The sequence below is a fragment of the Cheilinus undulatus genome, linkage group 21, assembly GCF_018320785.1.
Source record: "Cheilinus undulatus linkage group 21, ASM1832078v1, whole genome shotgun sequence".
NCBI classification, from domain to species: Eukaryota; Metazoa; Chordata; class Actinopteri; order Labriformes; family Labridae; genus Cheilinus; species Cheilinus undulatus.
In genome coordinates this window covers 21,858,973-21,931,061 of record NC_054885.1, presented here as the reverse complement: position 1 = coordinate 21,931,061, position 72,089 = coordinate 21,858,973, and the positions used below count along the sequence as shown (strand labels likewise).

General features: G+C 38.6%; 1 protein-coding gene across 1 annotated transcript; it reads right to left on the bottom strand.

Annotated features, from left to right (window-relative positions):
• Positions 1 to 27,118: 27,118 nt before the first annotated feature.
• Positions 27,119 to 59,699, bottom strand: hs3st2 (heparan sulfate (glucosamine) 3-O-sulfotransferase 2). Its single transcript, XM_041778172.1, has 2 exons — positions 59,203 to 59,699; positions 27,119 to 27,737 (listed from the first exon to the last, which is right to left on the bottom strand). The coding sequence occupies exons 1-2, from the start codon at positions 59,697 to 59,699 to the stop codon at positions 27,119 to 27,121; spliced, it is 1,116 nt and encodes a 371-aa protein (XP_041634106.1).
• Between the last annotated feature and the right edge of the window lie 12,390 nt (positions 59,700 to 72,089).

The window sequence follows — 72,089 nt, the reverse complement described above, 5'->3', positions numbered from 1 at the left end:
AAAGAAGCTTAAAAGAAAATATTTTTGTTTCTTTGTGTTTGTGTAGCTGTTAGCTGTGAGTAACCATGCCTCTAACCATTGATTACTTGCATCAAACTTTGATCTTAGAGTCAGTTCATCATTTCCTCTGAAGATAAAAATGTACGCATGTCCAATATTACTGATAGCCCTTGATCATTTTCATCCTTTCAATGTTTTTCTTTCGGTGTATAAAGCAAGGTCATGTAACTGAACTTCAAACTCCATATTGTTGGAAGACCGCTTTTAATGATTCAGTAGTCAAACAACTTTGATGCTGTAAGACACAAAGGCTGACAATTCCAGTGAAGCTCACTGTAAGTCCCAGTTATGTCAGCGAACATTAATAATCCTCTTAAGTTCAGTGAAACTTGTCGTGCATTTCAGACTGACTCCTCCATTTCCTTCCTATAGCTTTCTGAGCCAATCAGGAGTCATTAAGCTGTGCTACTTTACAGGCCGATGCAGCACATGAGCCCTGTCTTGTACCTTTTTCCTCAGGCTAGGTGTGAAGTCATTTAGATGTAAATTACTGCACTTCCACAAGATGAGAGTAGTTAAAATCAGAGGTAAAGTGTTTTCTTCTAATTTGGTGGGAGAAGACAAGCTGCTTGAGTGTTGTTTTAAAGTGCATTTACAACATTTTCAGCTGTCAGAGTAGCAAGATAAATCATTCAACATTTTTTGGTCATCTATAGTTGTCACCCCTTTGTAGAACTGCCTTGTAGCAGGTCATACCAACTTCATATTATCATAAAACCTCAACTAAGTGCATTCTTCAAAATAATTCAAACCTTCCTTGTGATGTTTCTTATTTATTTAGACTAAAATTTATTTTATTGAAGGGACCCCCTTGAGATGACTCATCTCATTTTCAAGGGGGTCCCAAACACAGATGCATACGAGACAGGAACATTGCAAGACAACTCGTACAGTACAGACATTACAAAACAGAAGAAACATCAAAACACAGACATTACAGAACATTATAGGAGAAATACAATACAGACATTGAAAAGAAAATGCAATACGACTCAAACATAAGCAAAACAATACAAAAGATCTCCCAGCCTAACCCCCCCCCCATATAGTATTTGTATGCAACAAGTCTTGAAACACAAACCCATTTTAAGTAGAGCACACAAACATGTTAGCAAATACATTTCAAATATATCAACACCAATTATGATTTCTAAGCCACAGCAAAACTAAAAGCAGGAGCAGTGTGTTTGTAGACAAGTAAAGAGAGATTTCTAGAAAAGATGAAAGGAAGAAATTGATCTAAGGGAAATGGGTAGATTATTCCAGTCAGAGGGGGCTTAAATTGAAAGGCATACCATCCAAGTTCTTTATGTATTCTTGTAACAGAGAAAAAGGGATTATCCGTGTGACAGAGGCTATACTGTGATCTGTTTGGGGTCAGGTATTGTTTGAGATAAGGAGGTTAGTTAAAGTAAATACATTTGAAAATAAACAGTAACCAGTGAAAATGCCTTCTAGATTTGTGTGATAACCAGTTTAGTGAATCGTACATTCAGTAATGATGAGTTCTGTATGGACATCTTAGAATAAACCTACACAGGGTGTTGTAGATGATACTGGTAAAATGAAAATTAGTTTCTGACGTGTTTTGATTAATGGTATCTGCGTAGTCCAGTACTGGTAAAATAAGCTGAGAAACAATACCTCTCCTGGTTTGAAGAGTAAAAGCAGTTTATTTTCTTGTGACAGAGTCAGTGTGAAACTTTAAAGATAGCTGAGTCAAGACATACCCCTAGATCAGTGGTACTCAACCTTATTCTACCAAAGAGCCACATTGTCTAAAAAATACTTTAGCAAGAGCCACAATCCAAACCAGGAATGCAGGATTGATAATAGATCAGTTAATCTGTAGTTGAAATGAAATTTAACAGTGAATTGGTGGATAATTATGAGGTTAAATGGGATGCCAATGTCTGTATACTGTCAGAAGAAACAATCTGTCACTGATAATGTCACTGAAGATTAGAGGGCGCTATGGCTGTGTCTGAAATCACTCCCTATTCACTTTATAGTGCACCATATAGTGAATACGCCATTTTGTAGTGATGTCAGAATATTGAGTGAGTTTTGTTATTCACTATATAGTGCACTCATTCTATCCCACAATGCATTTTGATAAGTAGTGAACAGCCGATGGTCACTAGCCCAGCAATATTTACCATCATGCATCAGGGTTGCTCTCAAACATGACGGATGAACAAGGAGCACAGAAACACAAGAATTTTTTCATATACTTTTTTGTTTGTTGGTTTTAACCAAAGTATGTAATTTGTAAGAAAATGTTAAGGATTCAAAACGGAGTAACCTTTCCCCCTATGAGGATTACAAGACATGAGCCAATCTTCAAGCAAAAATAAGTTATAATGCACACAAAAACATATATTATTTAGCCACTTAAGACACAAACTTTTTTGTCTATAAGTATTTTTGATTTTTTTTGTGAAAATACATCACATTTTGTATCAGCTTTCAGCGAACTTCTACGATCCTCAGCTGTCGTATCGAAATCTACGGGCTGTTGATGCTAAGCGTTTTAACTGTGAGATGGGGATGACGTCATTGCCTGTGGCCAGAGTAGCGTCAGAAACAGTTTTGTGTTTTTACAGCGAGTGCACTATATATAGCCACTATATGCAGCTCACCATATAGTGGATAGGGAGTAGGGAATGAGTGTGTGGTTTTGGACACAGCCTATGATGAGCACTTTTTATGTCGCAGGGAGATTGTTTAACTCACGGCCTCCCTTGATGGACATGTTTGGTGCCTAAGTATGCATGATGTTTTAAGATAAGTGACTCCTGTTTGCGGAATAAGGGACGTCCTGTTAAGGTCAAACCAATTAGTTCAAAAAAGGGATGTACCGGCTAATACAGGACAGTTGGTGCCCCTATCTTCAGTTTGAATTTATTTAGTAATGTTTTTTTTTAATTGTTTTGTGGCACAAATGTGAAGGAATAGTATCTCCTGGATTACAGCAGTCCCAGAATTTTATGTCTGCCCAGAGGCTTTAAAACTTAACTACAGTTTAACAGAGATATTTTCTAACTGATCAACACTGACTTAATGTTCTATTATTGCTGTTTCCTTTTTACACTAAAGCTTCACTGTTTTAAATTCATAACCAAAAATAGACATCCAGCACTAAAGTATGATGCAGGGTCTTATGCTCATTGTAAAAGGATTTGCTTCAGCAATAAAAAATGTTTGGTCATTACACAACATGGTAGATAGAGGCTATTTTAGGACTTTTAAGGGTTTTTGGACAAAACTATGAACACTACACAAAATACACTATGTTTTATAACATTATGAGCTCTTCTTAGACTTTTTTTTATTACATTATGCATCGTTGTTACATTATGAGCTCTTACACATGCAAAATAATCAAATTTTAAACATGCAATTGAAAATCCAGTTAACTACATTGAACTCTCATTATGAATAATAAATCCCAAATTATAAAATCTTTTAAAAGTCCTAATTACAACACCATTATGTGATGTGTATTGAACTGACCTATGGCTAAGCCACGCCCCCTCCACTCACTCGGACAAACAATGAAGATTCAGTGACAGACGCTATTGGAGTTGTCACAGTAGGAGACATTTCACAGGAGGCCATAGATGATTTTTGGAGACAGAAAGATCACATATCATTTAGAAGTCACCAAAAGGGTCTAAACTACATATTGGAGGGATATATTAATCATTTTATCATTGAGAAGGTCGATAAAAAGCTTCAATTACAAGCCAAAATTTACAGGTCCCAGTGCAAACGTGATGAATGGCATCTCATTGCCATCACAACAAACAACGTGACACAATGAACAATGCAGCTAGGAGCTAACGTTAGGCTAACTTTAGCTAATATAAGAGATGCTAAAGATTACTTTATATTTCTTTCCAGCAAAGTGACAATATGCTGCCTCAAATATGATGTTGGCTTATCTTAGAACAGATGTTGTTAATTTTATCCATGTTGAGTTGATGTTGTGTTCTACCGCAAAACTTTTATCCAAAGAAGACACATTTCTCGGTTTAGATGTGGCTTAGGAAAGGGTAAAAAATACGCGTCGTCGCCCAGCCTCTCAGGATACCTTGTGTTGGAGTCGCATGTACCCCATGAACATCGTTTGACCATTTTTAAACTTAAAATCTCAAAAAAAACCTCATAAAACTGGACAAAAACTGACTTTCTCCTGTTCATTTCAATGGACGTCCGTGCAGCTGATGTCCGAGTGTATTGGGGTTGCTATACGCTCTGTGATTGGCTCATCGCATTTGAGGGCGGGACTTAGCCATAGGTCAATTGATGTCTCCTGAACTTTGTGGAACTGTGTGAACATGACCATATATGGGTGAGAACTCAGAGTCAGAATGTAGCCATTCTAGAATGGACACTATGATGTCACAGACACCAAAGCACACAAAAGCCTTTAAATACACCTTCAGATCGAAACCCACTGTGAATTCTCTTGTGAGCGAACTCGTGAACTTTGCGCAAAGTATCGACCCTTCTTTGAAAGACCTGCGAACTTTCTACAACATTGTATAGTTGTATCAAACGCTGTGCTGAATCCAACTTGGATTTTTTTGTCTGAACAAAACCTGAAAGAGTCTGAGAAAATGGTAAGTTACTCTCCAAAGTCTCAGTGATTTCAACATCAACATTTATTTTTAATGTAACAATGAAACTAAACTCGTTTTTAAACCTTGTTTTTAGCCTAAATTACGTCGGCGTTCGCGAGCTTTCCGGTCAGATGTCCTTTCTGGTCAGATGGACAGGTAAGTCCCACGTTGAACTTAAAATAAATTTAAAAAGAAGATATGGAGGGAAGAGCTTTCAAAGACATGATCATTGTTCAAGCATTTATGTCTGGCAGCAACTTTTCTTTAGGACATGAAGTGAATATTTTATTAGCTCATAGCTCATGAAAATCAAATATGTGGAAGTGAATGAAGTGAAAAAATTAATTTTTCACATAGGGACAGATAGGTTTGGATATTGTTTCCTCTCAACCCTTAGATGCACGAGTGACTGGACTCTACACTTTTGTCATTTTTGGTTAAGAATAATCTTTTTTTTTATATTATGTGTTTAATTTTGGTCCACACAAGAACGATTTCATGTGTGAAATCTTGTCATTTTTTACTGTTCATTTTTTGTTCCTGACGGTCACAGATGATAAGAATCAAAAGTTCCCATGTAATTCCATAGAAAATGAATGCAGGTCATTTTTGACCCACCTATGGAAGAGTGGGGTAGTAATAGAAAAACTTGAATTTCATAAAATTTATAAAGGTTAATTAATAATCTAAAAGTTATGATATGAGTGACATGTTTTTGAGGAATAGCTGGAATATGAAATAATAACAACTTTCCATTACAAAGATATTGCAAGAAAAAGACCCTCCGGGGTCATTTGAGACCCACTTATGCATCTAAGGGTTAATGAATAAAATCATCATTTAGAAACTGCATTTTGCATTTACTAGGGTTGTCTGTGTGAGATATTAAAATTGGTTTCTTGATCCGAAAAATGTAAGTGCTTTTCATACATATCTGATGAAAGGTCTCCATATATACTCCAACGTTTGCTGGTTAGCCTTTTACATCTAAGATATCCTTAAGGGAGTATCGAGTTATGCTCAATCTATCAATGATTTTTCACAATAAAGCAGTACATTTACTGGTGCAAAGTAAGCTAAGTTCAATAAATGATTGCTCATTTTTCGTAAAATGAGTGATCATTTATAAGCCCAACACAAAAAACCTTAGGATCAAGAGTGTATTTTTAATATTATTTTATCTACAGGTAAATGTGTAGGTTTGACATTGTTTTGATTGGCAAAACTTCTAAGGTGCAGGAGTTTGAAGAAGGCAAAGATGTCTAAACAAAGTTTAATTCCATTTTTCAGAGCCGCAGTAAAAAAACTGCCCAAAATGAAGTTTGACTGCCCAACGTTCGTTTTTGCTGAGGGGGTTTCACTTCCTAAAAGCCCGAAACCGAAGAACGTACCTCTCTGCTCTGCATCCTATGAGGGCAAATGTCTGAAAAATTCAGCACTTCCACACATGAAGGAGAAAAACCCACGTTGTACAATTGTAGGGTTTCCATCTGTGGATGATGAAGTGGCTGAATCGACATCTCAGCCTCACAGAATGAAGGCAAGCCTTTCTACCAGCGAGGATAAACTGGTGAGACATCCAGACTTCATGTTTCCGCCTCTGGATGACGACTCTGCACTGGATGAAGAAGTTTCCACTTTTATGTCGGAGCCTTGCAGAGAAATAGCTTGGGACATCTCTGCGCTTAGGAAAGTACCTGCTGTGATGCCACTCAGCAGACTTGCTGGAGTGCCACTCCCACCTAGTCCTACGCCCACTGAGGTCGATCTGACAGACAAGTCGGACGTGATTGGTGCATCTGATGAGATATATGACGTGGTGCCTCTTAGCCTGCTGGCTGATATACCTCTGCCACCAAGTCCTGTACCCTCTGATACTGAGACAGGCACAGAGGGAAGAGAGGACAGGAAGTACCCAAATATGGAAGGTATCGGGTTTCCATCTTTGGATGATAGTGATGATGATGAGGTGCCTGAGGACGTGCCACTCAGCATTGTCAATAAAATGCCACCTAGTCCTACGCCCACTGAGGCTGATCACGGTGGCAAGTCAGACATAATTGGTGCTTCTGATAATGTGTCTGACATTGTGCCTCTTAAACTGGTGGCTGATACATCCCTGTCACCAAGTCCGAGACAAGACAGGAAATACCCAAATATGGAAGGAATCGGGTTTCCATCTTTGGATGATGGTGAGGATGAGGCGCCTGAGGACGTGCCACTCAGCGTTCTGACTGGAGTGCCACTGATGGCTGATACATCACTGCTATCAAGTCAGAAACAAGACAGGAAGTACCAAAATATGGCAGGTATCGGGTTTCCATCCCTGGATGATAGTGAGGATGAGGTGCCTGAGGACATGCCACTCAGCATTGCCAATAAAATGCCACTCCCACCTAGTCCTACGCCCACTGAGGCCGATCACGGTGGCAAGTCGGGCATGATTGGTGCTTCTGATAACATGTCTGACATGGTGCCTCTTAAAGTGGTGGCTGATACATCACTGCCACCAAGTCCACGACAAGACAGGAAGTACCCAAACATGGCCGGTATTGGGTTTCCGTCTCTGGATGACAGTGATGATGAGCCAAATGACTCAACCCCTCCAAGCCCACCTGTAAAGGAGATTGTTGCTCATGTTCAAGAAAATGAACCATTCCCAGGAAACATCAGAATTCCTTCTCTGAAAGATGCAGAGTCTTTCCAGCCCCAACCTGCCAGTGTCATTGCTCCTGACGTCCCACTTCCTCCAAACCCTGGTGATACCAAACTGAGACCGGTCTTATTCAGGTGGAGCTACTCCGGATGCCGCTGCAGCAACTGCACACTGGAGAGCAGTGTTAATTCTGCCAGACTTTTTTACTGAGACTCGGCATACTGGGGAGAAAAATGAGCACCCAGACAGGATCACCACTTGAATTCCTTCTTTGGATGACCCCACTAGGAATGGGCGATAAGGAATAAAAAATGTATCACAATATTTTGCTGTATTTATTGCTATAACGATATAAATCGCGATACAAAATAGCACCATTCAGCACAATCTTTTTGGCTAGGTAAAATGTATCAAATTGGCTGCTTAACTACACCAGCTACACATAAATATAGATATATAAATATGTCTATATTTAAACCTATTTGCTTCTACATTTAAGAGATTCAAAGAGAAATGTAGTTGGAAATAGTACACAAAATGTTCCAACTTGGCACATTATTAAAAACTTTAGGTGTTAGCATAACAAATTGAGCCATCCTGGATATTGCCTTATTTGTCCAGTTTGCCTCTGTCTTTGTAATGTTTAAATCCAAAATGCAGTCTGATCTCTTCTAAATCTGGTGGTTTTCTTTCAGTGGAGCAGAGCTCCCATGTTTGTTTTTACAGAGATAAGTCACTGACTGCAAGTCCAAGTTGAAACTGCAAGTTTTTCTTGTTGTTAAATTAATTTAAATAAAAATAAGTAAATTTGATAAATTATTTTAACTAATTTTGATTAACTCCATGGTGTATAATTACACTGAAGCCTATGATGCTCTAGATGTGGTAGTAATAGTCACATTTCCAGACATAGTACATACAGTGTGGTGCTTTAATGTTTATCTGTCCCTCCATTATACACTTCTGCTGTCTGTGAGGTGTCTACTATTGATAGACAACTATGCACCTAAAAGACAAAACTCACAGCACTGATAAAAAGAAACATGCATCATGTTATCTATCATTTATATAAAATCTACATGAGATGCAAGTTTATTACTCATATCTTTCTAAACATTAGACTCAGCGCTCCATTATTTCCTCGTCTTATCGTTGAATGCCGTTTTCTCATAGTGCAAAGTTTTTTCACGGTATATCGCAAACGATACGATATCGCCCAGATCCCACTGAGCTGGAACAGTACTACCAGCTGCCTGAAGAGGAGCGTCTTCTGGACTAGCAGACAGACCCAAACAACAAACCAATGGGGTTTCCCTCTGTGGAAGAGAAAACTGATACCAACCTGTGGACCCTACAGGTTGGAAATACTCAAACACAGAGAGGATTCCTCAATTTCTTCCTTGACTGTTTTATCATGTCTGTGAAATAATGTCATGTACGCAAGTTAGGAAGACTTGCCACAGCAATGTTTGCTGTGTTTCTTGCGTTTAATAATAAAAACATGCAAAAAAAAAAAAAAAACATTTCTTGCATTTGCTCAGTCATCTTTCTGACAAATTGTATATTCATTATTGATAGTTGTGTAAGACATACAAGCAAATGATTCAAATTTATTTTTCCTGGTAAATATTTAAACTACAGTGTTGAATGAGAGCAGGAAATTATGAAAAAAACTTGGTAAAGAAATTGTTTCCTATTATTCAGTTCAGTATTTTAATTGCTGTTGGATATTATGGGGGTTATTGAAGTCTGTAATCATGGAAGAGAGGACGTGGCCACCTTAGCTCCTCTACCAGCACTGTCCCTAAAGCCCTTTTCACACCGCCACGTGGTAACTACCCTGAAAACCGCCTCCCTGCCAGTGGAGTCCCCCGAAATGCAGAGCTGCTGCTGCCGCCACGGTACAAGGCAGCAATGACGTAGAGGTGCTTTGGTGAACGTCACAGCAGAGCCCACCCACAAGTCCATCACACACCCCTCCCCAAAAACACGTAGAGTACCTCACAATCTCCGTATACTAACATGTATAATGTACTATAAAACGGAGGGAAAAACACGGTTCTGTCATCAAAATAATTCCCCCTAGAAAATACGTTTCAACGGTTGGTTCCACAATTTTTTCTTCTAGTTGTCTTTGTATGGCGGAAGCCGTGTTGTAGAGCTCAGGATACTCATGATACACCAGTATTATGAGCTCCTCCATTGTTTGCTGAAGCCTTCTTTTTCCGGGTTTTCTCCCTCCTTGGCTGCTGCCAGGCGGCTGTCGCCAGAAAGTTCATCATGCCGAACTCCGAACAACTGCTTCTGGGTCCTACCGCCGCAGTTAAAACCGCTTCCTGTCTGCCGCCCGTCCCTCATTAAAATGACTGGAGGCGGCGAGTTGCGGCGCGGCGGTGTGAAAAGGGCATAAGAGACACCGGGAGCATCAGTAGAGAATATAATTTCTCTAAACATCTCCAGAGGAGCATGTTTCAGAGAAACCCACATACTTTGTTCTCCAGACTTAAGCTTACAAGCGTACTCTTCCAAATTTGAGATCCAGGCTGCTGTGTGTCCTTCCATGTGTCTGAGTCAGGGCGTGCCTTCTGCATCAACATGGTCATGAGTTTCACTTAGGCTTAAAATATTGTAGACATGTAAGACTAAAGGTGTCCAAACACCTTGCATATTATGATCACTCATCAATCAAATTATTAGATATACTTAGTCTATTTATTCATTTATTTCCACTTTTCATACTTGTCTTATAGCTACATAACTTGTAGCATATTGTTAGCCTCATAGCATAATTGCCTTAGCCATATTTTAAGATTTTCAGAAAAATAAGGCACAATGAATCAGCAGCATTAGGAGAGTATAGCAAGGCAGGTTTGTTGACATTAGTAATTATGCTATGAGGCTAATGATATGGTATGAATGAGAACCATGGTGGGCCACTTTCCGTGGTGCTAATTCTGTTTTTGACTAAACTAAACTACTAAATTTCAAAACATCGGCAGAAATAAACAAGGAATGTCCAGCAGTGGAGGAAGCCATTACTGAGGGCTTTCAGCCCAAGCAAAAAATGGACAAAATGAACTCAGAGTATGGTCAGCCAGTTCTGGTGTATCGGTATATGTTTGAAACGTAGAGCATGAATGTATGGAGGACTAAAATAAATTCATGATGCACTGCTGGAGCACATAGTACATCATGAATTTATTTTATCTGTCATCCTCTCCCACCAAACTCAGTGGGCGGGACTAACGCTGAACAGTCACAAACCATTGGTTTGGTCTGCAGGGCTGCCAGATGAGGGTGTTTCCAACCAAACAAACTAACACACAAACATGGCCGCTCTCACTGAGGACCTGCATGAGCTCTCCCATGAGTTAATAACAGATATTTTAGTCCTGTCAGAACATGTTGATGCTGGAATTTCGGACCCTGAACATGTGGCTAGCAAAGCATATTTCTGCTCTGTCTGACCAAGATATTGACCGAAGAGTGTTCGCAAAGTGTTGATTAACAGGTTTATTTGTCAGCGCAGTAGTAGATGTTGTATTGTTTTCGTACACATACGTGTTTTTTCAAGTTTTCCAGCCACTTCAGGTGTCATCTTTGCTTTGTACGTAAACTACACCTCTGTCATCAACTGGTCTACTTGCTCAGTGCTAGGATAGATCTCTGTCACTTGGGAGACCAGGGTTCAAATCCCCCCGGTGTCATAACACCTAACCCACACACCTTCTCACCCAGACCCACACACACTGACAAACCCACCCCAACAAATCCACACACTGAGACCTACACACCTAGAACCCAGTAAAGAAAGGCCAAGAACAGCTGGAGAAGTGAGGAGATGGGCATGCCTCATCAGTGTTTGATTTACCTGCCATTTGTTTAATTTAGCTAACACTGATTTCAGTTTTGAGTTTGCACTGTTATTAAAAAATTGTTTTATTCAGTTTTTAAGTGGCCTAAGCCACAATGAGATGTTCAGAATTGGCCAATATCACTTTATTAAATGATTCACAAATATCACATATTGTGTATTAAAGATTTTTGTGTTTCCCCAAAAACTAGAAAATATGACTTATTCCATTAGTTTAACAGGGTGATGAAATCTAAACAAAACTTAAATGAGTAATTTTGTATTGAATTTGTCTTGCTTTTATACAGCGTTACAGTTTATGAGATTAAAATGTTCTGTTTTACTTTAATTATCTTCAATAATCACTGGCACAATTTACCCCAACGTATTCTCCCCAAAGGCACAACTTACCCAGCACCAGGGGCAAGTTGTGCCATGAGAACACTTTTTTTCTGAAAGCTGTATTTCTTAAACAGTTTATTTCAGATCCAAAGTTATTAAGAGCATGGTGTGAAGCATGGTGGGGGCAGCATCATGCTGTAGGGGTGTTTTTCAGACTGGTCAGGGTTTTGGGGAAGCAGAATGGAGCTAAGTACAAAAATATTGTCAATGAAATCTTGTTCCCACATGCTCTGGAACTCAGACTAGGCCAGAGGTTCACCTCCCAACACAAAAATAACCCTTGACACACCAGTGTTAATTTTGGCAGCTATTTTTAATTTTAGTCTAGTTTTAGTCTTTAAATGAAATGCAATTTATTTTTAGTCACATTTTAGTTATTTCTACCCTTTTTAGTTTGAGTCTAGTTTTAGTCAACTAAAACTCAAAAAGATTTTAGTCTAGTTTAGTTGATAAACGTCCTCACATTTTAGTCTTTACTTTTAGTCCAAGCATTTATTTTCTTACCTAATTCAGGTACCAAATCATGGTAGTGTGTTCTCTGCACCCTGCCGAACCTGGGGTCTCTGCTTTCTACAGCTGAGAGACAGAATAGATACAGATGCATTGTTTTTTTGACAGATTTACCCACAGTGGAGAAATATCATGGATTTTGAACGTCAGACAAAAACTACATTACATTTGAGTCTAGTTTAAATCACCTTGATGAAAACCAAACTTAGTATTTGTCAGTTTTAGTCATCACAGATCTATTTTTGTTTTGTATTCACACCTGTGGCTTGTTTGCTTTGTTCTGATTCAGGGGCGATACATTTGTTTCAGTTGTCACTTGGTTCGTTTGTGTTCACAAGGCAAAAGTCTCTTGTGGTCCAAAGTTGTAAACAAATGCCACGTGCGCTCCAATTCGTCTCTCATTAGTCAGAAATCTTACTCAGAAGGCAGGGGAGTTTTCTTATCTTCATTCATTCATTCATGTTCTTAACCGCTTTCCACGGGGAAAAACAACAGCAATAGAGCTTTAGCAGCGTGTGTGGCTAGTTTTTTTATAGCGCCCATCTGGCTAATGTACCAGTGTTCGCTAAATCAACAAAACATGCATTTTTTTCAACAGTCAACACTGCGTCTGGAAAATAATGTGCTGATGCACTTGTTAAAACGAAGACGTGCCGCCTCATGCAGCCATGACTCATTTTGCTCAGATAGATCTGTTGTTCTTTTTCGCCTTCTCTCCTTCTTCTGCTGTTGCTGATTCTTCTACTCCTTCTTCTTCTATTGTTTTAACTGAATGGTTGGTAACCGGGTGCATTACTGCCCCCACGACTACAGTGTGTACTACAGTTATGAGTCAGATGTGCCAGTTTCTGAGGTGATTGTGTTCTCACAGCAAAGGAACCGCTACAGGGCTCGAATGGAAGCGAGCAGAGACCACCCTATTTTGGCAATCTCGGCCCGCTTGTTTTGTCCCACATCCAAGTGTGATTGCTGTGTTCACATATGTCCAAACAAACCGGACTTTAGGGGGGGCGCTCACTGTTTCGGAACAACTGCCCCAAACGAACAAGGTGTGAATACACCCTTAGTCTAGTTTTTGTTACTGAGAGAAAGGCTGTCAACAAACATTTTTAGTCATAGTTTAGTTGATGAAATTAACAGTATACCACACAGCAACGACAACACAGGAGTGGCTTGAGGACAACTCTGTGGTTGTCCTATAGTAGCCGGGCCAGAGCCCTGACTTGAATCCTAATGAACGTCTCTGAAGAAACCTGAATCCGTCCGTCTACCGACAGTCCCCTTTCAACCCGACTGAGCTTGAGAGGACTTGCAAAGGATGGCAGATAATCTCTCAATCTAGGTGTGCAAAGCTTGTTGCATCATATTTAAAAAAGACTTAAGGCTATAATTGCTGCCAAAGGTGCTTCAATTAAGTACTGAATGAAAGATCTGAATACTTAAAAGAATGAGATATTTCAGTTTTCCATGTTTAATAAATATGCAAAAATTCTAAAAAAAAAATAATAATAAAAGTTTAAATTTGGACTTTTCTACAGAAAAGCCCTTAATCTTGTCACTGATGATCTTGTTTGCCCTTGTTAGGATTATTGAGACATGCATATTTATCTCATTCAGTGTAAAAACACTATACAAGAGCATTAGATATGTTCAATCTTAAAGTCTGTTGCAATGCCATACTCACTGATGATGCAATGTTTGAAAAGAACATGTCAGACCTCAGAGACTGCCAAAAAAAATCCTGAATCCTAAATATTTTTTTCCTTTTTTAAAATTAAATATTAATGTCTTTCTGTTTACTTTTGGTTTAAAAAAATCAATCAAGAAACATGCTTGCAGATGTTTCCCTATCACCTAAAAACCCAGAGACTCAGACAGTAAAATGCTGTGGGGGTGAGCAGACAGCTGGCTGGAGTGAGCAGAAAATACCTTTAAATATTTAATATTTTGAGGGTTGCTCAAAGGGGAAGACAGAGAAAGACAGCAGAATGAGTCAGACTGATACTAAATGAATGCGCCCATTTTCTCTGAAAGCATGAAAGTGATGACACAATGGAAATGCTTTGATAAGTCTCATTACAATAAAGCAGAGGCCTGTGTGATTGCAAAGAGCGGCGCTACAATCTATGATAATTTCCCTTGGAGAATCTATCCCAGGCAGGCAGAGGCAATCTCAGCGGCTATGCATTTGCCCTGATTCTTGTCTCCTGTTCACCAAAGTAAGGCCATTAGTTCCACAATTACAGAGAATGATATTCAAGAACGATTTACCATTCTTTTTCCAAATGCTTTCACATTAAGAGTCAATGAGGCATTATATCAACAGAGCACGTCCTCTATCCATGTTTACGGCACTGATGGCATTTTACTCACACCCTGAAAACAATCGTGACAGCTTTATGGTTTCATTTCATTAAAGATTCCTTCATAAATCCCAACCTTACATTAATAATTAGGACCAAATAAGCAACACAAGCGTACAGTATCAATCATAAAGCCAAATAGAAGCATTATTCTTTTAACACAGAGCTCTAAGACACAGACTATGAGATGTTTAAACACTGCTACTCTCTGGGAACATTTTTTATCATCTTATGGGCAGCATATAACAAATGTACCCTGATGGATGGAAACAAGGTATAGCTTATAAGTATGATGGGCTGCATCTTCACGTGATTATCAACATGCCTGTGATGCCTAATGAGACTGATGCTGACCAGGTAATGCCTGCCTTCCCTCATGTCACAGATAACCTGAGCAGTCTTAGCCTCTCAGTCTGAACTGCACTTCCCTGATCCCAAAGCAGTGAGGGGCTAACACATGTTGTATCTCTTAAAAATTACAACTCTTATCCACTGATGATGCATTCTATGGAGGGTGCACACCATTAGTGGCTGATGAGTAAAATCATAATCCTTCAGTGACACCTTGTTTAGTTTAAGAAAGTCCTTTAAGAGCTATTACAGAGTGTGGGCTTCAATATGCTCTTATATATGACACTCTTTTGGTTTTGCACTCATTGAAAAAAGTTTTATTTTTTGTTTTCATCAGGCAGAACAGGTGACCAGGTAAACTATGTAATCTTTTTGTCAAACAAGAGGAAATGTTGGTATTTGGGGATTTTTACCCCTAAATACCAAGTCTTCGGTCCAATGTGGTCCATCACAGCAATGGGGCCAATAGGTTTCGTTTGAAGTCCATGCTTCCATTGACTTCCCTGCTCTGAGTCTCTGCTCCATCAGTTCCGGCAGCCCAAAGCCCTCCATGGCAGATATGCAGGGCTATTATTTTTGCTGGATCCTGGACAACTGCGCTTAAATTCAGCATGGAGAAGATCGCAGGAAGTGTCAACGAACTGAATGAAAATATCTGGTTACATTTCAGAATGAAATACTCTGCGTTGACGCCTTATTGTGTTTCACTGGGCTCTATGCATGGTAGGGGGTGGTGTATTTCCGGTAGAAAATATGGCCGCTTCACAACTTCCGCCCAACGATACGTGCTAAGCCAAAACGGAATCTAAACCCTCCTATACTGCCTTAATTTGTCCGTTTCGTTAGTTTTTTGTTTCGATTGTTGTTTGTGTTTACCCTATCTTTATCGCTTGGCATCCAAACATGCTAAAATTATGTTTCAAAAACAGGTTAAAAGCACCTCTGGACATCGTTGCTGTGTGCTGCAATGTACACCTTCAGCTAAATTTAACTCGTCATTGACAGTTAGCTCAGGTAACTCATGCAAACAGCGAGTAAACTGCAACGAATTTGCCATCTTACGCCTTTCTCTTCTCCTGACTGGAAGTGTGGGAGCGGTCCAATGCCAAATACGGAAGCAGTTCATGCATAGAGCCCATTGACTACATCAATGGAATAGAATATAATGGGGCATAGCTAAGCCTGGAATCAACAGGTCAAAGATTCAGAGACCACGAGGATGAAGCAAAAAAAAAAAAAAAAAAAAAAAAAAAAAAGGAGGTACAAGGTGAAAAACCATGATGTTATGTATGACACCACTCATCCCATAAAAAGGATATGACATAGAGCACCATAGCTGTTGTGGGAGTAAATATTGACTTAAAAGCTGTTTATAAATAAGACTTACCCACGGTAGAAGCACAAAATAAAAATGACAAGACAAAAAAAGAGACAAATCCAAGGAAGCCCACCCTTATCCAACTCCTGCGGTTTCAAACAATAGCTTCAAGTGTTTTTGTTATGTTTTTACACCATTTCAGTTACATTTTCTGGTAGGTGATTCTGTGATTACTGCAGGAACTCCTTGATCTTGAGGGTTGAGTCGTAGCGGTGCTGCTCCATGCTTTGCACTGAAAACAGTCGGGAGGTGTTGACAGATGGCGGGGCATGCAGTCAAACTTAGTGCAACTGTGCAGAACCAAAGATGGACCCAGTGGGGTTACACTCAACAATGTAATGAAAAATATTTGCCATTGCTATCTTTAATTGGCTACAAACAATTTTAAAAGCTAATATCAGCCCTGAGTTTCACAGTTGACCTATCGCTAAGATTCTATGCCTGATGTCAGGCGTAGCCATTTTGAAAAGCTCCAATGTTTGTGCCCGTTCTGAGGATGGAAGGACCAATCACTGGAAAAGAATGAGGTGGTAGCTATAGACTTGGTTTAGTTGGACTGCAAGGCAGTAAACAATAGCTGCAACCTGTGAAGCAATTAGTGGTAGTTAACTGGACATTTCTTTGTTACAAGAAAAATAAAGACCCACACTGATAGCCTTTTTTTGGTGGAAAAGATGTTTTTGCTTTCCTCCTGACTGGCTTCGTCATGAGTTTGATTCACCAACTGGCTACACTACAATTTAAAAAATAAAATAGTCCATCTGGTGTGTCATAGTACTTTAGCTATAACCTTTGACTGCAGTTAACAGGGATGTTGGATTGTCAAAGAAAAATAATACTAAGACTGTGCTAGCAAGATGATATCATGAGCTAGCATTACAAGGCTGAATTTAGCTGTTATGTTACTGATGTTTTGCTCACTTATGTTGTTATTAGCTAAGTTTGCTGCAAGGTTTATGTTGTTCATGGTGTTACCTTCATACTGTTGGAGGTTATATTCATGCCACTTTGCAGTAAACTTTGCTGACCACATGGATTCATCACACATATGAGGTGCCATCTTTTTGTCTAGTCCCAAAAGCAGCGAACAAGCACTGTCTGCATGATTTTGCCTAGTGTGTGTGTATCCCGTATTTCCAAAGGGCATGAAAAATACTCACAATACATCAACTTTTTGTCCATTTTGCCAGCCTAAATAAAGGTGCTTTCCAACACCTTTCTGACTGGATAGTTGAGGCTGTTTTTCATGCTTAAGCCTACAAGAGCACAGGATGCCTGTAAGTGTTAATGTGCTCTCACCTGGAGTTTGGAGACATTTTGGGCCCTTTTGAAAGAGTTTTCTGTCGAGATACGTTCCACTGCAAACTGGGCTTCCTAACATGTATTTGTGAAGCTCAGGATGTCACTGAGTCTGCGCTGTCAGAAGGCAAGTAATGTGTGCAACATCATCACTGCTTCTGCACTGAAGCCAAAAAGTCTATCTTTGGCATTTCAGGATGTGTTGACTTATGTGCTGCACCAATTACTGACAAGAACTGAATGTTATACATACAACAAATTCTCCCCTCCCTGAGAGAGGGCAATTAGGTGTAACACATGTAAGCCCCTCAATGCTCAGTGCCCCTCAGTTGAGGCATTGGGAAAGCATGAACTGCAGGTTATGATAGGAGTTTTCAGGGCAGTCTTGTGATCGGTCAATCAGTCATTCTTATGTGTTGCTTTAAGTTTTAAAGGGGGCTGAGATAATAATAAACTCCTGAAAACAGGAAGTAGCTGCACTTTTATGAGAAACATGCACATGACAGCTCCTCTTACTAACAACAATCAGACTATCATCTCTTCATCTTTTTCCAAAAATATTGTAGCCTATTTCAGATAAATTTGTGTTGTTTGGATTGAAACTCTCCATATGAACGCCAAATGTGGAGAAGTTTAGGTAAGTAATGGTCTTCTGGCAACATTTCCTCACCATTCTTCAACACACCCCTGGACTCATTCCCTCTGTTTATTGAGAAGTTGATTGTCTAAATCACAGATTCAGACTGACTTTATGTGAAAGGTGTCCTGGAGGGGGTGCTTGTTATCACTGCATATGCCCTCTTATCCTCTGGGGGTCTCTTGGCAGCAGTCCTGCACACTTAGTTGACTTTCTCTGTGATCCAGTATTTAAATAGAGGCGGCTAGTGGAGAATAGTTTGGAAACATTGAGAAATTTACCTCTACTGTCATGCTTGGCGGGAATGTAAATGCAAGCATAATATTAAATAATCATGTTAAACCTTTTGTGGCTCTCGAGAGAAAGAGTGTCAAATCATTTGTCAGACCACATATTCTTCTTTGGAGTCGGTACAAGTCTGCCCAGGCTCAAGAGCCTCTGGTGAGCGTTGGTGTGATGAATTTCATGGATTTCAGGATCTCTATTTCGGACCCTTCAAACAGTCAGTGACATCAGGTAGTAGAGAGCTACATCCTCCTCCTCAAAATCAAATCAAAGTCAAAATCACACTTCTGCTGAAGGCTGGGATCTGTGGCATACATCCTACCCATCATGAGGGAAAACATGGTGCGTAAGGTCAGATGAGTGCCATTAGTGTGACAAGGTATGTTTGATTTGTTCTCTGTCCTTCTATTGTGCTGATGGTTGGGAAACTTACAAAAATGCAAGTAACATTTTTTTTGATTTGTAACAGTAATGCAATGAATGGATTAAAACGGATTAAAGGTGGCAAAAATAGGCAAATAGCAGCCAAATGGGTTAAAGTGGCGAAAACAAGAAACATGTGACAACAAAGTGATGAAGAAATGGACAACAAGCAGCAAATATGGGTTACAAGTGGAAAACTGGGCAAAGAGGGGCAAAAATGGTTTAGGGTCAGAAATGGGCACTATGAGTGAAAAAGTGACAAAAAATATGTTTAATGTGCCAAAAAAGTGGGAAAGGTTAAGAAAAGGTTAAAGGCAACATTAATTGGTAAATAGAGGTAAATTAGACGAGTGGCTACATAGGGGCAAAAATGGGCAACAAAGGGCAAACAATGGTTAAAAGTGGCAAAAGTGGGTTATAAGTGGCAAAACAAAGTGGCAAAATGAGCCAAGTGGCAACACAGTCACACAATTAAAACTGCAGTGAAAAGTGGACAAAATGGATTTGAACTGGCAAAAAGAAGTGTCAAATAAGGGCGAGACGCAGCAAAAATTGTTGAACAGTGGCAAAAAATTGTTTAAAAAAAAAAATGTTGAAATAGGTTAATAGCCCAATTCTAGTTTGAGACCCTTTTCAGCTCAAACATGAGGCAACTCCTTGCCAGGGCGTTAGCACCAATGCAATTGACCCAACACTTATGAACTTAAAGCACCTTTTACAACTGAGGAGGGCCCATTATCCCGATTTTTCAATGGCCCAGCCGTTTCTGCGGACAGGCTGTCATCAGGAATGGAGTAGTCCAACGACATCCCCATTTCCAAACATTTCCAAACTTGTAAAATAAATAATTTTTCGCTTGTAATAAGTCTCTCTTGATTGAAGTCAGTAACCTAAATGAGGGAACATGCTCAAAGATAAGCTGCTCAGTTAAAAAAAAAATGTACAAAAAATTGGTGAAAGATAAATAAAAAATACTTACAAAACTGAAATCTCTGCATTGTAAAATGAATGCATTCTTGGCAGTGACATAACAGCTTAGCATGAAGGGGGAAACAGCCTGGCCTGTCTTGGGGTAACAAAACTTTTCATCCAGCACCTCATAAGTTGTCTCTAATCAGCACTTATCACTGGAATAAAAGACAGAGTGAAATGATGGAGCTCTGTCAGCACCAATCTTTGCTTTATTGAAGCTAACTGAATGACATGAAATTTAGATCCCAGTGCATGCAAAATGCTGCATTTGTTAATCACGTGTCTAGAATGGTTTGTTGTATCATTTCAGTTCTGAATGAGAACTAGACAATGCAAATCCTTACCTTGTTTGCATATAAAACAATAAAACATCTGTAGCCCCTGTGGGTAGTGACCAACAGACTGGCCGGCTGACCGCCGCGGCATCCCTGGAGCTAACATACATCTACCACCCCTGCTGCTTAATTAGTTGCCTGCATGCCTGGAGACTCATTCTGCACTTGACCTTTGTGAAGGTAAAGCAAGCAGCACATGTTCGACAGGCCAGAGGAAATGAGGTGAGAGGAAGTTTCCACTCTGGTAACTTTTGTTTGTGTGTGTGTTTAAGTACAGCATGCTGGTGTGGTTGTGCTATTCTCTTTTCTCCCATAATGCCTGGCTTCTTTAATGTGAATCTTTTCATTATCCTGACACTGAGCATGGAGATGAGATGCAGAAACAGCAAGAGAAAATACTAAATCTGTGCAGGATGTAAATTAAGTTTTTGGTTAATTTAAAGAACAGCTTGAAGTTTGATACCAGCAGAAGGAATGTGTTCATGGAAAAAAACCTCAGGGGAGTTGTGACATATTCAAAAGGTGCAATGATGCAGGTAGAGGTTAGCTCACAGGCCATTTTGGTTCTTAATGAGACTTTCTCTGGAGGGATTTCTGGCTGCCAAGTGTAAAATCATCTGAAGAAAAGTCTGCTCTTCTCATTGTCCATTGGAAAAACGGGAACATCCTCATTATCCTCCACAGCTTTGGCTTATTACAGAGGGACAAGGAGATGTCTGGATTTAAATCTGTAGACACTGTGGGTGAAAGAAGACATCCTCTTGGAGAAATTACATATTCCAGGAAGAAAAAAAGCGACTGAAACTATATAAGGAATATGATATATTATATAGTTTGTAAGATAGGCTTTTTCCTACTATTTGAGCATTTTTGTCTTGTTTTTTGAAGCAGCACTAGTGACTGTGCTTTCTGGGACACAGTACATTCGCAGCTCTTTTTCTTTAGATGTCGTATTCTCAATACAGAGATTACAGGTGCAGGTTTGTAAAGTGTGTGAAGTTTCAGGGTTAGAACCTCAGTAGAATTTCAATAGGTTTTCAAGGCAGGAGTTATAAAAGACCTCTACAGTTTGGAATCTGTTAGAAGAGGTGGCAAAGTATACCTGAATGCTACCTCATTATTTTCTCTTTGTTTAATGAGAGGGAAAGAAAATGTACTTGGTGGTAATTGATTTTATTGTGTACTGTTAGACATTTGTGATGAGTGGCGGAGGTGAATTTTACCTCAGAGTCTTTCAAAGTTCATGACATTTACAACAGCTTGTATGGTATTTACTTTGAAGGTTAGAATGGTCAGTCAGACAGCGTGTAGTTACCCTCTGAACACGTCCTTCCTATAATGAGGCGTTAATATATTATACACATCAAAGAACAGTGTGTTTTCATCACCTAAGCTGCATGTGTGACGCTGCAGGCGGCCATCTGCAGAATCTTGCAAAGTCGTCTCAGAGTTTTTAGGGAGAAGGTGTAGAGAACTTTGGAAGCTTTTCTATTTGTTCTTTTGCATTAGGCAACACAGTGGCCAAATACTGGTGTTGGAACAGAGTTTCTGTCTGTCAGCCTGAACCATGGTCACAATCAGTGGAGCCCGTTGGTAGATCGAAATCTTGCATAAGCTGTTTAGGAGAAATGCAAAACCATCTTTTCACTGTCGCTTGATGCAGCACTTCTAGCATTTTTCCTACACTGCCTGGAGCTGGCCCCACCTTTGGGACATTCATAGTACAACTAAAGGCTCCCAAACATGCCCAAATGTACCTAAAAATTCTCCCTAGTACTATGTGTTATATTTTTCCATACGAACAGTGCTTAACAAATTTATTAGACCACTACCCAAAGTAAGGTTTATGCCACAGCTGCCCTAAATTAACAGCCTTGGTAATTACCAAAATAATTTTTTATGTTTCTGCGATGGTTAATACACCAATATGTAGAAGCTCTTTAACCCAAATGATATTTTTAATGCTAAAATATTATTATTATTGTTATCCATGAATTTTCAAATTTACTGATTTACAAAATAATGGAAAAAATAGTAACGCACATTAATATATCTTGATTAAAATGTCAAATTATAGTTATTTACTTGCATTCCTGAACAGAAAAAATGAGTTTTAGTGGTTGAATGTTATGCTTGATTAATTTCTGACTTCTAAGAGAAGCCCAGTGAGCCGGCTCAAATTTGGGTGAATTCAGTGTGAAATCCCTCATTCCTGTTCAAAATGGTAAAACTTGGACTCAAACGTGGCTCACTGAAAATGAAAGAGTCCGCATTAAAGAACTTCATGTTGCTGGATGGTCTCTGAGACAAATATGACAGGTGGTCTAATAAATTTGTTAAGCACTGTATATTATGGACTATATAAGCAGAGTATTTTATTCATAATTTTGAGTACTTTCAAAAGACAATATGCTACATTATCATGTAAAAGAAAACAAAAGCTTGTTGCAACAACCTAGATAGGTGACATATAAATTAACCAATCATAGTCTAGAGTTTTGGGAACCCGGGGGAGCCAATAAGAATTCAAGGGGCACCCCTGCCCCCTTTCTGGAAATGCCCCTGCTACTGTGTGGTTACATACAACATTAAAGTGTTATAGAAGCAAAAGAGGGGTTGACACATGATTACAGTTTCACCTCTTTTATATCTCTGTTTCTATGCTAGCTTAGCAGAATAGCAGGTTTGCCTCATTGTTCTACCTCCTCAATTTCAAATTACAAAGTCATAGAGGCCATGGTCAGCGATGTCCCATATATATGGTAGACACTTTCTGTCAGGGACTTTTTTCACACTTTTACTGTTGTTATTGGGTGCATTTCAGTTCTTCTTTCTACGCCTTAGATTCATATTCATCTGTTATTTTAGCAATGCTACCTAACTTCCTGACAAAAAGAAAAAAATATGTACACAGTCTTGTACCTTTGTCTTTCTCTCTGTTTTCTAGTGTCATTTTCTCTCTGAATCAAGTGTTTGATAGACATGAGTATTCATGTAGCATGGTGGCTTGGTTACAGGTGTAAAAATATTGATCTAAGGATTTCCTGAAATGTCAGCAGAGGATATAAATGAGGAAAAAGTGGGCAGTCATTTTGCTCTATTGTGAGAAAGTTTGAGCTGTATTTCTTGTATAAAATGTGCTCTACAAATAACTGTGGTTGAAGTGTTATGATTCTTTTGAGCAGGCATGAATACTCAAAACAGCTCATCTAATATGTTTCAAAGAAACTGTATGAAAATGTCTTGATGCAAGACCAGTATCACATCAAAGTCTTCTTTGGGTGTCATACGGTGGCAGTGGTGAGGATGGTTTTCTCAGTGTCATGTCATGGAGCCCTAAGCATTCTGGGAGAAAAGTTATAATTAACTGAGCTGAGATAAAGTTGAGCTTATTGCTTTAACTGCTGATGGCTCACTTAGTGGCAGAGACAGCATTGGCAGGTTAATCAAATAATTATGGAGGAATATCACAAACACACTTTCAGCTGACGTGCTTCTGCTGCAAGAGTTGTGATGGAGGTGAATATCAAATTTGCTAATATAAAGGGTCACAATGTCACAACTTTGCACATTAGTCTAAGTGTGGCTCAGTGATGCTGCTACATTCACAGCCCTTATGTTGGTTTGTCAGTGATTAAAGTGGCAGACTTGACTGTTTCATCATTATCATGGCAATTTCACTTTGGTGTTCAGCCATGATGCATGATGTTAGATTAATATGTAGTCTCATAAAAAATAATAATCTCATAAAAAGTATTGGCAATAATGCATTTAAATCTCTTGAATCCAGGATATTGCTGAAATACCTTTGGCAGATGCAGTTCTTTTTTTGTTTTGTGCCACCACTTAAAAATGTATAACTGCAATGGTGAAAAAAAAAACAAAACAAAACAAAACAAAAAAAAACAAACAACAACAACAACAAAAAAAAAAAAAAACACATATTACTAAACTGGTGGGTTTGTACTTTCAATATTTACAAGGAAATATACCTGTGTGAGAGGATGGAGGTGTTGGTAAATCACCATGTATGGTAATTTATAATCTGGTTTCATCTGTATTATGTTTTAGAATGATTAGGTCTGTCAGCATTAATGCATTAATCTTGATTAATCAAGGTCCACAATTAGTGTGGTTTTTTTTATCACTATCAATCACATGCTTTTTTGTTTGTTTCAGAATACTTGGTTAAGCCACTGCAGCATCTTCCTGCAGTCACTAGTGATGGGAAATGAGGCTCTTTTTAGAGATCTGGGCCATTTGGCTCAGCTCAGCAAGAAGAGCTGGCTTTGTCAGCTCCCAAACAGCTCTTCATTTGGTAACACTTTGGCTTCATTTGACCTGCCAAATTTAGCAATGCCATCACATTTTATTGATATTTGTGCTGGTATTTTATTCCAATTATGATGAAGACATCATTTAATTATTTTTGGAAATACGGCCTTCAGATGAAATCTGCCCACTTGCTGGGGTTAATGACACACCTGATATAAAACGTTCATGTTACACCATCAAGCATGAGTCCTCAATACTTGGTGTGCTTGTGGTAGGATGGAGAAAAGATCACCCCTGCTAATCAATCACATAACACACATATAGACACCCACACACCCACACACACAACATATACATTTAGAAAAAAAATAATTACAATTATAATGATATAAAATGGCTCTCCAACGGGATCCGGATCTTATCATTCACATTAAAGAGCTGGCTCTTTGAACAGGCTCGTTCACAAACGACACATCACTGGCCACCACAGTGATGTAAATTAAGTCCACCACTGCACGTTAAAGTCTCATTTTACTTAAAAGGATATTTCAGAATTTTTGAAGTTGGGTCATATTAGGTACTTGGCTATAGTAGTGGCGTTTAGTGATTTCTGTGAAAGTTGCTCAGGGGGTTATTACAAGCTCAGAGAGATCCAAGGCATAATGGCTACAGATTGGAATGTTTTATCTGCGTAGTTTAACGAGTTGTGTGTAAAAATGGGCCAAGAAAATACATTGGCTCGCCTCATCTCAACAATTACAGCAATTTTATTTTTCTCAGTAAATTTTCAGTTTCAGACTATCTTGCCAGATCAACAAAGGGAGGTTTATCATAAGAAAAAGATGTGCAATAAGCAAACAACAGTCAATCCCTCTAAAACAGCTGAATGACTGGAGTAATTGAGCTCATTAAGTAATTAATCGTTAAGCTTAGAAACAACATGCCAGTGCTTGCAGTTTCAGCAGTTCTGAAAGGTCATACTGTTGTGAGTGCACTATGAAAGTTAAATCTAAAGCTGTATTCATGCAGGACATAAATATTACCCTGGGACTTTATTTGAAATACAGCAGAGGTTGAACTAATCTCACATCTTTAATCTGCCTACTGCGTGTTTGCTGCCATATTTCACTGAACACAGATACATCCAGCATAAATTAGTATATCACCAGTTTATGTTTTATATAGTACTTGTGCTTCTTTTTTCTTACATTTGTTGTTTTTTCTACCGGTTCCTCCCTCCTTTTTGATGGAGAATTTTGGAGGCTTCAGTGGAAATTATTAATGACAACTCTGATTGCCTTCGGGTTACAAATTCAAGAGGTTAATCTAGCTGCTTAGCATGGAGGCCCATCCTATCTGGAGAGAGCACAATCACATCCATCAAGTGAGGAATTTTGAAAGTTAATGAGATCAATGACATGCATGGCAGCATTTGGAAAGAGAGGTTTTATCTTTTAACTGATTCTGTACAAAACATCTTTGTAATAGTATGTTACATACCCATTAAAACAAGGACAGAGATTGTGTTTGAATGCCACTGTTGTGGGTAATTCTTAAAATAAAGCCTATTTATCAATGTAGAACTGTTTGAACTGGTCTTTATCCACATTGGAGCTCAAGTGAGGATATTTTAATCTGCTTATAAAAAGACTGATATACACTATAAGGACAAAAGTATTCAGCCACCATACACTGAAAAGGACTGCAAAGGTATTGCATTCAAATCCATGTACTTTAACAAGTAGTTGTCCCCCTTTTGCAGCTTTTCTCTGAATGCTTTCCACAATTTATTTGGAGTGTGGGAATAAATGCTTAATCATTGTTTAGAGCAGGCACTGGTGCTGGAGATTGCCTGTCTTGCGATCTCCATTCCAGTTCATCCCTAAGGTGCTCGATGGGGTTGAGGTCAGGGCTCTATAATCAAAAATACATCACAAAAAAGGATACACAATTATTCAAAAAGTGACAATCAAATTAAAAAGTAAAGCATATATTCCCTTATATTTAAGAAAACAAGAATAACCTGTCGAATTTAACACTTCTCCTTTTATTTTTATGATCACAACAAAAATACAGTTCGACAAACAATAAATCTTTTTATAGAGCATCTGTCTTCATATATCTTTTATCTTCTCTCCTCAGTTACAGTACATTTATTCAGCAGTTATTTCAGTTTTGCCTACATAAACTCTTAATGAATTCCACTGCAGAATAATTGAAAGGCTGATTTTATTAGTCGTCTGACATTTTGCTGAGACTTCCCATTGAGAGCTGATTTGAACAGCAAACCCAGTGGTTAATTTTGAGCAGGAACAATGAATAAATAAGCAATCTAGGCAATGAATATTCAGGCCATGTTTTTTTAAATATAGGTAGTGTGGCAGGATGACATGGTGGCAGTCACTGATTATGACTTAGTTCATAAATTAATGCGGTTGTCTGCTAATGAATTCAAATTCGAGGAAAGTGATAAAGAAAGTTGGTGCTATATGTATTTTCTTCAAGAAATGGCACTTGTTATCAGATGTGTGAAACTATTGATATATATATTTATCTTGTTCGTGTCTTTTATACTGATTTGATTAATGTGTTTATCTCAATATACTTTTGATTTGAATATTTTGCTGATGATACCCTTATTTATATTTCACATCTCCTAAGGCAAGATGTATCTGTTTCTGTATGGCACTCTTAATCCCACTTGAAGTCCTGTCCAACAGTCTCATAGAACTTGATATTAAATGGCCTATAAAACTCCTGAAGCTGGTCTATGACCTCCTGGTCGATCTGTACATGAGTTCTGCCTTTCGATTTGCCAAGGCAGCGCGGCTGACTGCTGCTCTCTGGCTTTTTCAGACAGGGGAAGCCTTTGGTTCGGTTAAAGTAAAAGTGTTTGTCTGTGATTATTCGCTTCAATCCCAGAAAGTCCTGAACGCGTCCCATTTCCCCTGCCGGATCCGTGATCAGCCTCTCCCCACTCACAAAGTGCATCTGTGACGGGCGGAAGTACTGCAGCCAGTTCTCCAGGTGCAGAATGTACATCCCGATTCGAATGGCATTCCAGGAAGTATCGACAAGTCCCAGACTTCTGTTCTTGAAGGCCAGCTCTTCAAATGTAGGAATGTCTGGCTTCTTGGAGAGAGTCTGTGTGTAGTCAGAGATCGCTCTAGTGACTGGGTTACGCACCACAACAATCAGCTTGGTCTCGTGGGACATGCTGGAGATGCGTCTGGGGGCCTCTCGGGTGACAAAGTAGCTGGGAGTCTTCTCTAATGTGATCTGGCTGTCGAGGGTTCGTGGCATCAGCCCCCTTGGGAGAGAAAAAGGACAAATAAAAAATAATGTATGAGAAAGCAAGACTTCTGCTTTCCTGTCCAGCAGTTCTACATCATCTTTGTTTCTCACAGAGAAAAGTTGAAGGCTTATATCTACTGGTGTCAAATGACAGGTAATGAAACAAGTGAAGCATTAACACAAGCTGTGATAAGTGCTTATTTACTATAAATCACATTCATAAAGATAAAAAAGGACAAATACACAGATTATTTTCTGAAATCCTTCAAAATCTGTATATTGAATAAACAGGCATTTTCAGTTTCCTGATATGTTTCTGATTTTAGTCACTGGAAAAAAAGTTGAATACTCTCTTGAAGAAATACTATTCTCTTCCTAATGGCAGAAATGTCAAAGTAAAAACAATTGATTTCCTCTGAATGACAGTTAAGAAAGGTCAGGTCACTGGTTAATCAGTAACTGTTGCCCGAGTTCTTCACTTCTGCAAGTGTGAGACTCCATGTCAAGCGGAAGAAAGTTCTTGGTCTGATGAGACCAAAATGATGCTTTTTGGCCATCAGACAAGACGCTATGTTTGGTGGACACCAAACACTGCACATCACCATGAACACACCATCCCCACAGTGAAGCACGGTGGTGGCAGCATCAAGCTGTGGGTATGCTTCTAAGCAGCCGGCCCTGAAAGGCTAGTAAAGGTAGAGGGTAAAATGAAAGCAGGAAAATATAGGAAAATCCTGGAGGACAATCTTGTAGAGAACTGGCTTCGGAGAAGATTTATTTTCCAGCAAGACAACGACCCAAAGCATACAATAAAAGCTACACCAAAACTGTTTAAAGACAAGACGGTAAGGAAATTTAATGAATGTTGTTTTAAATGTGTTGGATTTTTCAGCATCTGATGTTGCAAATATTGAAGGAATTTGTGGGACTTTTCTGGAAAAATGTTCTTGATGGTATTTAAGAATTTGTGTGGAAATTTATAGGGTTAAATTGAATGTCAATTCTTGTCCTTTGTGTTGCACCTTCAGAGCAAGAGCAGAATGATTTGGAAAGATAATTTTTTTTTTCTCAATATTATGAAATTTAATATGCGATTACTTTTAAGTTTAAAATCTTTCTGAACAGAACAAACACAATATATGGTAGATCAAGACGAGGCTGAACAATTTTGAAAAAAAAAAATCTAATTGCAATTAATTCGACTCTGCAAATTTGTCATGGATTGTTTACTGAAGGGAAAGATGATTTTATATATTTCTCATTTTTAATAAGACAAATATATAAACAAAAGAAGTCGTTGCTATTTGTGATGCTTGAATGCTTGCATGTGTAGAGTATAATATCTCTTCTGTGTTTTTAAAAATTGCACCAGGAAAATTTCCAATTCAATCTAAATTTAGGTTAATTACCCAGCCCTAGAGCAACAAGATAAAAGACCACCCTAATCCAAACCCTACCTGTCCCACTGACACAATGTCTGACTTATTGAATGAATATACTGTACCAACTGGCTGACATAAAGTCGATACAAATGGTCAAATACAAATGAAGAGATGTACAGTTGTTGTTGTTTACAAGTCAGTTTGGGAACGGCTGTTAAAAGTAACCATATTTTCCCTGTCAAATCACATCTTATACACAGAAACAAAGTTTCTGCATTTGTTTGTAAAGGGTGGTTTTACTGCATTTTAACAGTAGATTAAACCAGGTGTCCTCATATGAGGACATCATGTTTTGTCAAAATCACTTTAAAGATAAGGCCTCGGTTTTATTCCGCCTAGTCTAACTCACCCTAAACAAGCGCGAGAAGTTAAAAATGCATCCTGGTTCCCAGGAGAATGTAAGCATTGGCTCAGGTGATGAATACCTCTGCCACAATTCAGACAATCCTTACTTTTTCTTTATTGTGATTTAATAGAAAAAGCCCCCTACTGAAGTGTCAACTCTATTAATCTTAGACAAATGAGCAGAAATGCAAAATAAAACTGTTTGATGATTAAAAAAAAATAGTATCTGTGTTTCACTTTGTCAGAGCTTTTGACACTGTAGATTTCAGCTCCATTCCACAGTCTGATGATTAAATAACACTTTCTTTATCATGACTGTTTGTAAGCTTCGATTAAAACCTAACCTTTCTTAAAGTTTTCTTCTAAGGTGTGCGTAGGCATAGGTTACCTCTGAAGTCTTGGAAATATTGATCCATTTAGCTTTATTTATGAATCCCGAGTTGTTGGTTTGGGTGCCTCGGGGCCACTAGCGACTATTAATCTTTTATGAGAACAGCACCTTTTCAAGCAAACAGCTTTCCTACACAGTAAAAAAAAAACAAAAAACAAAAAAAAAACAAAACTCTGAGGGTTTTTTTCTTTTCCATGAGGTGCCGAATGTAAACAGATCTTTGCTTGTGTGCTGAGGAAACTGTCTTCGTTATCTGGTCTGTCAGTTCTGCACATTTTCACCATCCTCTGTGAGGAAGATTGTGAAGATGAGATGATCTTGTGCGTGCTGGTTCGAACCTGCAGCTTGTCTTATAATCTGCGAAACTGCTCTGACAGTGTGAACACAAACAGTGAAAGGTCACAGATGGTTCTGCTCAAAATAGTTGCTACATCTGGGTGCTGTTGTATATAGAGCTGCACACGACACAACACATTAATAGATCACAGTGTGAGGGTGCTGTTCATTAGAAGATCATTTAAAGAATTGAGATTTCACTGGAAAGATTTCACTCTCACTGACTTTTGTATTCTGTATCCACACAAAAACAACCGAGTGAACCTTTATGTCTGTCAGAGGAAGTTACAACATGTCCTGGCTTACCTTGAGTTATTGATTTTTACAACTGTTCAGTTTGTTTACTCCCAGTGAGAATCAGCACAAGGAAAACTGCACCACTGCTACAGAGAAATAAATATAACAAAAACTATAACACAAGGGCAAAGTTTCACTTTTCTCTCTGTAGAGGTTGCTTATTGAAGATATCAAGATTTTAACATCTTATTTGGATCCACCCTGTGTTTTTATTGCAGTTGGAACTAAATTGGTCAGGATCTGTCCCTAGAACTGGAGATAATCCATTTTTTATTATTTGGGTATTAGATTAAAATTTGGTAATCACAGATTAACTTTACACTAGACCATAATTTTGCCGACCTCCACAGGCCCCACTTTGGCTGGGGCCTAGAAAGCTCTCCACTTTATGCCCCCTATTTGCAGCCTTGTAAGTCAAGGTTGTTTGGACACCCCTGCTGTAACACCCCTGATTTAATAGATGGAGAAAACAACAATCATGCCATTTTGGAATCTATATGAATTATTTAAGGCATACTAATGGCAGAGGTTGTTCTGGCATTCATGAAAATGCATTGCTAAAACACCTGATGATGAAATCGCTCATAGCAGTCCGTTATCCCTTTGTTGAACTCACCATTACTTCAGGCAGGGAGAAGATATTTCCTTTAATATTAAAGGACTTAGTCTTTTCCCTGATTATAATGATGGTTATATACAGGGGAAAGTTTAATATTAGTGTTTGAAATGTAGACCAACAACTTTAAGACATTTTGTTTTTGTGTATTGGTCTGATGATAATTAGGAACAACCGGCCTGTAAAAGCCAAAAACACTTTAAATCAATAAATTGGCACACATAAATGAGCCAGCGCTGTTACAGCTGATTTTAATAGCAGTAAATACTACTCTAATAGGAAAATTAATGGCAATATGTAAAATGAAGCACAGCGAGGGATTTTTTGATTTTGAGAATCATTCTATCTGCTAACTCAAACACATGGCAGCAGGACTTTTACTTATGAATCTTCCATTTTATATATCTTTCTTTTGGTTATTGAGATAGCAGAGCTCAGACCAGAAGGGGGGCATGTGAGACCTCAGGCAGGTGTCTGAACTTACCAGCAGGATTTTTTTTTTCCCCCATGCCCCCGAAGAAAGTACCAGCACTGAATCCGAAATGAGGAGATAAAGCTGTGGGTCTTTATGGCAAAGGGTAGTGGTGTGCTTTTTACTAAAAAGCTCTTCAGTCCTTGCTTGGTGGTGATTATTTGAGAAATCTACATGATTGTAATTCCAATGGAATTGCCTGGAGGGTAATCACTCTGAAACTTTAGCATCTGTAGAAGCATGCACAGATCAGCGGAGAAAAAAAAAAACTCCCATTAAAATGCACTTTAATGGGAGCAGCCTGCTTTTTGGGAGAGGTACACATGTTAACACACACACCTTGATGAACTGACATTTGAGTGAAGTGCTCTGATTGATTACCACCCTCTCACTCGGAGTCAACACTGAAATCTTTGGGGTAATTTACAGTCCTCTTCCTGATTCTTGATGAAACTTTAAGTCAGGTTGCATTACAGACTCTGCTGTGACATTTTAATCACTCTGGGAAAATGAACTCAGGTGTGGAGGATTTGCTCGATTCTGGAGATGAGACTTGTTCTTGGTCAAATGGGAGAATCGGTTGAAAGGTAATTTGTTTTGGAGGCTTCCACATGTCATTTGATGCTGTAATTGCACACTTCTTGTGAGTAATTTGAGTGAAAAAGCTGGCTAAATTTTACCCCTATTTCCGTATGACTGACAGAAAGACTAACATTATAGTTGTTAATGGGTCTTGTGATACATTTTTCTTAACATCCTTGCAATCCAATATTTTTCTGTGACTGATTAAAAAAGGCCTTGTTAGATTATAAAGATTCGAGAAAGATTGTAAATGTTGAATGTAAATGTAAATTTTTGAATTCCATAGGCTGTAGAAGGAATTGGAAAAAGCCTGTGTGACGGCAGCCATCTGCTTACAATAGGCGGACTCAAAAAGTTTTTGAAATCACTGTCACAACCAAACTTTGGATCAACCTAATGTCAGACAAGAGCCTGTCCAATGAGCTCAACTTCCTGTCAGCTCCTGGTTGACAGATAGGTAGCTTCTGCCTATAAAGCTATCTGTCACTCATATGAGACACGCCAATCAGTGCGCAGTGAGGTTTTCCTAAATATAATCTTAACGATTGTGGTACAACCCCTCCCGTACAGTGAGAGGACATGAAAACATTAGCCAATGAGACATGTTTGGTTTTTTGAACCAGGTTGTAAGCCACTTTATTTCTTGGGTTAAAACATCTTTCAAACACGTGTTCCTGCAGCCAGCCTCAAGTGTACATTCACTGTATTGCAATTTTTTGCACAAGCCAAAGTGTTTGAAAGTGAAGAGCCTACTGGGAGTCAAACAACCACCTCCACCAAGCTGAGCTAAATGATCTGGATCTCTTAAAAGAGAAATGATTACACAAGAGAAAGGAAAAAAATTACAAGAGCAAGCATCTTCTCTTATCTATAGTTGTGGCAGTCACTGGGCTTATTAAGGATCCACGCTGTACTGAAAATCGTCTGTATATTGTAGTTACTCTGGAAAGGCCTGCTGGCTGTCTCGCTGAATGCTTTATCTCTGTTGACTTAGTGGAGGCAGGAGTTCACACTTAGTTCCCTCTGGATGTTGCTATGTCATTATGGAGGAATAAAATACAAACATGATGGTCTTTATCCCTTAGTCCAAAGGAACAGCCATTAAACTCAGATATGCCATCCTCCTGCAGTGTGAGGCCCCACTGGGAGAACATGCTATACTTTTAACTACAGAGGTGGCAAAAAAAGTTTGGCCAACAACACTGACTGTATCATTTTTACCTCTAAAAATGAGCATTTTAGCAATGTTATGATGCATGTTAAGAGAATTAAAGATCCAAAACCTGGAAATTAATCTTTGTAATGATGTGTTTATCTTTCCCTTAGTAAGAGAGCACTGAGAGCAACAAATCTAGTAGGACTTTGACTTCATTCTCTTTTTAAAAGGTCATTAACACACCATTTATCTATAGAGTTAAATTTGATCTTGCTAGATTAATGTTCAGAATGTCATCTATTAAACCTTTGACCTTGTCTGGATAAATCTATGTAAATTAAGAAACTTCACACTTGTACTGCCAGTGAATAAAAAATATACCCAGGGCTGTTCTTCAATTGTGCCTAACTTTGTATTGATACAATTTTAAAGTCCATTGCTGCACTGCTTAATTAGAAGTCACAGATCAACTTTCAACATGGATACCACAGTAAAAAAAAGAGATTCATAACAGTAAAACGCTAAAATATTGTTGTTTGAGTGAAGAAGATGTTTGGGAAGTTTCAGAACTGTGTGATTAGTCCTAAGAAAATTATGGATGTGACGGATCTTTATCCAGCAGTGCTCTAGGTATCTTTTTGTGCTTCAGTGGATCTCACTACAACCAGTGGTGCACATATTTATGCGGTGGCGCACTCAACAGCCACTTTATTAGATACACCTGTTAAATTGCTTATTAACACAAATAGTTAATCAGCAAATCACATGGTAGCAACCCAATGCATTCAGGCATGTAGACGTGGTCAAGACGACTTGATGAAGTTTAAACCGAGCATCAGAATGGGGAAGACTGGTACCAGGCTGACTGGCCTGACTATTTCAGAAACTGCTGATCTGCTGGGATTTTCACGCACACCCATCTCTAGGGTTTACAGAGAATGGTCTAAATAGGGAAAAATATCCAGTGAGCAAGTTTTGTGGACGAAGATGCATTTTTTATGATAGATGTCAGAGGAGAATGGGCACACTGGCATAAACATCATGAAAGCATGGGTCCATCCTGCCTTGCATTAATGGTTCAGGCTGGTGGTGGTGTAATGGTGTGGGGATATTTTCTTGGCACACTTAGGGCCTCTTAGTACAAATTGAGCATCATTTAAACACCACTGCCTACCTGAGCAGGATAATGCACCATGAGTGAAATCCATACATTTTAGATACAGAATATATAAAAAAAGAATGTTTAAAGCTTTATATTGTTGGGCTTCCATGCCTGTGTATGACACTAAGCATATCAAAAGGAAAAATTGCTGCATCACCTACAGCCCATGCCTGAAAGCTAAAAGACAAGCAGTGACACAGCAGTCTATTCGGTTCCAGACCAGTGAGTCTTTTTAAACAACTTCGACTTTGTAAAGAACTGCGCAGGTCCATCAGAGATGCAGACCATGGAAACAGGTAAAGGTCAGCTCTGGATCATCTCATCGTGAACAATCAATGAACTCTGAATTTATTACTGTCATTTCACTGAGGTTTGAACTTAGTTCGGATGACATCCCTGCAAATGTTTGCAAAACCAAAATTACCATGCAGAAAGGCAGCACATGAGGAATGCAAGTCATTTACACAGAAGGAAACAAACAAAAACTGTGAATTTATCTTCACTGCTGAATGCACTCCAATTCATCACGGTGTATTAGGCTACTAATACAGTAAACACTTTAATGAGTTGGACGATTTCAGGTTGATCTGACTGGGATTTAACTTTGAAACCATAAATCACAATGTTTCTGCAGGGGCGCAGAGATTTAGATAAGGGTCTTTACCTTCCTATGGACAACAAATATTTGCCATTAAAAGGCCTAATAATGAACCCCTCCCATTAACAAACATGCAGACCCACAGGGTGAGCGTGGAGACGCCTGAATCAAAGGATCCATTACATGCTGTGTTTGTGTGGTCTCTGGAGTGATTTAATAACAAAACAGTCACACAGTAAATGAGGAAAAGCCTCTACAGCTCTGGTAGCCTGTGTTATCATAGTGAGCAGCATGTAGAGAAACCATAATCACAGTCCAATTAAAAAAACAAAAACAAAACTGAAGTAATGCAGAGCTGAAATAGATCCAACACATAACCATTCAAAAGTAGCTGTAGCTAAATGCTATGTCTTCAGACAACACAAAAGATACTAATGTGGCAAATTCAACAGTAAAATTCAACCAAGTATTCTGATTGGCTGATATCATTATTTTGCATATGACGTCCTACAGCCTGTCCGCTCGGCCCTGCCTTGGCAGCAAAAGGGACATGTTATAACTGGATGACAGTGCTAAATAAATACTCTTGTCCACAGATTCCCCACAGTTGAGTAGTGCTCATTTTGCCATCTTAGGGTGTTTTCACACCTAATCGTGCAGGACAGGGTTCCTGTTTTTCTTACATTGTATATATTTGGTTTGGTTGGTTCTGGTTTCAAATAGTGGTTACTGCAAATGGACTAACAGACTTTACATGACAAACACATAGGCCTCCATGGGTTGCGTGTCTCTATAGTCTGAAAAGTTTCCCTATTTGTATGTGTTTTTTTTTTCCAATTGGCCCTCCCTAGATGCAGCTCAAGTTGTTTTGGTGTTGGATTTCCTTTTCCTGGTTCTCATACTGTAATTTCCTGTTTGTTGATATGGCAGTCAGAACCTTTCAATAATGCTTTTACACAGGGCATGAGCCGGACTGTGGTTCAGTTTGGGCCTGACTGAGACCAACTCTTTTAGTTGGACTGTCATTTAGGTTTATATCAAACCACAAAGTCTGAAATTCCAACCCAAATAACATAGCTGTGAAAGCACCCGTAGAAAGCTTGAATTATTATTAGATTCCTGCAAATTGTTGTATAAAGTCTACAATGGCAAGTCTTATTGCAATACTAGCACTGACTGTCCTAATGCTACTGCCAGCAAACATTGTTTAAACAGTTTAAAACGTGACCCTGTTTTTTTTTTTTTTTTTTACTGTTAATTACATTAAAATAAATACTTTACTCTATCACAGTAAAGACCAGTGTTAATATCCACAAGCACAGCATTAGCAGCATTTAGACCCATTAGAGTGGAGATAAAAACCTTTAAAGGGCAGATATGTCAAGCAGACCAGGATCATGTTGACAGCAAGAAGAGGAGAGGGACAAGAGAAATAACAAAACAACAAATGAAAGACACATTCATTGTAGATGTGGCCATAAACCTGTCTCATAATATGCATCACTCACCATAGCAAGGATTTCTGAATGTCAGCAACTGATTTTGTCATGGTAAATCTGGCTGGTACCCTGAATCACAAAAAAGATTTGTATTTAACCTGCTGAATGAAAAAATAAATGCTCTTCAAACTAATAAACTGTTTTATAACTTAAAAAAAAAAGCAAGGATGCAAGACAAGTTTGGGTTGATTTGTTGAGGCAAAACTCTGGTCATTTTCTTAAGCTTTTGTCTTTTATGATTTCGGTTGTTGAACAGTTCTAACATCCAACTCAATGCTAAGATGTTGTCCAGAAACTATAACAGCTGTAATTCTGTTGTATACTGGAGGCTGTGATACTGGCTATTCTAAAGACCGAAGCAGACATTTATCACCACATTTCCATTTGATTTCTTGACTAATCTGGACTAATTTATTGTTGTCTCAGAACAACTACAGTAACAGTTGCATTGAGGGAATTGTGGACAGGCCAGGGAAACATATTTTTGATAGAAAAGCCTGAAAAAGTGATTTTTGCATAATATGTCTTTTAAAGAATTAGCAGAGAATCACCACCTGTTGCTGAAACTAAGAAGCAAAACACAATCAAGCACAAGCTCTGTGTCCTAATGTGTGCTGTCACATTTTATTTTTAGAATTTGCTACCATTTAAACATGTACTGTGGGTTGCATGTTGCCCCCAGGCCATAGTTTGGACATCCCTTCTTCTCCCTCCTTATAAAGCAGTACAGTTAATGCAGATGATACATATGATCTGTTTAGCTTTTTTCAGTGCAGCAAATTCATTTCTCTAACTTGATTTAATATCGTGTATTTTAAGAATCCCCTGCCAAGTATGATTTTAGGGTTTGCAAACCTTTCTCTATATTTTTAGAAACTAACTTTGGGAAATTCTTCAAACCATTTGTCCTCAAATGTCCTGAAAAACCAAAATCAAGTGCACAGACTTCCTCCCTACTGTCGAAACCCATTAACAGTTTGTATTACTCAGGAAAAATGTTCTTATGCTCCATGATTCTCATAACATCTGTGCCACTACCCTTCCTAAAAATGGCATCTTCCTCTAGCTTTCTGAAAATGACGGCACAGCTCCAGTCTGCGGCGGAGAGGCTGCTCCATTATTAAAGTATCACTCACTTAGATTACAGCTGCTTTGACATGTGATCATTAATCACCTGAAACAGAGACCCGCTGCCTTGAAAGTCGATTAAGAGTTAACAAAGAGAAGTCCAGGGAGGTACAGCAATCCTGCAGCCGGTTCAGCCAGGTGAGGAAAAGAAAAGAATCATTGGATCTTTTTTCTATTTTAATCAAAGACAAATTGGTTTAAAGTCACAAACCAGCTGAGCCTAATGTCTGGATGTTAAAAGAGCTGTTTTGACATGAGACCTGCCCTCAGTCACATAGAATCAAAACAGATTCAAAGCAGGACAATAAAGTCCTGCAATGGTGGGAAAAAAATTAGCATAATGTCTTTGACCTTGAACCAAACCCCATTTAATCGCTGTCATTTCAACACTAGGCTCGTGTATCTTTGAAATAACAATTATTCATGGTTTGGCGTGCAGAGAGAAATGACTGACACTTGCTCTCCTTGAACAATAACGCGTTGAATTGAGCTGAGCCACGAGCTGTCACATTAACATGTGGCGCCGGAAAGTATCCACGGACACTTAAATGAAACACTCAGACAGATGAAACGGCCTCTGAAATCTTAACTGGAACATTGTCAGATGATTTTTTGATGCATATTTGCTTTATTTTTTGGATAACTCATGCTACATACATTGCCTCATGTCTGTACAACATTGTTAGAAAAGATAATCGAATTTACTAAATGAACTTCCCCTTATGCTTATTACATTGCGGCAAGCCATCATGATCAATATGCAGATGATGATGTGGTTTACAGAACAAACTTCTACCTAAGCTCCAGCTTTGGAGCTTAGGTAGAAGTTCATTTTCCTGCGTTTACAGTTTAGCCTCCAGCAATGTGACAGTCAAGGATATTTCTAAATTGAGAGCAGACAGTCACACACCTTAAGTAGAATTTTTCTTCACTAAGTTGGTGCAGAAAGCACAAAAGGACAGAAAAGGAGAGACGCAGGAGGGAGAGCTCAGACAGGATTTGATCTGTGCTCAGAGAGGAGGGGCTGACAATTTGTAAGTGTGAGCCGAGAACCCTGACGGATGGATATATCAAGAATCCCAGTGTCTCCAGAATGACAGACGTTGTAAGAAGAGGTTTGGCAGAAATTAAATTCATTGTGCCTTAATTTCAAGATTTGTCAAATAAAGAAAATTCTTGCTTTTAAAGAAGAGGAAAATGCCTGTTTTTAAGGCTAGACAAAAGCCTTATTGGAACCTTTTTCCAAAGTCCTACATTTGAATGTGGTTTGGTTTCACATATTTCAAAGTAAGAAAAAATAGTTCTATATTTTTCTGTCAATCCTGGGATTTGCTCAGGATTCATTGGCAGTTTTCTAAATTGTTATATAAAAAGTTAATGTGTGGTGTTTTTCAAAGGGTTCTTTAACATTTTTTTTCCAGTAATCAGTAACAAGTTGATGAATTTTAATGCTTGATGATGATGAATGGCATTTTCAAATGTTTGTTCAAATTCCATTTTTTTCACTTTTCATAACAGTATTTTTGGTCCAGGTGAACAGTGTGTACAGCATTTCTTTATTTGGGAATCAGATGAATGCAAAGAAATGTCATTTATGATCTCAGCTTTTGGGTTTTAATGTTAAAGAGCTTTTCCCTGCCTTTGCTACCTCAGTATGGTTTAATATGCAAGGCCACCCATAAGGGGGGATAAAGGGGAGTTCATTCTGGGGCCCAGCCAAATGGGAGGCCCCTGGAGGTCAGAAAAATCATGGTGCATTTTAAAGTTGATCTGTGATAACCATGTTTAATTTCTAATCTGAATAATGACTGCTATTGTTATCAAAGAGACAAAAAAATAATTTTACTTATCTATCTCATAGTACACTATAGCCTTTTTTTTTGTAAATGTAAACCTCTTCTCTGAATGCAGAATCACATTTTTTGTTAATGTTAATGTGGATGGGAATACTGACTAAACCATTTGGAAAGTAATGTGATATTTCATAGCTGAACCATGATGTGCACAAATGTCTGGATGCAAAAGTAAACGGAGGCAAAATAATTTTATGGAAAAAAAACATTGAAAAACTGCCAAAAGAGATAAAAAAGGGTGAAAATAGCATTAAAAATGGTTAAATATGTCAGAAAAAAAATGATAAAAAAAGTGGCTAGTAGCAAAAGCAGCAGAAATGGGTCAAGACGGGCAAAAAGGACCATGGGCAGAAAAATGGTGAGAGGCGTTTGAAAATGGGCTGACTCCGCCCCTTTCAGGAAATGGATGTGGCTAAATGGATCCTCTTCTCAGCTGCAACCTGAGAGGAGGATCAGGGGAGTAGGGCAGAACTTTCTCCCAAACAGGGAGGGCCAACCGAACCTGGGGGTGGTACTAACTCCCCACATGACATCATAAGGGGAAAATCTGAGAACGGCTTGTTTTAGCACACATTTTCTGAAAGGTGGAGAAAGAGGGGAGGGGAGGGAAAGGATTTTTCTTGGTACTACACAAATTCTGCCAGATTTGAGCCCAACTGCAATGTTGCAGCTCATCGTCAAAACTCGGGCCTGATTTAGAGCATTGGGAATGAAAAATGGTCTTGTAGTTTGACATATTTAACCACACGTCCAAGAAACCCAATGACCATGAACCAACAACACTAGCATGTCAGAATTTTTCTTACATCATTGTGTAGTTTGACACCCTGTAATGTAAGAGGAGAGGTATATACAATGACAGCTGGTGGAGCGATTAGCTTAGATTTAGCCACAGCAGCAGTGCAGTAGGAACTGGGACAATTTTTTTGTTAAAACAGGAGCAAAGAGTCACAAAAAAAAGACATGCGTTTGCTCTTCTCTCTCTGCTTTGGCATTCATTTGTGATTGTTATAGGTGGGTTTTAGTTGTACTGCAAGCCAATGTACAGAGGATGCTGGAGGAGCGATTACTTTGGTCAGACCTTAAGGCCACCAAGTATCATAGCTTCAGCATGAATTTCAGCCACTGATAAGCTCAGTCAAACAAACACTTCAGCAGGGCTAGCCTGCATAGCTGTTAGCTGTTAGGCTAACCTGTATAGCTCAGCTTAGCGCTGGAGCTGTGTGGATCTACAACCTCATTTTGTCCTGTCACTCTGATTGGTCCGCAATGAATGTGTTAGATCACTCGCCCAATCACCTTCCCAAATGCTTTCTATGGGACAGTTACCAGATAAATTTGAAAAATATCCATGTAATGGATATATGAAACAGTCTATTTGGCATGTCAGGTAACATTGTAGACTTTATGATACATGAATGAAATAAAATGAATAATGTATATGCAAGATAGTTATAACAGTTGTCCAAAACCTCAACAGGAAACATAAAAACAACTATTAAACAGCTGACAGCAACCATTGTCTCCAATCTTTTGAACTAATTACTAATATCAGCTCCTCAGCTTACAGTCTACTAATACATTAATGCTTGAGATGCCGATATTCATGAGTTAGCAATAATTAAGGGGCACGGATGTTTAAAGACATATTCTTGTCACAATTAAAAAAATTGAAATAAGGGATCCCAAAATTAGCAGAGAGTTCAAGACACTTTAATAGACTGCTTACAGCACGGACAAAGTTTTAGTGATGCCATCCACTGAGATGTTAAGAAACCTAATGATAGTGGTTGTCTATCTCCTGCTAATTTTTTTTTATCAGTGTAGCAAGAGGCAAATAGCTAAAGCTGGCCTTTAGTCTCCTGTTAACATGCACTCACAAGTCAGTTATCTCAGCAACACTCAAAATTGTGCAAGAAATTCACAAAACTTAGCATCATTTTTGAGTTTATGTCAATAAAGCATTGAGCTGCATGTTATAATAAAACCTAAAGAGGGTTCCTTGCATTTGACAGCTGCCTCATCTGACAGCAGGCGATTGTGGAACTGCAATTCCCTGTTGGTTGCAGAGCAAAATTTCTTGTACAACCTGTTGAAATCTAACAGTAATGGACTGACCAACTGGCTGAGAAAAACAAAGAAAACTTTGCAGTGGATTGTTGCGTTTTGTAGGCAGTGTTTCCATGTTTACGATATTGAAATAATTATGCTATTTCATGAATTAAGGCACCATGTCTGTTTTTGAGATGAGTCTCAAAAAGAGATGTTTGGTAATTAATGTTAACCACTGCATGCCTCTGAGCTGCACTGAAATGAAGACAGCTCATTAATAATGCAGCGTTGCGCCTTACCATCCCCCGCTGTATAATGCGCAGTTTTCTGTGTTAAATGAGAACCATCCAACTTTCTGTCCTCATCAACCTTTCTGATGATACTGTTCCACAGCTCCCTGCCTCCCCGAGCCAATTAATGTGGACCAAGAGAATATTTGTAGCTGCAGCCTCTCATACAATTTCAACCCTTCTCAGGGAATCTACTGGAAGTGCTTCTGACTCCTGTGAAATCAATAGATCTGAGATGCCCTTTTAAGTCCTGATGGCGTACAGCGACGCGTTTGTTTTTGATCTTTATGATTCTGCGGAGGACGGGAAAAAGTGGCAGGAGAAGTGGGGGAGCATAAGTGGCGGTGAAACGAGTGTTTTATCAGGTCCTGTATGGTTATGTGGACATGCTCACACAAAATAAATGAGGCCATGTGTGTGTTCTGTTCAAGAGGCACAGTAATGAACACTGCACTATTTTTCTCCTTGGCCTAAATGATCTGTCACACTCTTAATGTAACAGGACACACAGTGCAGAACCAGCGGCCAGTACACTGGAACTGACGATTAATTGGGTGTCACATGTTGTATGTTTCTGTCTGAGCTAGAGATTTCAGCTACTTAGAAAAAAGGAAAGTTTGAAATGTATCCCAAATAAAACTTTATTCTTTAAGCAGAGTTTCAGGGCAGTTTTTCACAGAGTTAAGAGGTTAATTTAGACCCCCCTCTTCTCCTTACACTACTTCAGCGCTACATGAGTTATACAATCAGAGGCGGACTTAACCATTAGGCAAAGGTAGGCAATCGCCTGGAGCCCTGGACACCTAGGGGCCCCTTAGAGACATAATTAACTTAATCCTTTCTCCTGCACCAGTCAGTATTCTGGCCAGTTGGAATTTTAAGGGGTTAACGTTTATTAAAAGCAAATGTGAAGTATACTTGGTGATGTTAAACGCAGTAAGAAAGAGGAAAACCTCCAGATTTTGACAGAGTGCCACTCACAGATATGCAGCAACAGAAACCAGCACTGTTGTGTGAGGAAAAAAGGAAAAAAAATCTAAGTTACAGGATTTTCTGCCTGCCTTCTGTGCCACGTAGTAGTCTTAAAATCAGTATAATACTGATAATTCTGGTATCCAGAATAAGGTAAGTGTCTGAAAAATAAAACTAGTCACTTCATTTAGTCCAAAAAACTCAAAAAATCCTTAATAAAAGACACTACAGAAACACTGCTTTAGCACACCCACACGATCCCATGTTTTGGCTGAGTAATGTCAGCCATATTTTAAAGAAGTTTTAGATGGTTAAACTTAACCAAAGAAAAAAAAAAATCCAAATTACAACAGATGTCTGTTTTCTTTGAGTAAATTTTCATTTTTTATTGAAATAAACATGCAAACGTATTATTTGAATGTCATTTGGTTACCAGATGTCTTTTAAAGAGTCTTAAAATAGACATTTAAAAATCTACCTGGATATTTTTACACACAAACATGTTGAAACAGTCATTTTTGTTTTGTGCTGCATCACATTTTTACTTAAATATGAGCAGGCATGTGGCGATGTCTCCATGAAGCTTGTAAGCCAAATATCACAGCAATAACTAAATAACATTTAACCCTCTGAGCCCCTAAACTATTTTTAACCATTGTGTCTCCCCTTGACTTTTTGTCTGAAAAAAACTTGTTAAACATCAACCCTGTCGTGCACGGTCAAGCCCTAAACATCTTTTTTCTCTTTTTTTTTTTTTTTCAGGACAACCAGGGCTTTATGTCACTTGAATTGTTAACATGTTATGGGACTGTGAAGACAAGAAAAAACTAAACAGAAAATAAAGCACAAATTTTTTATCTGTGATACACAGTAAACAATAACCGATAAGGTTTTTTTTTTTTTTTTTTTTTGCACAAATTTGTACTCTCATCTTTTGGGGATTATTGGATGAAAAATAATTATTCTGATACAAAAAGTTGTTAAAAAAATCACATTTTTAAAAAAGCCTTGCGCCTTTGGGAATTTGAGTTATTATTCAAAGCCGTTTCTGGTTGCAGTGACACAGAGGGACACATCACAGCCCCTCTGTGTCTCTTTCTCTCCATTATTAGTCATTCAGGCTCCCCTCTAGTTTCTAAATGTGTGCAAATGAGTTGTTTGGTCTAGCGTGATCGTGATGACGGAACAGCCTGCCATTGGTTGTCACAGCCCAGTCACAATGCATTCTGGGAAACAGACAGACAATATGGTGGATGGCATTGGCCACTAGCTGGGACAATCAAAAATATGGGTTATAAAATGGTTAAGAAGACGTTCAATATTGGACTTACAGGTGTGGATTTAATTTTTAAAGACCCTGGAAAGTCAGCCGAGTTCCAGCCTCGCTAGAAAACGTTGTGTATGAGCTATGAAGACATGGCTAGTGTTGCTAGAACAGTACAGCTGAAGGCTGTCAGATGAAAATACACATAAGCAGCTCCAATTTATGGATCAAAGGTGATTTATCTTTGAATAACAGGTGTCTCTTCTTGTATATGACATCTGTCTCAGGAGGTCAACAGAATTAGAAACAGAATACTGAAAGCATTAGAAAACTGCAAAGATAAATTAAAAAGGCTATTAGACGACAAGGTCAAAAGAAATACAGAAAATTATTTTCTTATAGTTTCTATAGTAAGAGAATTTCTTTAACTGATTATATATTCTCATCTTTTAGTATAGTCTCAGACATCCTTACTGTGAGACAACTGATTAAAAGAAGAAGTTACAAGTAGCTCTTTCTTGATAAATAAGAATTTAAATGATAGAACAAAGGATGTGGAGGTCCCTAATGACTGTGTTTGCCTTGAGCCCCCAAATTGCAAAATCTGCCACTGGTTACAAGGTTTTTATGAGCCAGTATGTCCTGTATTTTGGCCAGTATCATGAGTAGTTGTATAATTGCATAATTGCAAATAATAATTGCATATTAATATAAGCTTGAAGTCAGTCTATTATCTCCTACTTTCTTTATGTGGCTACCCACCTTCCTTGTGGATGATGTTTGGCTGTTTAAGGCTGCTGTATTATGGCACTAGCTTATGTGCTAATGAGCTAACTGAGCGCTGACGGGAAGCTAACTGCTATTGTTTATATGTTAAATTCAAAGTATATGGTATGATACTGCATGTGTATTAGGAAGAGCTGATCACACTTTTCATTACCTTTACTCAAGCAACTTACATACAGATTAATCTTGAATGACTTTTCTCAGAAATTTTCAAGGTCCAGTGATGTGTAATTTGTGTAAACAAGCATGATAGTGGATCATAGTGTTTCTTTTGTTTGTTATGGCTATGGCATATCAAAAGCACACACCTATTATACAGCAGAATACGGTCCTTTATCACTAACCGTCAGCTCCTGAGATAGCAGCACACATTTATAATACAAAACCAGTGTAGTTCAGTGTTTTCATTGCTCAGTTTCCAGGGTGCAAAACACCCTCTATGCGCTGGGCCCATGCTGTAGGGCCTTTGACATGATTGGTCTTGTTGGATGAAAAAAGGGACCCTGCACATTTCTCTTGGTTAAGGACTGATGGAGTGTCTGTTACCTATCATATGTGGTACCTGTGGTTAAATTAGGACGTCGTGCTGTAAATGATAAATGATAAATGATGAGGTCTGTGTGTAAATGTAGCAGATGCTCTTATCCATAATATGCAGGCATTAAGCAACTCTACTTTAACTCACACCTTGTGTTTCATACTCGTACACTTTGTAGGCTGGATGTTTGGTAGTTTGATTAAAGCAGGCTGTGGTGGTTTGAGGTAAGCTGTTTGACCAGCGTGGCACCATGGTGCTGATCAGAGGCTGTTTTGTAAAGCATTTTGATGGTATTTTGCTGTGTGTAGATATTATTGGCTGTTAGAGAATTGTCCAGATGAACATGTGCCAATGAAATATTCTTACTGGGGCCAAACAAAAAACATGTTACAACACTGTGGGACTCTTGATTCTTTTACATCTGTGTTCTTGTATTTCCTTGAGAAAAAGAAGTAAGTATGCACATCAAGCCTTTTAAATGGCCCAACAGATACTACAGATTGAAGGATTAGTCAGCTGTCATAACCTAGAAACTATAAACTTCTGGTGAGGGATTTTGTGGGTGCTGCTGGTGGATAAAATATTGTCTTTGCAGACACTAATCTAGTGACCAGGAGGTGATACCATAAAGGAATTGTAATATATAAAGGATTAACTCACACAGATTTACAGATTTGCAGTGTCTGCTCTGTTTACCTGTCATCATCTGCTCACTCTTTCTCTCTCCTCTCTATCATCTGCTGTCTCTCTCTCTCCATTCATCTTCTATAATCTGCACCTATTTGTCCACATAAAATCAACAGAGAGAACACACAGCCAGACCTGCTAACACTCATCCATGTAAGCTTGGGTAGCTTGTGCCTTGGTTTTTTTGTAGCTCATTAGGATTTTCACACACTGCTCCTGTCATTACTTCCTATCCTAACTAATCTAATTGATCAGCAGAGATGTTCTGTACGCTAGCTGAGCTAAAGAGAGCCATTAGCATAGGCATCAGCTATAACAGCCTTCACTTGTCTTGGAAGGCTTTCCACAAGATTGTAGAGTGTTTCTGTAGGACCTTGTGCCCATTCATTCTGGAAAACATTTTATGAAGTCAGGCTCTGATGTTGGACAAGAAGGCCTGGCTTGCAGTCTCTGTTCCAGTTCATCCCAAAGATGCTCAGTGGGGTTGAGGCCAGGGCTCTGAATTCATCAAGCCATGTTTTTATAGTCCTTGCTTTGTGCAATGGGGTGCAGTCATGTTGTAGTAGAGAAAGACCTTCTCCAAACTGTTTCCACAAAGTTGGAAGCATAGCATTATCCAAAATTCACTGGACATAAGAGATTTAGCCCAAACCCTGAACAAAAGCCCCTCATTATCCCTCCTCCACCAAACTTCACAGTTGGGACAATGCAGCCAACACAACACTCGCCCATCTGATTGCCAAACAGAGAGGCATAATTCGTTACTCAACAGAACACCTTTCCACTGGTCTACAGTCAAGTGTTGGTGTGCTTACACCACTACATCCCACACCTGGCATTGGACTTGCACAACCATGGAAACCCATTCTTATAAGCTCCCTCTGCCAGTGGAAGTTGACTCTTCAGCTATGAAATCAGCAGAGCATTGGTGACTTTAACCATGCACCATGCACCTTAGCAGCCATTGATCCCACTCTGCGATTTTGTGTGGACTTCTGTGTCATGGCTGAGTTGCTATTGTTCCTAAATGCTTTCACTTTCTAGTAATATCACTTCGAGCTGATCTGTGAATCTCCAGCAGGGATGAAGTTTTACAAACTGTGATATTGCAAAGGTGGCAGCCATCACAGTATAACGCTCGAAGTCTCTGAGCTCTTCAGAAAGACCCACTTTGTATCACAAATGTTTGCAAATGGAGACTCCATGGCTAGGTGCTTGATTTGAAATACATGTTGCAATGGGTCTGATTGAAACACTTGGATTCAATAATTACCAAATGTGGCCTAATATTTTTTTAGATTTTGTGACCAAATGTAGCCTAAGAAATGTGATTCAAGAAGCTTCCAGCCACCTGAATTTTTCAAAGCAGCTCTCAGATAAATAAGGGTCAGAGACTCTTGCACTTATTGAACAACAGCTCTTTCAAATACAAGACTAAGGCTTCTTATCACAAACCCACAGTTATGAAAATAATACTGTGGACTCAAACCTCTTACACTAAGTGTCAAATCAAGAAGTGCTGATCAAAGAAGCTGTCAGTCAAGCTGTAGGTTAAAATTTAACATTTAAGGCTCATGCCAGCAGACCACCCATAATCCAATGCCTTGATCCAACCTTGGTTAAAGTCAATAATAAACTCTCATGTCCAAATTAATTAGCTGAATTCTTATCAAGTTAAAGCAGCTGTGAGGAGTTTTAAAATGGTAATGAAAATGACTGAGATGGAGCTGGCCACACTGGATGCCTTTAAGGGGACCTTAAATTACTCAGAGGTATCTGACAGTAGATGTACTGCATAGAATATTAGATTTAGAAAACATATTTGTTTTTAAATCTGTATAGCTCTTAAATATGTTTGATGTTATCAGAAACATTAATTCTACCACTGTCTCTCTTGACCAGGACACTGGAAAAATACTTTTTTCACAACAGTCACTCTGGTTAAATCAAGGTTTAGTAATACTGATACATTTTATGTGACTGGACAGAAACAAAACAGACCATTTATAAGATTTCAATTTAGATTTTAAAATGCTGGTCTGTTCTGCTGCAGGGCAGACTTCACACAAGGCAATGAACACTGTGCTGCCAAAACAACCTTTTAAATTGCGTTTATGTTAAATGAATTGTATTTTTGATATTAGAAAAGGAAAAACACAGAGCAAGATCAGAAGCATATTTTGTCCACAGTGGATGCCAAAATTGACAACCAAAATGTACCTCACAGGAGCTGTACTGGCAAGTAATCACTTAATTATTGTTAGTAATTGTGAATAAAGTTATCATAAACTTGTGGGCCAGTATGACAATACTGATCTTTACACACATGGGAAATACTGAAATGATTTAATTAATACATTTAGTCTCTCAGGACTTTCAGTTTTGAGATTTCAATGGTATTTTCTATGGAATTGGAGGAAAATGTCATGTCTAATTTTTGCATTAGATAACTTCAGGAATGTCTTTGTTGCTACCTGCTGCTTATTGCAAGGATTATTTGTGCCATATCACATTGTTGAATTATTTGAATATTTAATATAAGTACAGTGTCAATAAAAACTATTCACTCCCTTAGATGTTTTGATGATGATTGATGATGATGTATTTATTTATTTTGTAAAAACAAAACAAACAAACAAAAAAAAAAAACACCAAAAAACTTTTTCATCTTCTATGACAAAGTGAAAGCAGATATTAATAAAGTAATCTCAATGAAATAAAAATATTTAGGGTAAAATAAGTGACTGCAAAACTATCAAGTCAATATTTAGTACTAACTAGATGCACCTCGGCTGCAGTCACAGCACTGAATCAGTGTGGATAGGTCTCACATTTTTTTTTAACTCCGATCTTCTTTGCAAGACTGCTCAAACTCTGTCAGGTTGCACAGGAATTTTGTGTGAAAACCCCATTTCAAGTCCAGCCACAAATTCTCTATTGGTCTATTGAGGTCTGGGATTTGACTCGATGACTCCAGAATACTTGTGTATCTTGTAGTCTGTTAACCATTTCCGTGTAGCTTCAGGCCATTGTCTTGCTGGAAAAGAAATCTTCTCCCAAGCTGTAGTTTTCTTGCAGACAGAATAAGATTGCCCTCCAGGATTTTCCTTTATTTTCATTTTACCTTCTACCTTTACAAGCCTTCAGCTACTGGGAAGCGTCCCCACAGCATGATGCTGCCACCACTGTGCTGCACAGTGGGGATGGTGTCTTTGTGGTGATGTGCAGAGTTTGGTGTCTGCCAAAAATAGTTGTCGTCTGATGGCCGAAAGCACCATTTTTGTCTCATCAGACCATAGAACTTTCTCCCACATGCCTTTTAGCAAACTCTAGTCGAGATTTAATGAGATTTCTTCAAACATGGCTTTTTCTTTTCCACTCTCCCATAAAGCTTTGACTGGTGAAGAAGCAGGGTAACAGTTGTTGTATGGAGAATCTCTCCCATCTCAGCTGCTTGAAGCTTGTAACTCCCTCAGAGTAGTCATAGGCGGACTCTCTCACTAGTCCCCTTCTTGCACGGTCACTCAGTTTGTGAGGATGGCCTGTTCTAGGCAGATTTACACATGTGCCATATCCTTTCTGTTTCTTGATGATGGATTTAACTGAACTCCTGGCGATGTTTGGTACCCTGGACATTTTTTTGTTTTGTTTTTTTTTTTGACCCTCTGAGTTGCGTGGCATGTTCTTTTGTTTTCATGGTGTAATGGTGGCCAGAAATACTGATTGACCAGTTGCTGGACCTTTGAGACACAGGTGTCTTCATACTTCATTCACCTGAGACAAATTCACTGCACTCAGATGACCCTCATTTCACTAATTGTGAGACACTTTAAAGGGGCTGAATATTTTTACAGTAATTTCATAATACATATTTTTATTTAATTGATGTTACTTTGTAGAAATCTTTTTTCTCTTTGATGTGAGAGAATTTTTTTTTATACATTTTTGTCAAAAAAAATCCAAATAATATAACTGACAATGACTGATGTATAAAATCGATAAAAGGGTAAAACATCCAAACAAATGAATAGTTGTCATAAACGCTGTATCTATGCTTTTAGATGCTTAGAAGGATTTTACAGCAGTCTCTGATTTTTAAGAGAAGAGCCAATACTGGGTTCCAATGATTTCCTTTTTTGTTGCTTTTGTATTAAAACCAATATCAATAATATTTGATTGTTACGACAATTGTGTTAAAAAGTTTAAAATTCTTGCATTATGACAGTCCTGACCTCTACAAACATGGACAGCTGGTGACTTGAGCAAAAAGCCAAGACACATGTAAAAACACTTCATGTTTCTTGCTGTAGTTAAAGAAAAGGACAGTTAATCAAAATGAAAAGACACTTTACGTGACATGCCTCCAAGCTCTAAACATTGTGACAGATAATCACTGAGGGCCAGTCTGATACAATAAATATCACTCAGTCACTTGTCAGGCTGAATAGCGGTTTGTTCAGCTGGAATTAAAGCAGTCTTTGTGTCTGCAGTATTGTTCAAGTGTTTACTTTGATTGTTAGAACTGTCAGATTGTGAGCAGTGTGCAACGTTCAGCTTTGTAATTTTGTGCCAGTTAAATCATAACTGTGTGGGACCTTTGTTTATCTTTGGTTGATTTCAGGGTGACAGAGAAAAACAAAGCAGAGTGAAGCCCAAAGCTCTGGGTGAAAAGTTTGTTGTTTACTGATGAAGTAAAATGCTCTTGTTGCATCATGATGCAGCATAAAGATAAATCTTTGTTTTGAACTCTACAGCAGTGAATGCTGGAGATTCATGATGTCATAAAAGTCAATATTTTACTTGAGTTAAAGCTTCTGTGAGATGGTTTTAGCTAGTAATGAAAACATTGGTGACACAACTGAATCTTTTTCTATTGTTTTTTTCAATGTTTGCAACTGTGGTTTTGTGGTAGGTGTCACAGGGAGTCTTCACTTAACTTTAACTACATGACTTTTTAATATTTACTACTACATTGTTCATGATGTACCCACCTGCACAATTTATGCCCTCTAGTCCAATGGTCAACCATAACCTGATTGCTCCCAGCTCTCACACTCATGTAAACAGCATCACCAGCAAACACAACTAGCAGCTAAACAACAAAAACCACGTTAAAGGTCACATATTTTACCCTATAAGACAAGTTTATGTTGGTCTCAGAGGTCCCCAAAACATGCCTGTGAAGTTTGTTGCTGAAAAAAATACTCCAGTATTGAATTGTTGCAACTTGTCTTTAAGGAAGTTAAAATATGTGACCTTTAAACCAGCCCATGTTTTAAATCCATACGGTATGGTTTTGGCAGGCCATTTCTTACCGCTCTAGACAATTGTATAGCCCACAAAAGTCATGTTTTAAAATATTTTTAAAGAATAATGTCATGGATTCAAGCTACTTTTTAACTGCTACATATCGGGTTTCTGTATCACGTCTACACCACATTCCAAATTATTAGGCAAATGATATTTTTCTCTGATTTTTGCTAAATATTCAAGGCAAATGACAGTGTAATTTTTAAGCCATCAACCATTAGAGCATAATTACATTTTTTTTAACAAACATCCCAATGATAAACTATTTTGTTTTCAAAAATAAAAAGCTTAAAATGCACTGTTCCACATTATTATGCACGGCAGAGTTTCAGAACATTTTATTGGTTGTAAAGAACTGAAAATGGTGATTTGTTTAATGTGCAGCATTAGGAGGTCATATTTACTGAAATCAAAAGCTATTTCAATCGAAAATGTCTTAACAGGCCAAGTTACACGTTAACATAGGACCCCCTCTTTGATATCACCTTCACTATTCGTGCATCCAATGAACTTCTGCTTGAATTTCTTTGCAAGATGTCAGAAAGCCTCCCAGAGTTGCAGTTTTGACGTGAACTGCCTTACACCCTCATAGATCTTTAGCTTGAGGATGCTCAAAGGTTCTAGATAGAGTTGAGGTCAGGGGAGGATGGGGGCCACACCGTGAGTTTCTCTCCTTTTATGCCCATAGCAGCCAATGACACAGAGGTATTCTTTGCAGCATGAGATGGTGCACTGTCATGCATGGAGATGATTTTGCACGGTTCTTTTTGTACCATGGAAGAAAGTGGTCAGTCAGAAACTCTATATACTTTGCCGAGGTCATTTTCACATATTCAGAGACTCTAAAGGGGCCTACCAGCTCTCTCCCCATGATTTTGGCCCAAAACATGACCCACCAACCACCTTGCTGATGTTGCAGCTTTGTTGGTACATGGTGGCCTTCCACAACCATCCACTATTCTATCCATCTTGACCATCCAGGGCTGCACAGCACTCATCAGTAAACAAGACGTTGCACCTCAGCTGCTCTCTTAACCCGATGAATTTGTCTGGCAGAAACCTTAATCATTATGCCTTTATCTGTACGAACCTGTCTGTGCTCTGAATTAGCCACAGATTTCTTCCTAGTATGATGATCATGTTTAAGTTTTTGTGAAATATCTAATGTTTTAATACCTTGTCCAAGGCATTACACTTTTTGACACTTTGCAGCAGCAGAGATCCTTTTTATTTCCCATATTGCTTGAAACCTGTGGCCTGCTCAATAATGTGGAACATCCTTCTTAAGAGGTTTTCCTTTAATTGGGCTCACCTGGCGAACTAATTATCACAGGTGTCTGAGATTGAGTTCAGTGATCAAAAGAGCCCTGAGACACAATACCATCCATGAGTTTAATTGAAAAACAAAAACCTGAATGTTTAGGATGCAAAAATCCAATTTACATTATAATTTGGAATGTGGTGTAGCAAGGAGTGCTGCAGCTACACATTAAGTAATTCCAAAATTGTATACATTTTTCCACAAAAATACCGTTTTGCCCCTTTATGCACACTCTTGTAGCCAAACGGAAATGTACAGCATGCAGTGGCCCAGGCATTGCCCTTCAATTCCTACGCCAATCTGTGGTCTGTGGATTGTTCAGGGTGGAATCGCTTTAGTTTATGAAAGTCAAATTTTACAGGCTTTGATGATGACAAGAAAACAGGCAGGTTACTGAGCAAATGTTTGCATTTTGAGTGTTTCTTTGACTTACACTAGCATGATTGTAGCACAGTAGCTTCTGTTGGTTGTTCTAAAGAAAGGAACTGTATAGAGCATCTTGTAAGCTACTGTCAGTCTCTGTGTGCCTGTGTCTGTGTGGTAAATTGTCTTGGATGTGCATGAGTAAACTTGTTACATACTGGCATTATCACTCTCATTTTATTTGTACATTTATTTTCATCCTGAATGAACTGTCGGACAGGAGGAGATGGGGTTTAAATAAACTTATTTTCTTTGTCACAAATCTGAAAGAATGAGCTGATCTGACTTTGTTTTTCTTTAAGGTCTGAATGCATCTTTTGGATTTTCATCTCTGAATATGCTTCACTTTGGGAAACAGTTTTTATTGCCTGAAATGAAGCTTCAGAATCATTCAGAATCAAGCATTGTTTCTGCAAAAGAAAGAAAGCTTCTTAATTGGCTCATGTCAACTAAAGATACGTGCAGCTCTTTATAATATAGCTCATTTCAACTGAGCAATAAGGAGCTTCAGCTGAGTCAGCAGGAGCCAATTACTTCACCATCTGAGTGATGGAGTTTAAACAGCTCAGTCTCAACACGAACAGTATCTCTATAGCTAAGAAACATAATGCCTCAACTCTATACAACCCAAACGTGTTGGCCCTAAATGTACTGTACCTCAGAGGAAGGAAGAATCCTTACAGTCTACCTGGCAGTGTTTAAAACTTCACAGGTTCTGTAGAGGATTGCTATACTATCTCAAGCATACTTACACACCAGTGAACCCAGGAGGTTGCCTATTGGGCAACTTTGATATTTCTAGGGGTGCCAGTAGCCAAGTAGTCATGCCCCATGTACAGAGGCTGTTGATCTTGAGCAGGCAGCTCAGGTTCAAATCTTGTCTGTCATTTCTCATTCTGTTTTGCTCCAGTTTCTGACTCTATCCAATGCCCCATCTCTCTAATAAAGGCATAAAAGCCCGAACATGATAACTGTGGTCTTAAAAATTACATGCTATTTAACTGACCAAAATCTTTCTGGCCATAACATAAACATATGTTACATTAAAATTGAATTGGACTGATTTCAATGTGGAAAATAGACAATGGGTTTGAGATGTGTTGAAATGTCACTGTATTATCTAATAGTTTTAAAAACACCATGGCTGTAGGGCATTGAGAGGGGTTGCTGTGTAAGCCTTTAATTGACCAGTCATTATTTTTGTGTTAAAACTCAGCAAAACAAAAACTGAACTCCAGCGAAGCCTCAGAACAAACCAGGCCTGAGGCTCAGCTGTCCAGTGAGTAGGTGGGCTTACCCACCATGTCTCCTGTCCTGAAAATCAGTCCTTTCCTTCTACTGCCCATCTGTTTTTTCTTCAGCACGCCTTGTTTTAGCCTAGTAAGTTGTGTCTTTATTCACATGTCCCTAACACTGTGCTACAATGGAACCGTGGTTTTCTGTAATCATACCTGTGAAACTTTGGAGGAAATAACTTATTTCCCCAAGAAATTGGAGCAGAGCATATGGCATTAACCTGAAAACTTCACATTCCACACAATAGACTGTACTACTGTAGACAAACTGTACTGGAATGTACCACTAAAAGCATCTAGTGGGGGGCATGGGAGGAATTGGTAAGACTAGGCGTGATGTAAGCCTCTTTTGTTGGGATGTTATAAGGAAAATGGGTAACACTTTATTTGTGTGGGTCCTATTACATTGTTATTACCAAGTCATTTTAGAGTAGTTACACAGTAGTTTTACAGCAATAAGCATAATCATCTAGTAATTTCTCATGAATAAGGTGGTTATAACCTAGCAATAACTTGTAATGTTACCAAGTAATATCTAGAGAATTTGGTTATATTAACCCTTTCCAAGGTGCCCCACTTTTTTGAGGAGGGGACTCTAAATGACATACCCAAATTAAAACAAAAACTGCCATGTCAGAATGGCTATAGCTCTATCTGAAACAGTGACACTAACACAAACATGGAATTATAATAATTCTATTGGCGCCTGAAAGGATATATCTTTCAAAAATGTAAATTATATATTGACAGCTGTGATATTCCAGAGTAGAAACTTCATGGAGGGCTAGATTAGGGTAATACCTTCTAATAACCAGAGAACTGACACAATATTCTGAGGGTCAGCATTAGGGTAAAACACCATCTAATTACCAGAGAACTGCCAAAATTTTGCAGGGGTTTGGGTTAGGTTTAGAGGGTTAGGGTTAGGTTAAAATACCACCTCATTACCAGAGAATTACCACAATAATTTTAGGGTTAGGGTTAGGGTAAAATACCACCTCATTACCAGAGAATTACCACAATAATATGAGCATTTATTTCATCATTTAAACAATATTACTAGGTAAGGACTTCCTTAATCTGACCAGATTTCTTAGTTATTGCATGTAACATCTGAAATTGTTACTAGGTAATTACAAGATTAATCTTGAGAATTTGTTCCTAATTGCTCTTTATATGAGGTGATTTCAATGTAATTAGGGCCCACTGAAATAAATTGTTATCGAAAAAAGTTTAAACCATTTTTCAATTAAAAGTACCAATTTTCACTTTTGATCCAAAGGATAGGCTCGTTGGCAACTTTCTATTTTTGTCTCCAATTGCCCAGTAATGCATTTTCATTTATTTGTGTTTGTAACCCAAGCGACTAATTCTAAGTCAGTATGGACCTCTTCTGTCTGTGTCTGCTTTGGTATTCATTTTCTACTACCATAATTTCCTATGTAACCTTGAACCATTTCTGCTTGTCCACTTTGAGGGCAGAAAAGCACAACACTAGATTCCAGAAACTATTACAATGAATGTGCAGAATATCAAGAAAGAAGTTATCTTAATAGATCATTGAAAAGCGTGGCTACATAAAGCCACAGTACAACTGCCTCACAGGAGGATGATATGCAGGGATTTGAGACATGCTGCCTTTCAGCCTGAGAACAAACTTTACTCCTTTTTGGTCTAATCCTGCCGTGTTGTGAAACTGAGGGTATGCAGCTCCATCAATGTGGTAAAATTTGACAAAAGCCTTCTTTGAAGGTCTATTGGAGACCTGAGTGAAACAGTTTCATTCATCTTGGCAATTATCTTTTTAGCTTTAGCAGAGGGGAACCTTGGACTTTCTGATTCAACCTTATTTTTTTAAAAAAGAAAAAAAGCAAAAGGCTAGAAAGGAAAACCAAGAACTGAACAGTAACTTAACTGAACAGATTCAACAGAGGCATCTACACTGTAAAAAACAAAATGATAGTCTGGTCCTTGTTGAATTAAACATTTTACTTTGAGGTATGAATTTGTTCGTAATAATTTAAACCTGTCATTTTTACATCGACTTTTCAGGCTTATGCATAGACTTAAAACAACATAGAGATGTTTTTGATCAGAAGTAGCCAAATAACCCTGGTAGAAGAAGCAGCAGTGAGGCTACATGTGCTACCTGTTTCTGGTGGACTACTCTCAACAGCTTTTTAAATTTGCATTTGTTTTACTATAAAAATGTGGTGTATATTGTGGTCATTGTTGACGTTGTTGTTACATTTATCATGTGACCAGTAACATGACATCATACTTGTATTTAAGCACCTGTTCCTAAACTGTCTATTTTGTCCCAATGGAGACTCGCTGGAGTTGAAACGTGAAAGCAATCCTGTTTAATAAAGTATCTTTAATCACATCAGAGTGCCTCGGATCTTCAGTTTTGATTTGTACGGACTCCATTTGCTAATAATCTGGTAAATCTTTAGTTCATTTGTTGCTGTTTTAATCCCTAAGCACAGAGCACCGGATTCTGGATACATTTTTTCATAGCACTAACCCTCCTCTTTCTGCATTCAACCTGGCAGTATTTGAGTTTTTGCAGTGTATAATATATAGGTCAGAAGTGTTATGCAACATATTTTGAGCTTACCCTCGTGGACAAACATAACCACTATCGGCATATTGGTATCAGCAGATGTTAGCTTAAAAGGTTATACATATCAGCATATACACTTAGCACAAAAGAAAAGACGTTTGTGTTTGGTAGATTATTTCTTTGTTGTAACAAGGCTTCTTGGCAATAAATCTTATGCCATCAGAAAGCCTGTTTATTACCCTTTTAAATGGTGCCATATTTGCAAGGAACATGCATTTGTGGGATGAGCAGCAGAGCTGAGTATGTGGGTTACCCCCTTGAAAATGTGTCAAATCTTCTTCAATCATCAGTTCTTCATCTTAAGTGCCAAGCAGCTTATTTTGCTGTTGCTATTGATTCTAATTTTGAGCTTCTGGTACCGCCAGGTGGTGACAATCAGGTGCCTTATTGGCACTTGATATGTTAAGCGATAGATCCAAATTCTGCCAATGCTGGACCTTTGGATCAAAGCGTGGAGAAGACATGGAGGACACTATGCTGATGCTGCACCGATAGAGTAACATCTTTTGATGGTGGCAGTGTGATGGTGTTGGGTGGCACTCTCTCCCTCACTGGAAGGATTAGGTTTGATATCACTGGAGGTATGGGTTTATCAGAGACTACCTCCAGAATTCAACCCTACTGAACAATTGTGCTTGGGCATGCTGTTAGTGCACATTGGCTGACATGTGACAGGAGAATGGGATGCCACCCCACAGCAGTGTGTTACCTGGCTGGTGACCAGCATGAGGAGGAGGTGCCAGGCTGTTATAGCTGTGAAGACATTATTACATTTTCAATATGTCTTGTTTCTTCGGACTATCATCGAATCCACCAAACAACACCAAACAATAGTCAATGACAGAATAAGCTGTATGGCACTGGCAGAGAAGATTTGACTTTTTTTTAAACCCACATACTCAGCTCTGCTGCTCATCCCACAAATGCATGTTCCTTACACATGTGGCACCATTTTAAAGGGAAATAAACAGGCTTTCCAAAGGTATAGGTTTTATTACCAAGAAGCAACAACAAAATCATCTACCAAACACAAATGTCCTTACTTTTTGTGTTATATCACTCTACGTATCAGGCAATATCAGCAGAAATTTTCAGATTTGAGTATGAATGATTTTATGAGTTTTAGGCAGGATTAACAGACCTATGTCAGCTGAAATTTTTTTCTATCGTTCTTAAACTACAAAGTGTGTTTTAAGGACTTAAGTTTTAGGTCTGAACAATGTTGTGCATACCTAATGAGATCACTTCATGTCCTTATCTAGCCTGTTGGAAAGCGGCTGGTAAGCAAGCTGCCTGTGTCAGCGCTGATCCAGCAGCCTCACGGAGCTGTCCGTTCAGCACCACATCAAGAAAAAGAAATATCTGTTGATTTAACTCAAGGAATTCAATTTTAATCGATTTGCATGCACCATTGCACGTTTTTGTCTCTGTGTTTGAAATAAAAACTAACATGATGCCACAGCCAATTAAGTCTTTCAAACAAAACAAAGCCATGTTGATATCATGGAGCATTTATGTGGCTCAGAAGTAAAGTTATTTAAAAATCAAATAATCTAAAGTAATCCCCTGATTTTAAAGAGTGATTCCCTAAAGCTTCATCCTCAATTATACCTATCCAAAAGCTGAATCACAGAGGGAGAGTACTGTCTAAATTGCACAAGTAATTTGGCAGTGTTTTGATGCTAAAACCCTCCAACAGTGTATAATATAATGTTCAGGAGCTGAAAACAAGAAATCAGACAATACTGTTTGTTTAGAACTTTCCCTTTTTGTCTCAAACGTTCTAAATATATTTGGATAATTTCTTATATTACATCTGAATTTAAGTTCTGACACCATGACAGTTCTTTTCAGACTCAAACTTCACATGATGTGGATCAGAAATTAACTTAAATGGCGTATTTGGGGTGAAGGACCTCTCCAGTCCGAGGGTCCTCTACCCAGCAGAGCGAGAACTCCTATCCAAACATTCACGCATCAAAAAAAAGTGTATCCATGTCATTAAACAGAGCCTTTAACACTTGTATGTTTCGTCCTCACCTGTACCAGTCGAGCCCTCTGTCATAGTTTCTGTCGAAAAAGTGCGGCTCTGTTCCTAGCGCGCGCACATCTGGATGTATCCGGATGAACTCCAGCACCGCCCGGGTGCCTCCTTTCTTTACGCCGACTATTAACGCATTTGGCAGCTTCTTATTCCCATATTTCTGCGCCACACTCATGTTTCTCAACTTCATGTCAGCCCAGTGACCTCCAGATGAGTCAGGAGCTTTGTCTGATCCTCGCTGGGCAGCAGTGGACACATCCAGAGCGGATCTGACACCCAGCGATGCGCAATTGTCCAAATTCCCAAGAAGTTTCTTCCCTCCGGCGTTCTTGCTGGGCGGGCATCGTTTCCCCTCGTAACCCTGATTTGTCATGATTGTGCCGCGACAGAAAAGAATACTATAGCATAAATAGGTGCAGGATAGTGACACGGTGAATATGAAGGCGAATCTGGCGCTGAATCTGTTCGTAGATGAGAGGAACCTATGTGCCATGTCTCCATGGGTTTAACGCGCTGCATGGTTTTCCATCGGAGTCTTCCTCCTCTCTTGGTCTGCAGTCGGAGTGTGGCAACAATAAAGGTTGTAAAGTCAGACAGACTGGCATATGAGGGTAGGGGTGGCTTCCAGGAGGCATCAGCTGCGCGTAAGTCCCGTTATTTCTTTTCATAGGCTGCGAGAAACTTGGGGCAGAATATGATTTCAGAACATTCCAAGAGATTTAAATGGTAAACAAGTTTTTAAGTTCTTAGATGTCAGAATCAATTAGTGATGCCACTCTTCTAAAACGAATCCCAGAGAAATTGGACGCACATCTTCATCCTCGTGTAAATAAGAAGTCCTACGCGTCCTCGGAGTCCCTAAAAGTCTCAGCAGCGCTATTGTTCCGCACGCCTGTGACATTCCACTACTCAATCCACCTGTCCCTTTCATAATGAACTTGTGAAGATATATGCACTTAGGCTGACGCCTATAAATATTTAATCTACCCTCTGACGTCATGGACACATCATAATTCCATACGCGTGTTGCCTTTTAAAGGAACATCCTGAATACTGTAGGCACCATCCTATTTGAGGAGTCGAGATGCAACATCTGGCACTCTGAGTGGCATGCATTTAAACGTAGATTCATTTTAAATGAAGTGTCATTATTTCAGGACGTCAGGGCTTTAACTGAACCTTCTGACACACAGTTTCATAATGTTCTGTTTGTCTGATTCCGGAGCATTTCTGCAGTGTTGAAAGCAACTGTCAACAGTTTTGTAATCACTTTTCAGCAACATGCAGCATTTTTTTTCACTTTAAACAGAAAGATTTATCAAGGCTGAACATTCAGACTGTGTTCTTTTTACACACAGCATTAGCAGCCTCTGAATGTCAAGATCACACTTGATCAACAGTGTTGCCATAGTGCAAGCTAAGTGCAGGAGTGAACACTTTTCAGCTCTATCAATGGTTGGTTTCGTTAAGTCCTTGAATAGCAGTGCAATTTCCAAACTGGTCTACTTTTAAATACTAAAATATGGATAAGCCTAGTTATTCTGTTTTTGTAGTATATGGTGGCAGACAAGGACGAATAGTCTGAGAGGATCCAATTTGGAGAAATGCCTGCAAAGTCAAAAACACAGCAAGTTAAAAAAAAACAGACATGAGTCAAAAATACACGTGCTGCATATTCATAAAATACATACACACTGTAAGAATGAACAGTTGAAGGTTGTTAAAAAATTGGTTGTGTTAACTTGAAAATCCAACTTAGCTACTTCAGCTCTATTTTTATGAGTTGAACTGTACTTGATCGCTCTAATTTTTATTTTAATTTCCTAAAATCATTTGACAATCATTCCTTAAAGTCCCTGTACAGTGATTAAAAAAATCTTTATTTTAAGTTTGTTATATGACAGGCAACTGTGTTATGAACCACCAGGCCAAATTTGAGTCCTAAAAAACATCTCTAAGTTTATAAAATGAAGCTTCAAAATCATAAAAATGAGGCAGTAGAATCTGCTCAGGATGGTGTGGACGTGTTGGTGAAATGAGCTGAAGCCACGCCCACTAACAAGAAACACGGTCCTCTCAGATTTAAAAAAACTGCTCCTGATCAGAGCACAGTTGCCTGGCTTCATTCCACATCTGCTAAACCATATCAATATCCTGAGAGGGGCGGAGTCAGACATCTCATTAACATTGACATCTAAAAATCCAATCCTGGAGTGTTTTTATAGCAACAAACTTCACAGGCATGTTTTGGGGACCTCTGAGACCAATATAAAATTGTCCTAAAGGGGTAAAATATGTGACCTAAAGCATTTGACTATCTGAAAGGTGTTTTTGCTCTTCTGCTGACCTGCTTGGGCATGAGTTTGTGATCTTCTCTTTTTAGTTTGTTATACAATGGCTGCATAGTCGAGGGATTAGCTCGGATGTAGCCACAGCTGCGGTTATGTCAGAACTAGACATTAATTTATTCAAACGAGAAATGAGACACTGAAAGCTTTTCATGATGGAAAAGATGCTTTCGCTCTTCTCCCAGCTTCGACATAGGTTTTCAATCATTACAGGTGGTGGTTGCCACCGTGGTAGCTATTAGCTCGGATGTTCAGTGCTTAACAAATTTATTAGACCACCCTAACCCTAACCAAAGTAAGGTTTATGCCACAGCTGTCCTAAATTAACAGCATTGGTAACTACCAAAATCATTCTTTATGTTTCTGCAATGGTTAATACACCAATATGTAAAAGCTCTTTAACCCAAATGATATTTTTAATGCTAAAATATAATTACTATTGATATCCATGAATTTTCAAATTTACTGGTTTACAAAATAATGGAAAAATAGTAACGCACATTATTATTTCTTGATTAATATGTTAAATTATAGTTATTTACTTGCATTCCTGAACAGAAAAATGAGTTTTAGTGGTTGAATGTTATGCTTGATTCATTTCTGACTTCTCAGAGAAGCCCAGTGAGCCGGCTCAAATCTGGGTGAATTCATTTTGAAATCCCTCATTCCTGTTCAAATTGGAAAACGTGGAGAGCTCACTGAAAATGAAAGAGTCCGCATTAAAGCACTTCATGATGCTGGATGGTCTTTGAGACAAATATGACAGGTGGTCTAATAAATTTGTTAAGCACTGTACCCTTAGGAAAGCGGCAGGTCAATCCAAACTGGACCACATTTTCCTTTGAAACAAGAACTAAGAGTTACACCGAAACTTCTTCTTGGCAGAGAAGACGTCTTTTGCACGTCTCCCAACTGGCTTTGGGATAGATTTAAGAGCTCCAATATTCACAACTACAGCAGCAGTTGCCTGTCTGCTCAGGCCTTATATTGTCTTATTGGTCTGATTGGCCCATCATGAATGTGACAGAACGTTCCTCCGATCACCGTGAGAGAATTTGGGGGCGGTGCTCACCATCTCAAACCTCAAAACCAGAAGACAAAAGTGTGAATATCACTCAGTACAAAAATATGATTTGAATTGGTGCCTGGAAAAAATAGAATTTATGTATCTAGGATGTGCTAGGTGGATATTTCCTTCTATATCATTGCACTCTGTTTTCGTGGTCAAGGAGTAAATTCTGATTGTTTTCTTGAGATTTTGACTTATTTATCCTGTTTTCCAAGGATAATTTCTCAAGATCTAAAAAAAAAGTTATTCAGTCAGGAACACTCCAGTCATACATTTCACCATTTTATTACCAAACAGATTAACAGTTTGACTTTGCAGAGAAGGCTCGGATCAAAAGATTCTCCCTGAGTTAGTCAAGCAGAATTCTTTTACTTTCCAGGCATCGCATAGTTAGAAACCCCCATATGGATAGATACATTCATTACAGTGTGTATTAAAAAAAATAGAATTAGTTCAGAAGCAATGAATCTATAGTAACATGAATCTGAATAAGAGGGTGCAACACGCTTGGGCTATAAAGGAGGAGGCTGGGGTGGGGAGGTGAAGCTTGGCCAGTAGCAGCATGGTTTGATGCTTTTTGTTGCTTCTCAGCCGCTTTGTTGAGAATAAAGCTGTGGTTGGCTGTGAGAGGTAGGAGGTAAGACTGAGTATTAGCTGATCTCGGCTTGGCATGTGACTTCTGTGTCCTGCATCAACTAACGTTAAGTTTCCTGTATGGCAAAACAGAGGGACAAAGCTTGTTTGCATGCATGTGCTCACAAATTGTGTCCAGTCCCTTTGTCCAGCCAGCTATGTTTTGCTCTATCATGGATTACAATAGCTTTGAGGCGACCTAACACAACAAACTTTCCCCTGTTCATACAAATGGAGAGCCCTAACAGCTTACTCACATCTTCAGTAAATTTGAAATAAAATTTTTGTTCATGAAATATTTTAATGGGAACATAATCACCTTTTTCATCTGCAACCCTACTGTGTACTTCATCTTCAGTATTACTGAAGCCAAACAGCATTCAAGTGCAAAATAAATAAAAGAAAATCCTGAAAATATTAACTACCATTGAAAAGATGTTTTCAATTTTGAACAGTTTTGTATTTTTTTGTTTTATTTATTATACATTATCCAGTCTGATGTTGAGATCCAAATAATTGATCCTATTCAAAAGTTGTAAACAACACAAACTTGATTAAAACGACAATTTGATGATCTGAAATTACACTTTCTTTTCTCCTCAACCCCAATTTCATGATTTTACCTCATCTCATACTTTTGATTCTGATGGATCATTTTTGAAAAACTTGGCCCTGTCTCATTTAGCAGGGTGTTTGCTTTAAAAGCATAATTGGCTTTTTTGCAGCGAGTTTTCTTCTTTTTGTTGCACCATGTTTCCACTTGTGTTTGCTTTAAACTCTGAGTTTTTCTAATTTGCATCTAGCAGTATTTTTTTTTCCATTTTAGGCTTGGGTGATCTTAGTGAGAGGGAGAACCTTGCTTCCCAGAATTTCAACACAACATACTGCAATTTTGAACAAGCCACACACTCTCAGAGCAATTCCTTAGGCTCGCTGTTTGAGTACAAACCACACATCCTCAGCATGCTGAGGGAATATTCTGTTAACACATTAGAATGTGCATCGCATACGTTGTCCCAAGACTTTCAAGAGTTTCCCCCATTCTTCCTTGCAAGGCCACGGGTGTATTTATGCAACCAAATGGAAGTCGTGTCAATCCATACAGCCCCTGTTTGTAAACTTGTGATTTTTTTTTTTTTTTTGTATTTGCACATTCTGCCTTGATGGTTTTCTGGACAAAACATTGAAGAGGAGTTTTATGACCTGATGCTTTTGTGTCTTGTAAGAGGATAAAGTTTACCAGCAAGGCAGTATCAGCAAAGACTCTAAAATATTTACAACTCCATGTGAAAGGAAAAGAATTCCATTTGGTTTTAAAAATGCATCATCAGCTTACAAGGTGGTATGAAAAGCCTCCAAAGTCTAAGGTACAAGCTTTACATGCCATACTCTGACAACGTGTGGGCAAAAATTCACATAGCATGTTGAGAATGTGAGGTCTGCGCTCAAACAACGGCAAACTTGAGGAACTGATCTGAGCATGTGGCCTGTTCAGAAATCTGGTGAAAATGTGGCTTCAGTTGCTGTGCATTCACAGCACACAAACCTTGTGACATACACTTAAGATCAGAGCTAAAGCCAGTTTACCTGTCATTAGGTGTAGCAAACATAAGCAGGTCTTTAAGATGTGCTAAATGAAACAGCATTTTCCCAGTTTGAACAGAAGTAAGGTCAATTTATCTCCATGTTAGTGGAATAAGATGGAGTGGAAAAACTTCTGATTGACTAGTCACACAAAGTGATAGTCTGCTGTCACCCGATAGGACACCCTTGTTGCAAAGATCAAGCTGTTACTATAAAGAATAGGCGTTTGTAGGGATGTGGCAGACAGACTAAAACGGTGGAGGGAAGGGTTTAAAAGATGTTATAAAGTAGATGCTATGACAGAAGAATCTGCAGAAGATGTCACAGAATGCATGTGGTTATGATGGGATGTAGTGGAGCTTTAAAATACTGTGGGAAAGAGTCCAGTTCATTTGATCAGTGGCAGCACAAGCGTACTGTACTCAGACACTTTTCCTAAGTCTGGTTGTAGAGGTATGACTAGTGGACTTGGCTATGGTATGAAACCTGGGAACAAGGTACTCTTCAGTAGTAGAGTTATGAAGGCAATTCTCCACGCCCTCTGTCTCTTCTTAAACTGTTGTATCCACTCAGCATGTGCCCATTTCATCCTCTGAGCTGCACAGTGGAAGTAGGACAATAGTCATTCTTGTCATCATTTGAGGTAAACACAAGATACTTGTGCCCTAAAGAGAGGATAAGCACTCAGCTAAGAAGTCTGTAAACCCAGTTAAACCCTTACTATTTGCCTCCACAAGTCAACCATGCAGACCAATGGACACAAAAAGTCAGCAGGGTTGCCAAGTTGGATCCTCCTCGCCAGGGATTTTTTCAGTGAGTGTCACGATACCTCACGATGGTTGACAGCCAATCCCCTCATGCTAGCTCTCACTGCCTACCATGCCAACACGGATACATCCCCTGCCTAACCTACCCTACAACATGACATCACAGCCAGCTCCAGGTAGTGACAACACTGATACTACCAACCCTAGCATGACTCATAATTACAACTACAACAACACAATTATTTACTGACGTTACACATGAAAATGAAAAGTACACTAGATAAATCAATAAAATTGTGAAGGAAAGAGTCTAGCAAGAGGGTGGGTGAGGAGCAAGAGTGAGATGCCCTTAATGGGGCTGGCTCTCACCCCTGCAGGACAAGGCTGACACTCTACCTCCATCTCCCCCCCCCCTTACTTTTATGAACAGAGTAGTTGAGGGGTTTGCCCCCAGCATTATTCCTCCCTATCCAAATCAACTGACCAGTTTGAACTTCTGCAAACTCTGTCCCTGCACTGTCACCTCTTTAAATAATGAAACTGAGGACCTTGCTACCAACCCCCTAAACTCTGATCAATGGGAAGTGCATCCCACTCTGCCATTAAGCCTATTTCTAGTGCAGTTTTTAGTGCTAATACATATCCCTATGTCTCAGATAAATGCCTTAAGTAAGCTTACCACCACCTCTGATACTCTTAAATAGACAAATGCCCTCCAAATAAGACTATGTGAAAATGAACATATTTGCAAGATCAAAAAATGCTTTATGTAAATCCATATTTTCTGTCTTAGCTGACTGAATTTGATGCCGGACCATGCCAGTGTATTGTATGCACCCTGCAAAACCTTAGTAGTTTTCTTTTTTCATTAACTTTGCTATGGTTTTATGTGAGAGTCCCTCTGAGCAACACATTTCTGAAGCATTTAGAAGTGAAGGAACTTAGAGCAAAGTCATGTGGCAGTAAAAACTTGCTGCTTCAAGGCAAACGCTTCTTTAGAAAGGGTTAAGTAAGAAAAAGTGAAAGAAGTTGGTCTTCTAAGAGATTATAATGAGAGAGTAAACTTGTACTGGTTTAGCCAAAAGGGAAAAACAGAGGAGGTGCAGGGAGGTGAAGGTGACAGCACTTTTACAAAGAGACTGAAAAAAACTCAACCAACCTCAGTTTCTTTAGAACTCAACATTTTAGTACAACAGCTCTCAATGCATAGAAAAGCCACATGTGAGTTTAAAAATCTTCAGGTTTCCTCAGCCTACCTGTCCAGTCACTCTTTAATGCAACAGTTGACTTTGCTGAAACTGTCTGTACACTATGGCTGGGACAATATGGGTTAATCCAGTTCTTGGATGCTGATTCTATTTACATTTTCCTTCTTTTATATTTTGGTTTATGAAGTACAGTATAGTATTGATTAGAGCAGTTTTCCTTTTCTTTAAAAATCATTTCTGTGATCATCTGAGAAGCATCTGTTTTCTATGTTACCTGGTAGATGTGTTTCATGCCAGCCACTTTTTGATTGGTTGCCCAGAGTTGTGACGGCTGTGCCAAGCTCGATTTTACTCCAACCAAAAGTGAGCGACCAAACACACTGGAAGCATGTCTGGAACAATCAACAGCTGACTAGTTTGCTGTTACTGGGTTGATTTGTCATTCATTTCAACCTGATTCCATGCTTTAATCACTTCTGCCATGGATAAGCATGTTATGACGTTTAAAAGGTTTATGTTTGCACTATTGATAACTTTTGTTATCAATAGTGTTGTATTTGTTCTGTGACCCACTGACCTCCTGATGATGTTTTGCTTGTGCTGCAGAATGAGACGTGATGTTGATATTGTGATGATTAACTATGGTGTATTGTGCTGTATTATGGAGTTGACTAGATATTTTGTGGGTTTTTCCAGCTGTTTGGACCTATCTAAACTACATAGATAGGTCTCCATGTTGCCCTTTGATGTGCAACATGGGTCAAAAGTGACCCAGATGAGTTTCTATCAAAGAACTTACAAGCGCCATAAACATCTAGATTAAGTATGTGTGGGAAGTAAGTTTATATCTTAAAACTGTTGTTTTTGTCTTAAAACAAGGACGCAAACTAGCACTAGCATCTGAAGCTAATGTTAGCATGCGTAGCTCACTAGCTGTGTTTAGCATTTGTTAACTGACATATCTGTTCAGGTTGTTGATATGTATGTTGATTGCAAGATGTCACATGCTTAACTGGTTAACAGAAATGTACTTTATCAGGAATAAGATGTACATTTCATGTCTGGTATTTGCACTTTGGTCAGTTTGGATACATTTAGCCAAGGTATAGTGTTTCTTGAGTTACACGTAATTGTAATCTTCGGTTTAGCAAGAAGGAAGCACAGTTGTTTTGCATTAGACAGCCTGCAAAGAAGCATTAGATGCTGGTTGTCAAACAAGACTGAGGCTGTAAATAAAGACCACCTTTTCTTATGGAACCACATTTTCATTATTCAGTGTGTGTAACACTTGCTCACACTTGTATGAAACTGAAGAGACGCATACGACAACAGCTCCCAACCAGTTATCTTCTTTAAGGATGGAACGGTTAATTTATTTCTAGCTGATGGAATGAGTTGGGGGAATTATTTTCATATTTATAACCTGAATGACTTGGAGCTCATAAAACAATGAGTGCATCATCCTGACAGATCCAGGGAGCTGTTTTGCAACTGATTTTTGAAATTGTCTCATATAAGTTGTTAAATTTTGGTTAATTCTTCCTGTCTGTTTTAAGTATTCTACTTTGGCACCGAGATAATGTTCATATATAAGTGACACATTCAAGGTTTTTGGGAACAATTCTCATTTTTTATCATTTTCTTTTGTTTGCAGCTAAATAAAGGCACCTTCTGTATTCCTTCATAGAGCAACAGAGTCATTTCAGGAGACCATTCAAGGTTGCATTTCACATTAGACGAGTAAATATTTAGGATTTAGTGCTGCTTTAGTGAGCAACAGTTTTTGGCTCCCCGAGGTCTGCACTGCACAATGTTGCTCTGTTGTTCAGCAGACAAACAAACTACAAGGTTTTCACAACTCTGAAGCTCATGCACTTTTTATGAAGGGCTCCATCAGGTGACCAGCAGACAGCTCGCTTTCACCTGCAGCTCTAGCTGAATGATGTCAGAAAATGAAACCAGCTACAAATGGTTTGGTGATGTACAGCCATGTGAAAACAAGCAATTTTTACTTTTTTAATTTGTTTTCTCTTCAGTTCAAATTATAAGAATAAGAATACATAAATTAAATAAGATGAATACATTAAATCCTGTGACAGTACCCAGAGATGGTGCAACATGGAAACAACATTTGTGCAAACAATTGACTTTTAACACCATCTGTTGTTCAAGCCATTTTTTCTTACACAGAAATGTGAATTTCAGAGACTGCACAACCCCAACTCTTTCTCTCTTTACTGTTTTGATGTGCCACTCTGAGACTACGAATGAGAAATTGGCCCTGGATTGCAAGGACACTCATACTTGTACTTGGGATGAATGACGATGCAGTCTGAAGTAAAATTCATGGACAGAAAAGCATGCATTTTTGCATATTTTTATGCACCACAAATCTGTTCTCGACTGAAGCCCGAAGCAGAAATGCACATACATTTTATTCACTCTGTTTTTCCTCGATAACGAGCTAATGGTGGTGGTTTTCTCAAGGTCTCAACTTATTTATCTTTTATTCTCAGAGCTGGAAAAGGACAAAAAAAAACATGGAAATGGGATTCATTTACCTCAGTCCATCTGGTGTGTCCTTCAGTGCCCAACATAATGTGAGATGGACCTCGTAAAAATATCGTAAAAATAGTGACACTTTGTTGCTTTCTGTTCATTGTGTAGAGCAGTGATACTCAACCTGCATAAGAGGAAGAGAGCCTTGAAAGTCCATTAGTGGTTTGTCTCTTCAGTAAGCTCATTCACTGAGGTGTGCTGTCATGTTGAACTGAATCTTCAGTGTCCTCCTTTTAACAATTTAATTTTGTACCCTCCTGCCAATTTTCCTCTCCCACACTTTTATTTCATGATGATTATGGCAATACTCATCATAACTAGCCTAACAAACACGGACCACATGTTGACATAACCCTATATCTAGAGAAATTTGTCCAAACCTAGGTGTTTTATTTGATCTTTACTGATAATAAATACTGTCAAATGAGCCGATTGATGAGTCTGGGAGAGCTGCAGGTGTGAGGCAAGGATGGTTTTAGTCATTGGGAGGCCCAGGGCAAGACCAATATGAGCCCCCTCCCCCTTTAGCTAAAGCATTGATAATGAGTGGGAAAAAATAGCAAGCATCTCTTAAGTTAAGATAGACAGTAAATGTCCAAATGTGAGATATAACTACCCAAATAGCCAACCATAATTCACCAACTCTTTAAAAGGACATCATAGCTCAAACTAATATTTTAACAAGTCTTTAGGCCAGGTGGAACTTACGCAGAAAAACTATGTGCTTATTATCAGTGATACACCCTTTCTTCTGACATTATACAGATATGTTTATGTAGCCTTTTGCCTCACATTTAACCACACAACTAATTTATTGTTTCATTTCATTTCAGCTACGGATGAAGCGATCTATACCTTATGTCCCTGGTTCTGGATTGTTGCTTTCGCAAAAGTATTTTTAAGACAATGTTGCTCTTGGGTAGAATGAAGCGTGGCTCAGATGGTATGAATTCAGACAGATTTTGATCCAACTGCATTGTTGCAGCTCACCATCAAAACTCGGGCCTGGGTTATCCTGTTTCCTAGGTTACAAAAGCCTTGTTATCGTCTGATAACAGGATAAATAAGTCAAAACCTCAAAAAATGCTAAATTGATTAAAGCACCTGAATTTCACTTATTGACATGGAGAACAAAAAAATTAATGGATGTCTGCTTAGAGCTTTTTAGAGACATTTTCATTGGTTTTATACAGTCATGGTTGAAAGTATTGGCACCCCTGGAATTTTTCCAAAAAATACACCATTTCTCCTAGAAATTGTTACAATTACAAATGTTTTTGGTATACACCTGTTTATTGCCTTTATGTGCACTGGAACAACACAATAAACAGAAGAAAAAAGCCAAAATTGACATAATTTTACACAAAACTCAAAAAATGGGCAGGACGAAATTGTTGGCACCCTCAACTTAATATTTGGTTACACACCCTTTGGAAAGAATAACTAAAACCAACCGCTTCTCATAACCATCAGTAAGCTTCTTACACCTCTCAACTGGAATTTTGGACCACTCTTCTTTTGCAAACTGCTCCAGGTCTCTCAGATTCTTGCAACAGCAATTTTGAGATCTCTCCGTAGGTGTTCAATGGGATTTAGATCTGGACTCATTGCCACTTCAGAACTCTCCAGCGCTTTGTCTCCAACCATTTCTTGGTGCTTTTTGAGGTATGTTTGGGGTCATTGTCCTGCTGGAACACCCATGACCTCTGACACAGGCCCAGCTTTCTGACACGCATTTTGAAGTATTTATTAAAAAAAATAATGGTTATCATTATGAAGTTTGTTCAAAAACATTTAAATTATGCTCTAACGGCTGATGACTTGAAAAATACTCTGACTGTCATTTGCATAAATATTTAGGAAAATAAGATACTATACTGCCAGCACCTGTTACAGTTTTAAAAGGGTGCCATTAATTTTGTCCGGCCCATTTTTGAATTTTGTGTAAAATTATGTCAATTTTGGCTTTTTTTTGTGTTGTTCCCATGCACATAAAAGAAATAAACATGTGAATACCAAAACTTTTGTAATTGCAACAATCTCTGGGAGAAATGTATTTTCTGGGAAAATTCCAGGAGTGCCAATACTTTCGTCCATGACTGTAAATGAGTCAAGATCCAACAAAAAATCAATAAAAACACCAAAATTTTACTCATTGACGTTAAGAAAATAAAATGTGTTGATGTCTGTTTAGAGCTTTTTAGAGACATATTTAAGAGTTGTCTCTTGGTTTTCAATCATTAATTGTCAATAAAAATCTGGCTTTTTTCACTACATAGTGACAATGAGGAGGAAGTCAATAGCTTTCCCTATCCCACAGTCACATACACACAAACACCCAGACAAAAACTTATTCACCTACTTAAATTCCACTCACATGGACAGAAGGTGCTGAAAATGCCTTTTCTGAACACTTCCTACAACATTTATTCTCATGGACTACACTGCGCTTGTCTGCCCTCACTTCCTCTACACAGCCAAAGATGAACTCCTTCCCTCCGAACAGCATCTCAGGAGGCTGGACTGCAGCAGTACACGATTTTTGTGATTGCATTAGTCTTCTGGTTTTCATGTTAGATAACACTTGAGCTACTTGTGCAGAGAAAAAGACTGAAAACCATAGGAGGATGTTTTAGCTCCACTTTATGCCTGTCTGTCCCAGCTGGGAGAACTTTGATGAAAAGTTTTTGTATTCTGTGCAAATGTGCAATGAGT

Excerpts from the sequence above, each read along its gene's own strand:
- hs3st2 (XM_041778172.1), bottom strand. The coding sequence starts at position 59,699 with ATGGCACATAGGTTCCTCTCATCTACGAACAGATTCAGCGCCAGATTC. Across the intron at positions 27,738-59,202 it reads AGAGGGCTCGACTGGTACAG|GGGGCTGATGCCACGAACCC; the intron begins GTGAGGACGAAA and ends TTCTCTCCCAAG.